The 62,044-nt window shown below is 31.6% G+C and overlaps 6 protein-coding genes and 1 non-coding gene across 12 annotated transcripts in view; 4 read left to right on the top strand and 3 right to left on the bottom strand.

Annotated features, from left to right (window-relative positions):
- Positions 1-2,728: 2,728 nt before the first annotated feature.
- LOC106780314 (subtilisin-like protease SBT1.9) lies at positions 2,729-5,116 on the bottom strand. The gene has a single exon (XM_014668590.2). The coding sequence runs from the start codon at positions 5,032-5,034 to the stop codon at positions 2,776-2,778; it is 2,259 nt and encodes a 752-aa protein (XP_014524076.1). The 5' UTR covers positions 5,035-5,116; the 3' UTR covers positions 2,729-2,775.
- Positions 5,117-15,950: 10,834 nt separating this feature from the next.
- Positions 15,951-16,988, bottom strand: LOC106780343. Its single transcript, XM_014668620.2, has one exon. The coding sequence runs from the start codon at positions 16,716-16,718 to the stop codon at positions 16,131-16,133; it is 588 nt and encodes a 195-aa protein (XP_014524106.1). The 5' UTR covers positions 16,719-16,988; the 3' UTR covers positions 15,951-16,130.
- A 7,675-nt stretch (positions 16,989-24,663) lies between these two features.
- Positions 24,664-29,618, top strand: LOC106780346 (RNA-binding protein 38). 6 transcript variants are annotated; one of them, XM_022776963.1, is made up of 7 exons: positions 24,664-24,775; positions 25,174-25,292; positions 25,401-25,533; positions 25,674-25,785; positions 25,875-25,914; positions 26,039-26,291; positions 26,464-27,268. In XM_022776963.1, the coding sequence occupies exons 1-7, from the start codon at positions 24,736-24,738 to the stop codon at positions 26,574-26,576; spliced, it is 810 nt and encodes a 269-aa protein (XP_022632684.1). In that variant the 5' UTR covers positions 24,664-24,735; the 3' UTR covers positions 26,577-27,268. The 6 variants fall into 6 exon arrangements, with proteins under 6 accessions (XP_022632684.1, XP_022632685.1, XP_022632682.1 ...); XM_022776964.1 differs by having other exon boundaries at positions 25,180-25,292; positions 26,464-27,261; XM_022776961.1 differs by lacking the exon at positions 26,464-27,268 and adding an exon at positions 29,484-29,618 and having other exon boundaries at positions 24,673-24,775; positions 25,057-25,292.
- LOC106780356 (granule-bound starch synthase 1, chloroplastic/amyloplastic-like) lies at positions 29,180-32,499 on the bottom strand (the record flags this gene model as incomplete). The annotated part of the gene is given in 13 exon segments (NM_001317313.1): positions 29,180-29,293; positions 29,504-29,632; positions 29,724-29,810; positions 29,915-30,106; positions 30,214-30,387; positions 30,475-30,724; positions 30,807-30,916; positions 31,005-31,105; positions 31,194-31,257; positions 31,652-31,741; positions 31,813-31,911; positions 31,983-32,063; positions 32,146-32,499. Coding segments are annotated over 13 exon segments (1,845 nt in total), but the record flags the coding sequence as incomplete, so codon positions are not given.
- Positions 32,500-38,722: 6,223 nt separating this feature from the next.
- On the top strand, positions 38,723-51,908 carry LOC106780350 (vacuolar protein sorting-associated protein 8 homolog). Its single transcript, XM_014668625.2, has 19 exons — positions 38,723-40,141; positions 41,354-41,665; positions 41,795-42,031; positions 42,118-42,235; positions 42,305-42,462; positions 42,618-43,251; positions 44,275-44,339; positions 44,484-44,585; positions 44,677-44,819; positions 46,790-46,845; positions 46,957-47,618; positions 47,718-47,908; positions 48,039-48,345; positions 48,692-48,979; positions 49,112-49,221; positions 49,950-50,277; positions 50,841-51,248; positions 51,329-51,569; positions 51,652-51,908. Exons 1-19 carry the CDS (start codon positions 38,777-38,779, stop codon positions 51,675-51,677), a joined length of 5,751 nt encoding a protein of 1,916 aa, XP_014524111.1. The 5' UTR covers positions 38,723-38,776; the 3' UTR covers positions 51,678-51,908.
- A 4,213-nt stretch (positions 51,909-56,121) lies between these two features.
- On the top strand, positions 56,122-56,193 carry TRNAC-GCA. The gene has a single exon. It is a non-coding gene; the product is annotated as a tRNA-Cys (tRNA).
- A 2,335-nt stretch (positions 56,194-58,528) lies between these two features.
- Positions 58,529-62,044, top strand: part of LOC106780359 (pyruvate dehydrogenase E1 component subunit alpha-3, chloroplastic) — a 3,522-nt gene continuing 6 nt past the window's right edge. The window contains exons 1-4 of the mRNA XM_014668635.2: positions 58,529-58,658; positions 58,801-59,047; positions 59,820-60,600; positions 61,532-62,044. The exon at positions 61,532-62,044 is cut by the window's right edge and continues 6 nt beyond it. Of these exons, the coding sequence (XP_014524121.1) occupies positions 58,811-59,047; positions 59,820-60,600; positions 61,532-61,809 (1,296 nt within the window). The 5' untranslated portion in view covers positions 58,529-58,658; positions 58,801-58,810 and the 3' untranslated portion in view covers positions 61,810-62,044. The remainder of the gene's footprint in view (positions 58,659-58,800; positions 59,048-59,819; positions 60,601-61,531) is intronic.

The raw sequence follows: 62,044 nt of genomic DNA, 5'->3' as shown, positions 1-62,044 counted from the left end.
ATATATATATATATATATATATAATTTTGGAAAAAATATTATTAAGTTACATAACTAATATTTATAAAATATCTAATTTATTTACTTATTTTAAAATAATTAAAAGTTAATCAACTCTGTATTTTATTAAAAAATAAACAAATTATTTTTTATTTATTGAAGATTAAAATTATCTAATTAAAACATAACACCATAATAAGTTAACAAATAGGAAGTTACCGAAAATTATTAAATAGTTTTATTTTAGAAACGAATATTATTAAATAGTTTTATTTTTTATTTATTAAGTTTAAAATTATCTAATTAAAACATAACACCATAATAGGTTACCAAATAGGAAGTTACCAATTTAATACAACATATTCTATTATATGATTTAAGGAAAAAGGAACCTTATGAGATGATCAAGTTGATATTCTCTACTTAATACTTAGACCAAAAATAGTTTTCAATGTAGAAATGCATATCAATTTTCTCAAATGATTAAATTCTAATTTTCTCAATTGAACATCAACTCAAACAAAACAAACACAACCAAAAATCAATAATTCAACATACTCACATCAACCAGACATGCAATTTTCCATATCAATCTCATATATAACTTTTAAACAAAGTAATTAGGTTCTCTTGTCTGAAAAATAACCAAACAACTCTAAAAATCCTAAAATAGCTCCAAACACACAAGAAACCCTTTCTGTTCCTATGAACAACAAAACATGATCAAGGCACACTATAGTAACCACTGACCAACAGAGACTCAAACTTATGACTCACAAGACACATGCAAGTATGACGAAACTCACATGCAACCGATAGTAGGAAAGACTAAGAAAAATGGTTGAAACTCAACTTACTAAAATGAAGATGTCTAAATTGAAGAGTTCGCCATAAGGATTAATCTTACGATATAGGTTGTTTAATCAGATGAGCATAAAGGAAGAACCCCTAAAAAGAAGTCAAATAATTATAAAAAAGTAGTTTATAAAGAAATGATGTGTTTTAAAATAATGAAACTCGTTAATAACGAAACTATTTATATTAAAACTATTTAATCTTAAAATAATTTTGTCTCACTATTTTTAAATCACGGTCACTTATATAATGTCAGTTTTTAGATTTTTACATTTTTATATTTTTACTTTAGTTAAGAATACCTTATACTTAATTAAGTCTCAACTCCACACCACAATAAAAATTCTAATAAAAACAACCACAAAAGTAAACACATCACTTAGATACTTTTAAAACAAAATAAACCTACATTAAAATACTTAAAATCATTCAATATGAAAAGAATGCAAAAATCACAGTCTATGTCAAAACATAATTAATACATAGGTTAACTATATTTTCGGTCCTTATTATAACACAATTTTGATTTTCATCTATATCTTAAACTTTGATTATATTCGATCTTTATACTTAAGAAAAATATATATACAATCTTCCTCACCTAACAATTGTAACTGTACTTGAGATTTATCATTTGTCACATTAAAAAATAGTTAATGTTGTTGGACAAAAAAACTATATTCATACATTTCTTAGATACATTTCTTAAATACATTTCTTAAATATAGGCACCTAATAGAATTAAAGTTTAAGATAGAAAAAAAAAAAGAAATAAAGTTATAATTTAGAGATTTGAACTCTTAATTATGCTTTAATCACAAATTCACGAAAACAAATTAATTAATAATCACACCAAAATCCTTAAAATTTTACCATACACAAATCTCAACAAACTATAATCCTTAAAATTTTACTGTCTTATGTCCATAAAGTAAAAAATCAAAGCTTCAGGAAAAAAAAAACAAATGACTTATTATCCAATTTTGTTGTTGTCAAACCTTCAACCTTGAACCAATCATCCAATTTCAATTACGTTTTCCTCTTCGTTAAGCCTTGGGCCTTTAACGAAGTAAAATATATTGCAAAATAAGAAAATTCAGAGCAATGGTGGAAATAGAAAAGTCAAATTAGATTGACGAAAACCACATTCCATACAATGGACAATTAGATGGGTTACTCTCTAATTTCAAACTTTAAACACAAGAAAATATGTCCATAAGTAAAGAAATCAAGAATTTTCTATGAAAAACAAATGACGTACTCTAACTTTATTGTTCTCAAACCTTCAACCCTTCTGTCGTCTTTCTAATTTTAACTATGTTTTCCTCTTTGTTTTCATTTGCAAGCCTTCAACGCAGTACACTATGTCAAAAATAAGAAAATTTAAGATAAGTAAAATGATACTTTAACACATTTAATTTTTTTTTTTTTACTTTTTACTTTTTTCTTTATAAAAAAATATGACCATTTTATTATGTAAAAGTGTATAATCCTACCATTGTTCAGAGGACAATAGTGAAAAATCAAGGGATTAGATTGAGAGAATGCATACAATGGACAGAGAGGTGAGAGAAAGTAAACAGTTGCAAACATTTACATATTAAACGAGACTAATAAGGAAAAATTTGAGATTTCTCCTTAATAAGTAGAAGATAAATATAGTGAATAAAATAAGTATTACTATAATGGTATGATAAGGAAAAAGAATATATATATATATATATATATATATATATATATATATATATATATATATATATATATATATATATATATATATATAAAGATAGGAAACTTTGGAGTATAAAAGAATGATATTAGTGAAGTGAGAAATGATGATTATTTTGTATAGAAAAATTCTTTAGTTAATATAGATTTTTGAGTTGATTCATATATGAGCATAGATACATATATATAATGTCAGAAGTCGAAATTGAGAGTGGTGACCACAATGGGACTCCTAACCACATGTTGGACGTCCGTCCAAATGAGATACCCAAAAGCAACTTTCTTCTCTTTCTTCTTTCTTGGACCTTCAATTCTCAACGTGTAGCTCAACTTCTCGTACTTCTCCTTGAACACTAACAATTCAGGGATCACACTGACTTCGTACCCTTCCACCGGTATAAAGCTGGCAGCATAGCTTGCTGGTCCCTCCCCAACATGGGTCACTGTTCTCTGAAATTCTTGTGCTGTACTTGAATTGTTGTTGTTGAAGAAAGCAATAAAAGAAGGGTAGTTGAGGTCCAAGGAAGCTTTGGAACAATCATTGGAAGAGGTTCCTGTGATGACGGTGATATTTCTTTGGGTGAAGCCAAGAGCGCAGAGCAGATTAACATAATCTTGAACTCCAGCATCGTAAACAAGGCCAGGGTTAAGGGCTTTATTAGGGTTGATGTGACCAGAACCAGATGCCAAAGGAGAGGCTCGTTTGTTATCGTTGCCAATGTCTTTGATGGGCCCTAAGGTGTTATCAAGCATGTCTGATGTTGTCATGATGGCTGACCTAATGGATGCAACACTCCATTCAGGGTGTGCTCCTCTTAACAATGCTGCCACACCAGCAACATGAGGGCATGCCATGGATGTGCCACTTAACAAATTGAAGTTACTGAAAATACTTTGCGACCCAAACATTTCCACTGGAAGATTTTGAGGCCATGCAGCTAAGATTGATGTACCAGGAGCAGTGATGTCCGGTTTCAACACAAATGGACAACTACTCGATGGTCCTCGGGAACTGTAACTATCCACACTCGGTGCTGGTTTAGTACCCAAAACTGTCATCTCAAAAGACATGCTTGCTTTCGCACTAGAGTTATTGCTCTTGATGTAAGCTTTCACAATTTCCCCATCTGTGGTGGAAATAACAATTGTTCCAAAGCTATTATCTAAGAAAAATGAACTATCGGAACTATTTGTTATGAACACTGCAGCGACAACATTTGCTTTAAAAATGTTAGACACTTGAAGATCAATGATTGTTCCATTGTCTTCACACACCACAATCTTGCTCCTCACTTTGGCCAGTTCCTTCACTCTGTCGCACAACCCCATGAAAACAATTGGAACATGGCTAGAGGAGAAGTTTCCATGATAGAGAGACATGCCAGTTACTTGGACTCCATTGCCAAGAGTAAGAGCCCCGTGAAATTCACGGTCCAAAGTTCCGGCAGCCACAGTTATGACCCATGGTATTCCGTTGTGAAGTCTTCCAAGGAAAGGCCCTTCGTTCCCTGCTGACGTCGACACAAAAATGTTTTTCTGCATTGCTGTAAACGTGGCTATAGCAACAGGGTCCTCGTACAAAGGTATATCATCAAAGCCAAATGACAGAGAAAGAACATCTACCCCATCAGATATTGCACTATCAATTGCGGCTATTATATCAGACATGTAAGCTCCATCTTCCCACAGGGCTTTGTACATGGCCACTCTCGCACTTGAAGCCATTCCCGTGGCTGATCCAGAAGCATACCCAAAGTACGATGCACCTTCGACTACGCTCCCAGCTGCAGTGCTTGATGTATGAGTTCCATGACCCTCAGTGTCACGTGTTGAGTTCGCACCTATGGTGATGTTGGGGTTCTTTGCCAACAACCCTTTGTTAAAGAACCTTGCTCCAATGAGCTTCTTGTTGCATTTGATGCTACTTTCACATTGCCCTTTCCATCGTGAAGGAACCCCACCCATTCCATCGTCTCTGAAGCTTTCACTTTCTGGCCAAATTCCAGTGTCCACCAAACCAACAATGACATCCTTGCCAAACTGTGCCGCTGGCCACGCCCCTTCATTGGGGTTGAGGCCAAGGAAGGACGGTGAGTGTGTTGTGTCACGCTTGGCTGGTAAATCTCGCAAGAAAGAAACATAACCGGGGGAGGTTTTCAGAGCTTCAAGCTCTTGAGGGGAAAGGTTTGCACTGAAACCATTGATGACATTGGTGTAGGTGTAAAGCAGCTTGGAAGAAAAAATAGATTTAAGATTATTACTGGTGGGTTTGGAAGTTTTCAACGCTGAAGAAAGAGTGGATAGATACCAAGAGTGCTGTGTAGAGAATGCTTTGGGCATGGCTGATATATCCATGTGAATGATATAATTGTCAGACTGAGACAACGTGGAAACAAGCTGGAGGGTTGTGATGTAGAAGAAGCAAAGAGAGAGACCAATATGGGTAGCCATGATTGGGTTAATGTGAATGACTACAGAGCAAAGTTTGTGTTTAAATAGAGAATGTAGCTAGCTATGGTTGTGGTATTCCTTAACTAGCCACCATAAGATATTCTTCACTCTCAAAGTTGGAAAATGAATTTTGAGCACTTTTAAGATATTTACACCTTATAAAAGAAAGATAAATAAGTATTTATAGAATGTGTCTAAAGTATGATCATCTTAAAAGTTTTCTATCTCAAAGGTATCTTTTAAGAGACCCCAGTGCCCCATGATTGAGGAGCAATGTACGCCCGTGCTGTGGATAATTTTGGACACCTCTGTCTGCAACTCATCAATTCAATAATAATTACAAATTTTCAGCCTGATATAATAATTCAAAGTTTTATTTGCAAATTAAACTCATAAAATAAAATCCTATATTAGGTATTATATTTATAATTCAATGACCAGGCTGTACAAGTTTGTCTATAATCTCCGAATTTTCCCAATCCAGCCTCATAGTTAGAAACTAGAAAGCGATTTTTTTCATTTTGATTTGTTCATACGTGGATGGTGGATTCAACTGAGGCACATGTATATTGATATTGTCGTTAACATATACTATCCCCTTTAATACGTTTATAAATTAATGAAATGGTAGCACGAATTAAACTTCATTTAACGTGCCATATATGCCATGATTGACCATCCTAATTAATTGATCCACTGTATAATTTAATTGGAAAAACATGTTAGTTTTATTTGTGATCTTTACCCTCTCTTTTACGCCATCACCACAATTGTAGGTGGAATTTTTCTGAAAATTACAAGAAGCAAATTATGTTATTGGAAATTACAGTGATGAGGTTGCTGCAACTCATTGTATCTATAATAATCTTCTAAAATACTCTGTTTTTTTCATGGATGTTACTCAGGTTATATATTATACATATAGATCGATCCAGCGTCCAAATGACGTTTATATCATGCTAGCTCACCAGTACGTTGATCAGGGTTGTGAGACACCAACACGAGCAAAGCAAAACGATGAGGTGTTTGACATTAATATTAAACAAATCATAAATCAAGATTAGGTCATAAATCAAGATTGAGTCGTAACTAGACTGATTTTAAACAAAAAACTCATTACGTACATATCCAGGTAAAGTAATTAATTATACATTTTATTACAACATTTATTATTTAAGTAATGAGACCTAATTTATTATTAGTATCAAAGTATTTTTTATCATATCTTCTATCAGTTAAGTTAAGACGAACGAACATGAACCCTAATTTCGAATCTTGAAAACATGTAATATTGCACAATAAATCTCTATAAATGACAATTTCTATAAGTGACATTGATCCTATCGGTAATATATATATATATATATATATATATATATATATATATACACTAATAAAAAAACACAAATAAATTTTAAGTGAAACTCAAATTTACAAAATTTACTGAAACTTCTCTCAAGACCTATATAAATATGGATATATAAAAACATAGGACTAATATTAATAGGTGGTGAGTACAATTTTTTTTTCCTCAATTTATTTATTTATAAAACTCGATCATAAAGGAAATGAAATCTAATATATAGCACTCAAATTATAATCTTTTTGACTTTTATAGCTTTTTAAGTCAACCCAGAGCAAGATATTTATATTTTATGATTGTAAAAAATTATGCCCGAACTTCATTTTCATACTAATTAAAATATAAATTGCTGTGATTTATTACATCATTTACAACGTTTAGGTTTCTTCCTGATTTTAATAAAGATTGTGGAAAGTAAAGACATGCATCAGAAGAAGACCAACTACTTTACTCTTAGAGTCTGTAAAATTTAAAAGGATATAAAAACTAGAAAAATGTCTAGTTTAGAGTGAAAGAAACATCAGATCCAAACTTTAAAGAAAAATTATGATTATTAATTAATGAAGTGTTTCATATTATTTTATTTTTATAATGAATAGCTAAATGTAGTAAAACAGTATGTAGTTTGTGACGGAAAAAAATTAAGATAAGGAGAAGAGTAAAAGGACAAGAGACAACAACGAGGCACAGACCCAAGTCTGTCTAGCCATTCTTGTTTTTCGTGGGAAAAAGCAAAATTGCAATAGAAATTTAAAAAAATTAATAGAGACGAATGTTAGAAGTGGAGTGTAAATCTAATTTAATTTTACAAAACCGATTTGTAAAATGAGATTTGCTCCTACTTATATATTATATATTGATTTTAGATAGAGAATTGTTAGAAAGTGAGTTTTAGGCCTAACTCAACCCCACAAAACTGGCTTTTAAGGTGAGGTCTGCACCCCACTTATATATTATAAATTGACCTTATCTCTAGTCGATGTGAGACTTCCAACACACCTCCTTCACGCCGAGGTATAGACATCTCGTACGTGATAGTAGAAATTGGGTGGTCCAATAGTGGCTCGACAACGAGTGAAATAGTCCCTACAAGTTTGTCTTTTTGGTTGACACGTTTAAGATTTATATGATGAAAAAATGAGATTAAACAGCTATTAATTGATATGTAGGTTTCGCTAACCCTGGTCCCAATAGGTGATTAGTAATTTGTCCTTACTTGCTCGTGAAGCTTTCTGGATTTTGGAAGCATATTGAAAGTGAAGTGGATGACTGAATGAATGGTCTCTGCCAAATTTTGAAGGGAAAAGAATCTCTTCTTTTTTTTTAGTGGGCACTCACACTTTCATGGGTGTGTTGTGGGAATGTGGTCATACATATCAAATAGTATTAGCGTCAAGGCAAAGTAAACCAATTGGATTCTTTTTTTTTTTCAGTTTAATAATATCTAAGGATGATAATATTGTAAATTCAATATCATTATCGTGTGTAATAAATTTATTGGTTTTTATAAGAATAATTAAGAGTGTAATAGAAATTAAACTTTATTAATTTTAGTATTTAAATTGATCATGTTTGATAAGGTATAAGATTGACGTCGTTGTCATGGCTCACTATATAGTTAGTAACCATAGATGTAGATAAACCTTCAAATGGTATCCCACGACGCACTACTTGCAAGTGCGTATTTATTTGTTCACTTTGGTTTTGGTCCATCCTCAGACATTCTTATTGCATAAAAATTGTCTTTTTTTTTCTATTTTTTTATCGTAAATAATTATTGAACAAGTTTTAGTTATTCCAGGCAAATTAGTACGAAATAAGATCATAAAACATTGCCTAATTAAGTTTATGGGGGAAAAAACTGCATGGCCGCACATACCGTATAAGATGATAGTAACCTTGCAACCAAGTTAGCTGTTTAGTCATGCATGAGATATATATTACAATTTCCTTATGCTAATAGGAAAGTTTTCAAAATAGGATATTAAGGAGACTGATTGGAACTGTGAAAGTAACAAAAGTTCTAGTACACATGACTACAATTTCAGATTCATCAAAATTTTCGGATAAAATATTATAAAAGGTTATGAATCCAGTAGATATCTTTCATGAAAATGGGAAATGGCCAAAAAGAATAAATAGATCACTTATTCCAATTATACTTCAAGAAAAAAGTAGGCCTATCTCGTTGATAGGTTTGGGCATAGTTAACTTAAAATCTTAAACTGTAATTTATCTATACTTTTTTAAATTTAAAAAACTTAAACTACTTAAACTAAAAACTAATTATACTGACTAACAATTCAGTTTAAAAATATTGTACTATTTTATTTTTTAGTACAGTTAATTGCAGTTTCAGTTTTTTTGTTTTCTTTCTCAATCATAGTTGGGTTTTTCAATTTCTCTTCACAATTTTCTATTTTCTTATTTCCTATCTTTATCTCTAGTGAAGGCGGCCCTGTTTTCTATCCCCGTCTCGGTTGAAGGTTGCCGCCACTGTTGTCGAAGAGAAGCAGATCTGCAACCCAAAGGTATGTTTTTCCCTTTCAAAAGAGATTGAAAAACCTTGGCATAGTAGCAGTGGAAGAACGAAGGAGAAGAGGGGGAGCAAAACGACACCGTTGAGGCGGGAGTCGGAGGAGGACGCACCTGAGTTCCATAAAGAGTCGATGGAGTTGTTGGCAGGGGAGAGGACGAGAGCGGGAGGTCATCGCCGAAGAGAGAGTAGTCGAGAAAAGATTGGACGCTGTGGACGGCGAGGGGGGGGGTGGAGAAGGGGGGGGGTGGGTGAGGGGGGTGTGGTCGAGAGAGAAGTTGGCGGGGGAGTTGTCGGTGACGGAGATGGTTTTGGCGGCGAGGAGGGTAGGGAGGCGGGCGCGGCGGGGGAGGAGGAGGTCGGAGAAGGGAAGGTTCTGGGGGACAACGTGATAGGGTTGTTTTGAACTGTAATGACGTGATAGGGGATCCAATGGACGGTGGAGGAAGGTGTTGGGTGAGATGAAGAGGGTGGTTTTGAACTAAACGAGTTTACTGAACTATACTTATATAACTAAACTAAAATTAACCTTTTAGTTCAATTCAATTTCTTTAAATTATTATATAGTTAACTATAATTAGTTATAATACAGTACAGATAATGTAGTTTACCCACCCCTACTCGTTGGCAAAGTGTATGTACAAAATAACATCAAAGGCACTGCTTATAGGATTGCAAGTTAATGATCACAAAGAGTTTGTTTTTAATTAGTGAGATAGTGAATTGATGAACAAAGTATTACACTAGTACAAAAGGTTCATTAAAAAAGTTGATTTATGTGGTTTATTATGCTAACATAGTGAAACAAAAATACGGTGATATATTCATAAATATAGTAAAGTTAAAATTTTGAAAATTTTATATCACAAAAGTTTCTAACCATTGTGAAAGTTTCAAAAATCACAATGGTTTCGCATAGAGTTATTGTCGAATTAAAAATAACACCAGTTTGATTACTTAATCATTATAATATAGCTTATGAGCATTAAAAATGCACAGTTTATTACACAGTTTTTCTCTCGCCTACCCACCATCGAAGCCTACTACACCATCACCTTATCTTCATTGCAAGTTTATTACACACAGTTCTTCCTCTCCATCATTTTGTTTCATATTTCTCAGTCACTTCTTTAGCCATCATTCTTCTTCGTTCTTATGCCCTCATCACCTTGTCTCATCGTTCATTTTAAACCAACAATGGCCACCTCTCTCATTGTTCCTCTTCAAACCACCAAAGCGTCGCCATTGTCTCCTCCACCCTTTTTTGTCAGCCTAGTGTCACCGTAATATTCCAGGCGCACCACTCCCTTTTCTCTATTCTCTTGGCTTTCCTCCTAGTGTTACTCTTCGTTCAAAACAAGTTGACTTTTTTTTTAAATTGATTAATTTTTTTTTATAAATTATATATAATTTACATTAATTGAACATGTTGTATTGAGTTCAGGGTGTCCGACCTCAACAAACATGACAAACTAATTTCAATCACGTATCTACATCACATAGATATGGATCAAAGTTAGATTAATTTACCAAGCATAAAAGATGATGACGAAAGAGAAAAAAAGATTTCATATAGTTCGCTCAATATAACGTTGGTAGTGTAGAAAACAGTGTAAGGAAGTGGTGTCCTTGTGTGAATTATTTGAATTGAATGAGAGAAATATTGTTAAAATTAGAGAACATTTGCGATGGATTTCTGAAGAATTATACAAGATGGACCTGTGATGGTAAATTGTTAGACATTTCAAGTGTATCTGAAACACATGAATCTATTGATTGGACAATGGACGATAGATTTGAGGATATGATCCGTGATGTTTGAGTATAGTGCTTTATTGAAGCCGTGTATGAAAATATGTCTATCGATAAAAAATACTTTGTTATATCTTGATTCAACTAACTTCACATGATTATCAACAATGTTAAGGTTGATGAATTTGAAGACATTGAATGGGTAGAGTGATAAAAGTTTCACATGATTGCTTTAGTTGTTGAAAGGAAATGTTTCCTAAAAGTAATACATTACTCGAGCAAAATAATGATGCAAAGAAAATACTTTTCCTGATTAGTATGGAATATCAAAAGATTCATTCATTCTTAGTCTGTGTTCGTTTCAAGGTGATGCTTAAGCCGACGAATTTACATATTATATTATGTTCGTTTCAAGGTATTTGGAAGAGATGGAAGATGATGATTTGCGGGATATATCATTTTTTTCATTCTTTGCTAGATGGTGAGATTTAGAGATATTTATGTTGAAAAGACACTTTTATATCCTCTAATAAATACAACAAACTTCTGTTAATATATGAAAAATGCATGCAATGAACTAATGAAGATATGAAAAAAAAAACATGTTACAACATAAATAATTATAATAATAATAATTATAATAATAATAATAATAACAATAATAATAATAATATAATAATAATAATAATAATAATAATAACAAATGCATGCAATGAACTAATGAAGATATGAAAAAAAAAAACATGTTACAACATAAATAATTATAATAATAATAATAATAACAATAATAATAATAATAATAATAATAATAATAATAATATAATAATAATAATAATAATAATAATAATAATAATGATAGACTGTTTTAACAAAATTATGATTGTAAAAAAAATAAAATATCAAACTAAAAAATTCATTTTATTAATTTATAATTTTTTACATTTTTTAAATTCATTTTAATAATTAATGTTAATTTTTTACTTTTTATAAGCTTTTTTACAATTAAGTATAACATTAACAATTATCATTTTATATTATATTAATAACTAGGGACATTTTGGTAATCTTTAATTTCTACCAATTAAACAATTTTTTTTATCTGTCGTATCAATCAAATCTTACACTAATTCTCACATACTTTACTTTCAAATTCATCTCAATTACCTTCAAATCTACTCAAACAAACAACAAAAAATTTACCCTTACATCCCCTCAAATTCATTCAATTAGTCTCTCCAAAATCATCTTCCACAAATCTTCACATGTGAACAAAGCCTTAATGATTGTATTTTATATAGAAAGAAGTTTACAAAGTTAAAAGGTTGTCCCAAGTATGGTTTGTCACGTTATAAGGTAAAAGATAATGATCAAGAGAATATCGATGATGTTTTTGGAGGACAAAGTGAGCTTAAATTATACATTTGCCAATTTGGAGATCTTAATAGGAAATCAGGAGTTAAACATATTTGTTATAGAATTATGGATGATGTAACTAAATCTAATTATCAACTTCTAAATTCTTATATTTAGAAAAAAAAAATTTAATTTGTCCATGTTTCATTAACATAGAATAATGCCTTTGAATCCTTTAGTTATTCGTCAACAAAATTTTGTAAAAAGTAAATTGAAGTTAAAATTACACATGAAAATGAATTAAAATATATGTTTAAATTGGATATATCATATTACTTCATCTCAACCTCTTTCATAACCAACTTCCACAATGATTGTCATCGGTTACATGACGTAGTATTCACACCCAAAGCTATTAGTTTACTTAGACAAATTATATGATAATACATAGTAAATGAATGATAATATATAAATATCTTGAGGAATTGCCATGTGACATATTGAGTTGTGACACTTGATCTATCACTCATTATGCTTTAACCACTAAAAGCACTAAATATAATAACATTTAATGTTAAAAAGAATGACATTGTATGCTTAAGATCAATGAGATTTTATAGGTTTTTCTAAAAAAAAATTACATATCTATTATATTTTTGAAGTGACTATGGGACTTTTATGTAATGAGAAAAACAATGCAATAGTACAACTTGCACTTGTCAATGATGACTGCATTGAAAATAGTTAAAACATATTTAAAAAGCTAAAATGTAACTTACTTAGCTATATATGAAACAATGTAAGTTCGTTTATTTCCATCTGGTATGTCTTTATTGATGTACATTTATCTATCTAGAGGGAGTTATTGATGAGTTGTATAATTTGAGGGTCTATAAATCCTTTGTGTTATCTTTCCTCCTTTACAAGCAGAACCATGCAAGTACTTAAATTTTATACATTAGCAACATCCTTAATATGTACAACTAAAAAAAAGTATGATTAATTGATCATATTTTTTGAAACTTTTGACAAATTTTTATAAAACGAAATTACAAATTAGTTATTTAGAAAAAAATATATCAACTTCCACAATATTATGACACAAATCACTATTATATAGATTACTTTCATGACAGTTATGGCACAAACCGTCATGATTGGCTTGTCATAATAAAATTCTTTGAATTTAGGACTACAATATCGGTGGTTAAGAACTAAACCATTGTGATAATTTAATTAAAAATTTTAATTATTTTTTATATAATTTACTTGTTTAATAATAACAATCACCACAATATTGTTCAAATTGTCATCATTTTCATCAAATTTTTTATAACGACCTGATCAACAAAATAAAGATTCCGTAATAGAATTTTTTATTATTATCGTCAATGACATTGAAGTCTGTCGAAAAATCTTGATTTATATCAAGGCAAAATGATTTTATGAACATCAATCAAAATTTTGATTATATTAAATAAATAAATGCATCCACCAAAATTGTGTGAGAATAATCTAATTAATATTGATTGAGAAATATATTTGTCCTATGTTGATAAAATGTTCATTTCTTTATATTCATTGTTTGAAAAAATAATCTAAACTGCCATTACCTCAAAATAACAATGAATATCGAATTAAAAAAAAATTAGAGTTTGATATTGACTAAAACAATAATATTGTTCAATAATAAAAATTTTACCGTGAATATTATCTTACATTAGGGAAAAAGTAATCCTACAAAAAATAACCTTATCAATCAACTTTAACCTAAAAGAAAACTCTACTTATAAATGAAAAACTGATGTTAAATCAAATATAGTCCACTATAATAATGTTGAGACAGCTATATATTAATTAATAATACTCAATTCCATCACTATATATACATAAAGAGACACAAATAAAAAGTCTAAAAAAACTTGTAAATATAAAAAAGAAAAAAAATCAAATCAAATCAAATTTACACTTTTTATATAAATTTTGTAACATCTATCAATAATAGTATTCGAAATGTTAGCACCTATACAAAGATAAATTAGTTTGAAGTTATCAGCCGAATTTGTTGGTTTTCGTAGGATTTTTCTTAAGATAAGTGGTTGTACCATAAACCAAATTGTATCTAAGGATATCTTCTTTTTTTATGAAATGGTCGGCAAAGTTATCAGAAAATGAGTCCTCATAATTCTCAAATGTGTTTAATTTTGAGTTACAGATCATAAAAAAACATTTTATACCATAAAAAAAAATGCATTTTATGTCTTATTTACTTGAATGGATTCGGAGGAGGGTGATTAAATAAATTTGAGAGGATTTAAAAGTAAATTTGTTTTATTGTTTATTTGAATGGATTTGGAAATAAGTGAAGTGAATTTGAAACTAAAGTTTGTGAGAATTAATGTAAGATTTGATTTATGTGACAAATTAAAAAAATTTACTTTCAAAATCTACTCTCACTTACCTCCATTCTTACTCAAATAAACAACGAAAGAATTTTGTTTTCAAATCCTTCCAAATTCACTCCATCACTCTCCTTCCAAATCCGCGAATAAGGCATTAATCTCGTATCGTGTGCTGCAATTTATAGACACAACCTATGAACCCAGTTACCGTATTGGCATGCGCTGGTATGAATTTTGTTTATTCTGCTATAATCTTTTATTGTTATATTACAATCTTCTTTGTCGTAAAAATTCGGTTTTAGTTACTTTAAAATTTGTTGTCCTCGTAATTTTGAAAAAATATAATTTTTGTTACTTTCAAACTATTTAAACAGTACTTCATTAAATTTCAAAAAGATTCAATTTAGCAACATAATTTATTGAGTGACGACTTATAACTTTAAGAACTATATATATTTTAATTTCAATAGTTTCATGCTCTTGCCTCTCCAAACAAGCTAAAATAGATATGGGCTTTAGGTGATCAAATTTCGGCTTCCTTTATGCACCTCCAAAATTTCTGTGTGCACTTCTTCATTGCATATGAATGTTCAAAGTTACCTTTTTTTAAAGCCTTTACACTGTGAAAACTGTTATCAGGTATTAGGAAGTTTTTCGGTTATCTACTTTGAAGAAGGCATTTTGAAAAAAAAAAAAATTATACTAGCAAAATGAGAATTCCAAAATTTACAAATTATAATCTAGAATAAAATTTTAATTATTCCATATTGTTATTCCAATAACACCTTGAAATATGATTTATTGTAGGTTAAAATTTATTTTGAAATGTTTTTTTTTTCTAAAAAGTGAACATTAAACGATTTTGAAAAGTGATTCACTTTTCGAAGGAACAATAAGACTTTTTTCGATTCTTATTTTGACAATTCAACCATTTCTCGACTCCTCATCAGTCCAATTGCATAAAGTGAGAGGAATCTTTAATCTTCTATTTATCTACCTAATCATATCATATCACATCACACATATATCATAACACATAAACATTCGTGAAACCTAATTATGCAAATTTAAATACAAGAAAACAAAATATATATCATAGTAAATATTAGTCAAAAGATGCTAAAATTATCTGGAGGATCAAGTAGCATTTGTCTCCTTATCTGATTAGTGTTATTCATAATTATGCCACTTTAATATTCTAATACTGAAAGTTTCAGATTGACTAATTAATTAATAATGAGACTCATTCATAATATATAAACAGATATAAATTTTATTTTCTAAATTAATTTTATAATATTAAGTTAAAATTAAAATTAATTTATTAACCAATACGATACAAATTTAATTAGTGTTCCAGTGTTGTTGTGAAAGTTAAAACAGATATGTCTTGAATAATTCATTTCTAATATTATACATAATATATATATTAGCATATTTATATTAACACAAAAGAGATGTCAAATAAAATTCTCTAACCTATGTAATCTGCTGTTATTTTAATGCAATCTAACAAAATAAATAAACAAATCTCACTTTCACATGCATATATATACACACACGTACGACACCTGAAACGAAATATTTAACACGTCCACCAATAAACAAACAAAAAGATAATAATCATGCTTGTTAAACGCTAACAAAAAAGTCAAAAAGGAAAAATAATCAAATAATTAATCTTAGCTTGTTATTGTTCTACACCCATCTTCTCCGACATAGAGCCTTTCCAACTGCTAGCCAAACTCCACTGATCGGAGTTCGCCACCGACGACGGAACACCGTTGCCGCACTTCGCCACCGTCCTCACGCTCTCTATCAACGCCTCGGTCCGCGACTCTTGCGACAGGATCTCTGACAGCTTCTCAGGGCTGATCACCAACTTCACCTTCCAGACCCCACTACTATTGTATCTGGGGACCACTTCTGGTTCCGTGTAGACGTTGATGTTATTGTTGCTTTTGTCACACGTGGACATTCGGTAAGGAGTTAAGGCCACATCGGATAATTGTCGTGTCATGGTCTTTCGGGAAGAAGAAGGATTGAGAGGGAGGAGGTAGTAGACTTGGCCGCCGTGGAGCTCTTCCGCTTTGGGTAGCGGTTCGGCGAAGATGTCGCGGCGGCTCCGGAAGATGCCGTGGCCGGGAAACTCGTTGGTTATGCAGTCCACAGTAATGGGAGAGAAGAGTTCCATGATGCCTCCGTTTGAGGTTACCACCTTCACCATCATGTCTTCGGACATGTTATGGTGAAAGCCTTTGAACACGCAGTTTCCCATAACACGGGTCCAGTTGGATCGGATAAAGAGAAAAAGAAGGAAGAACAGGGGTTTTGGATTGTGTTTGTTGCGGTTAAGGTGGTGTTTTGTTGTGGCTAACGTTAATTAAAAGGGTTTGGTTTTGGAGTGAGGATGTTTCTTGAGGGTTTCTTGTTCATGGTGGGAAAGATGGGTGAATGAAGAAACCGACACAAAAGGACATGAAATCCTTTTCTTCTATGGGTGTGCATTGCTTGGTGGCTATTATTATTAGGAGGCTGGTCCTACTTTGCTTGTTTTATTAGGAAGGAACTAATAACTTAGATATACTATATGATCCTTTTGTTCTACACCTTGTGATCTTCGATTATCATCAAAATTGCATCACAAGGTCAACGATTAGGGATTATGTGTATTCATTAACTTCATAATGTGTCTAAATGCAAAAATAATAGAGTGGGTAACCTATTGATTTTGTTTGAAATCAAATAAAATAATTGAAAAATGATAGCAAAATTAAATATGCAATACTGAAAATCAATATATTATAAGTGGAGGATTTATAAGATTGATGAATACCTAACTTTCAGGTGTATTAATGTTTTTCAAAAGAGAAACTTGATTTCTATGCATATTTTTAAAACTCAACCAATTTCTTAGCTAAAATTTCAAAATATAGGTCTTGATGATTTACAGAACCCCATAATAATCTTCACCGGCAACAGTAACATCTTCGTCCATACATTAATGATTATATATATATATATATATATCAGTAAAAATTGATGATCTACTACGATCCAGCTTACAAGATCAATTTATAGATAGTATTGTAAAAACAATAATTCAAATACTATTAAAATATTGCATTTTATTCTTAATTTTAATTGACAATTGTAACAGAATTTAAATTCTAAAACATACAATACTTATAAATTGGAAACATCCACACCATATATATGAAAACTAAAATAAGATTCCAAAGATGAACTTTCTTAGTCTTTAATTATAGGAATAAGAAAGTGATGATTCCAAAGTTCCTCTCTCTTTCAAATCTCTTTCAGTATGTTGAATAGTTTCAATAGTTTAAAAATCGAAATCAACGATAAATTAAATATATATCTACTTTCTTAAATTTCTAAAAATCTATTAAGAATAAAAAAATTTAAAAAATTTGTGACAAAACTCCAAATTTCAAGATCTCAAATGTAATAATTAAACTAACTATACTTAATGAACAAACCGGAGGTGGTAACATGCTTTTATTTATGTAAAGCAATTAATATTCTTTATTTGCTTAGATAGAAATGAGCTATTTTTGTTGCGTCTTTCAGATCCTTTCATCTATATTTAATGAAAAATGATACTTGTACATATAATTTTTTTATATTTATTTCACATGATTTTTTATTATTTTTTATTTTCTTAAAAAATATTAAACTTTAATTTTTTAATGATTATCTTACTTTGATAAATGAAGTCTAATAACATTTTGTCGTGTCCATTGTAATTGTAATTCTGTAATAACACCTTATGTGCATTTTTATTGGTTGAGCACACCTTTTTTACCATTCATTTCAAACTCCATTTACAGATAAAGTTGTTTCTCTTATATTTTTGTATGTGCTCAGTTCTTTTCTGTCTTTTGTTCATTCTCCTCTTTTTTTACATTATTATAATAACCAACAATAAAACTACCAAAACTTATATAAAAATATATCTACAAACAAAAAGATTCACTTACACTTACTCTTTTAATATTTCTATTTATTTTTTCATTTATTAGGCTATTTTTCACATACACATAATAAACAATATTAGTAGGTAAATTTGCATGTAATAATGCGTTCATTCTTCACTGATCAGAAAATGGTGATTATGGTCAATGGGTGCATTCCTCTTGTGGTTGATATTTGCTTTATAGAAAAGGGACCCACTTTTGACCAGCTGCCATGAAAAGAAGAGTGGGTGGTGCTCTAAAAGTTGATGAATATGTAAAAATTGTAATCAATTAGGGATTCATTTTCATTCATGGAGTTGTTATTTCTTCATTTCACCTTTGCTTTACAAAAGGGGGGCCCATTTTTCACCGACGGACCAAAAAATATAAGTGATTGGTGTAATGGATTTAATATTAAAATGGGATTTTAACATTTCTTAAGTAAAATGATTAATTTTATCTATCTGTAAAAATAAATTAAGAGTTTTTATTATATGGATCATTGAGAGGCTAATTAACTCGTGGGATTAATATATCCAATTAAGTTAACTAATTATATAGAAAATAAAACATTACTATTTGTGATAACTTTATCTACTTGAAATAAAAAATGAAGAAAATTGTGTCATTTAAAAAAAATTTATAATGTACAGGAAAAAGTGTCGTGTGGTTATTTTGGCAGGAGTTGGAAGAAGCTTGGTAAAGGATATGGTGGTTAGGATAAGGGATTACGATTGATAAAGAAAGGTTAACAACATTGATTTTGGGGAGTCAAAATCACACTCTTTGGCGACCAAACTCGACTTCCCACTGTCTCACCAAATAGGCATTACACTATACACTACAAATCTACTATATAAATTTTAGGTTTAATGTTTTTGGAAGATTTTTTTTCCGGTTAAAATCTTAAATAGGTCTTTATTTTATTGGTTATTTTAATTAGACTTTTAATTTTGCAAAATTGAAATAAATATAAGTTTATCATTAAATTTGTTAGAAAGTGGGTTTGTAAGCCTAACTCAACCCCACAAAACCAGCTTGTAAGGTGAGGTTTGCACCTCACTTATACCCAACACCCCCCCTTCATGCCGGAGTATAGACATCTCGTGCGTGATAGTAGAAATTGGGTGGTCCAATAACGGCCCGACAACAGGTGGAATAGAAACAGAAATGCCCACTTAGAACTCGCTAGGATAGGCTTTAACCATGGCTCTGATACCATGTTAGAAAGTGGGTTTGTAAGCCTAACTCAACCCCACAAAACCGGCTTGTAAGGTGAGGTTTGCACCTCACTTATACCCAACAAAATTGGATAAACATTGTTTAAATAATGTGTATATGATATGTTAATTGTTTTTTTATAATAATGTGACATAGTTTATGTGATAATAATATAATGTGATGTGGAATTTTAAAATCTCGTATCACATTATGTTATTACTACATAGAATATGTCACATATTACAAAGAAAATAATCATTATATATGTCACATGTACATTACTTAAACACACACACACACACACACACACACACACATATATATATATATATATATATATATATATATATATATTTTTATTTTTTTTTTCAATTTTTTAAATTAAAGACTCAATTGAAAAAACTAATAAAAAATAAACCTATTTAAAATTCTGGTCTAAAAAAATCTCTCAAAACATTAAACCTAGATCTTATTTTTCCACTCAAGTTTTTTGGCTTAAAATTTCCATGGCCAATCGATTATACTAAGCTTGAAGTTAACATACAACATTAATTTTACAGGATCATTTCCTTATGTTTCCCCTACAACTTTCGGTGATACTTGATTACGATTTGAAACTTGGGTCATAATGATGAAGTACGCTAGATTAAAAAAACACTTAGAATCATATGAATAACCTTTATTCTTTACCTCTATATAGGTCGATCATTTCATTTATGTTCACAACTTTGGACCAACTTTTCAATAAATGACGAAAATGTTACAGATACCACAACTCCAGCACACTTTATGCAAAAAGGTCTAATTTATAGGGCTTTTGGTCATGTCGTTAAAATTATCACAAACTAATTAATTAATTAATTATTTATTAACAAGTTTTTTGTTTTTTTTTGGTGGTCCAATATTCAAAGTGTGAGATTATATACAACACATGATTCCTGATTAATCTAAAGTTTCCTATAAAGGACACTCAATAACGGCTTTAAAATGATGGAGAATTGAAGGAACTTTAATTTTCCTTTATCATTGAATTCGCAACATAATTACCTCAGCATATGGGCTAACTTTTTGTAACGGTTTCAATTGTTGTGAATGCTAAAAATGGCTGTTTGCTAGTTTGTGTTGTTTTTAACTTGAGTCTCAAGAATTTGTTTTCAAGAACAAGCATCAAAATAAATAATAAACCTTTGTAAAAGAATGTTTGTGGATTATCTTTTCATATTTATATTGATAATGAAGTTTAAATTTATATTTAGGTATGAGCGTAATCTTTATTTACTAGATCATTATAAATTTATGTTTAATGTTTAATTTCATTTCTTTTACTTTTTTTCTTTTAAAGAAAATCAAAATTTGTTAGTTTAATATTTATTTTGATCTTTAATTTTGTCAATTTTGTTCAAAAAGTCATCAACTTTTGGCATTCAAAGGTGGTCTCAATTTTTGTAAATTTTATTCAATTTATTATTTTGTATGACGACGTCTACATAGTTAACAACGTAATGAATTATAAATTCTTCATATATGACAACTTAAACGAATAAATATGATGTAAAAACCTGGTAATTGAAAGTGGTCAATCATCATCTTTAACTTCTGACCATCCAAAACCCTAGTAATCATCATAACAACCATCCTATCATCGGACCACCGTGAAAGTTGATAATCATCAGAACCACCAACATGATCCCCTTCAACCTCACAAATCAACGAGCAATACCCACCACAAGCCTGTTCATCTTCATCGAACAACCACAAGCAACTTACATTTGAAAACTCAAACCCAAATCGCAACATTTGTCTTCTCTACACCATCAAACCTACAAAATTAAAAAAAAAATCAAAACCCAAAAATCACAAACCCTAACTCGTAGAAAGCCGCAAATCGCTCCTCCACAATGTGAAGCCTACAAAATAAAAAAAAAAAAAACAGAACTCAAAAATTACAAACCCTAACTCACAAAAAGCCATAAATCACAAGATTTGTCTTCTCTTCCACACCATCAAACCTACCAAATAAAAAAATCATGAACCCTAACTTGTAGAAAGCCCCAAATGGTGAGATTTGTCTTCTGATATGTGTCATCAAACCTGAAAAAAAAAACAGAACCCAAAAATTACAAACCTAACTCACAAAAAGCCCCAAATCGTAAGATTTGTCTTCTGCTCCACTGCATCAAACTTTCAAAAAAAAAATAGAACCCAAATCGTAGTGAGCCACCACATCAAATAAAATCATGAACCAAGCATATGCCGCAACCACTTGCACCTCCATCTTTGAACAACAATCTCCATCACAACAAAATCCTAATTTTATAACAAAAAATGAAATTGCACATGACGATCTCATTAAACAATTGTCACATATGTCGAAAAAGTTACACTCATTCAATAATGGTTCATGTGAATATTGTCATTAACAATTTAGACGACCAAATTGAAAAAAAATAATAAAAAAATTGAGACTACTTTAAATGTTCGAAATAGTCAAAGATCACTTTAAACAAAAATAACCAAATATTAAATTTTTTTCTCATATACTAGCTATGACAAAGTATTTGCTTTGTAAAATATTAGATATTGCTTCCTGTGGTTTGTATATTTTAGCACTGTTTTTCTTTTATCCAAAAACAATTTGATTTTTAGAATTTTAAAGTAATTCATTTTTCTAAAATATATCCTTAATTAATATGTGACTTCTAGTTATACAGGCATCAAGGATTAATTTCTTCAATAAAAAAAATTTTAGTCAAATGCAATACTATTTATTACTTTTACTGAATATATTTTTCTTATGTCCTTTTAAACCCTTTAAACATTTAAAAATATGAAAGAGATGGCGTTGAATATTGTTATAGGATAAGCTATTAGATAGATTTCTAAATAACCAATGAAATGTAATAGATTAACCTAATAAAGATTCACATTTATAAACACATAAGCTTGCATGATAAGTTTATTAAATTTTATAATAATTATCTTCAAAAAATGATAACAGTCATAATTTCTATTTAATTGACAACGTAAAATTGTTTTACACTATTAAATATATAAGGTTTAATATTTATTAAAAATACAATTACAAATTTTCATATTTCGAGGAACTTTGCAAAATCCACTTATAAAAAATTATGAGAAGTTATTTCTCACAATTTTTTTAATATTTATTTTTCACAATATAGTTACTCCTCAAATGTGTTCTCCAGAATAAATTTTCTGAAACAAGGTTTTTGAAACAAAATGTATTTAGAAATGAACATTTTTAAATGATTTTTTTTTCACAAACATATTCCCTCTTTCTCTTTCCTTTTTCATCAGCAGCTATGGTGACAGAGGTGATGGGATATAGTGAGGACTAATATTTTAATCTGTTCTATTAATATGAACTGTGGTTAGTAATATTGGAGGTACAGGAAGCAAAATTCTAGGTTCTACTACTAATATTGGGCGTAGAATCTTCTGTCCAGAGCCCAAAACAAAAAAAAATCCAAATAGATAGTTTGGTCTATCTAAAATCTATTTTTAATATGAAACGGATATCTCAGCGATAGCAAATTAAATGAATTCGATTTGGTTCTACTACTATTAAAATAATTTGTTATTTAAAAAAAAATATATTATGATTTAAAACATATAGCAATATGTTATATTTTACATATCAAATTATTATACGTAAAAATTAAAATAGTTTAAATTTTAAAAACATATGTTTTATATTAATTTTCTTTTTTTGGATTTGAAATTACTTTTAAGGTGGACTGAAATAGTTAGAAGCTCTGATATATGATTAAAATAAATAAAAAAACCGCAACTCGTTTATAGTATTTTTTTTTTTACACGTAAAGGGTTTCGAAATTTGTTATTTTTATTTTATTAATTTTTTTAAAAATATATAATATTTTACTTGTTAGTTTTTATTACCGAATTTTCTTTTCACAGAGCAACAAATTGTAATTACAAAAGATAAATTCCCAATTTATGCGAAGAAGTGTGATTAATTAAGCTAAATGAGACCGCAATACACATTAGAAATGGCGAAGAAATAAATTAAAGAAAAGAAAAGAAAAATAAATAATTATACGTTTTTTGTTCGTTTAATAAATGTTAAACATAATTGAATTTTAAAATTTGTGTGGGTCTTACCCTCTAAATCTTTTGAGTATAATGAACTCCAAAAACAAAATGTAAATGATTGTGACTATCTTTGCTTTTTATACACATTATTGCTTGTTGAATTAATTATGTAAAGTTTGAAACTCCAAATTCTGTACAACAAGATGGATTTTATTCCTAGTTCAAATTATAAATAAACAAATATATATATATATGGTTTACTAATTTACGATAAGAGATTTTTCAGTACATTTTAATAAAGTGTACTAAATTTTAGGTTAAAAAGAATTTCTATTAAAAAAATCAATTTTAAATCTAAGAGTATTTTAATAATTTTAAAATTTAATTTAAAAAAATAGTTATTATATAATTTTTTTTAAAAGATAGTTTTTTAAAATAAAAAATAAAATAAAAGATAATTGTTTTTTAAAATAAAAAATAAATAAAAGATAATATCTAGAATCAGAAATAAGTACAATTTATTTTTATTTTAAATTGAATTTTAAAATTATTAACATAAGATTTAAAGTTGATTTTTTTTAATAGAGATTTTTTTTAATTAAAATTGGATACAAGAACTCTTTATATAAATTAACAAACCATATATATATATATATATATATATATATATGTATATAATATTATGTACGTATTGCAAGGTTTTTCTTTTTTGAAAAAAAAACGGGGTGCTGCTTTCTTTTAATGTTAATAATTTAAGAAAAAAAGATAGATGGCAAATAATGATGAGTGGATAGATCTAGAATTTAATTTTAGTTTCGAATTTTTGTTTTTTTTTTTATATATAGAATTGAGTAGAAAGAAAATATAAAATAGAGAAACAATATTAAAATCAGTTATTTATTATAAAAAAATATGATTTGATGTGGAAATTATCGTATCATGAGGATAAGACACACACATAAGGGAAGGTTGAATACAACGAAGCAGAGGTTCTGTGCTCCCAAAATGATACATTTTTCATGAATGAAACAGCACATGAAAAACGATGATACAGTAAAAAGAGGTTGGTTTTCTTCTTTATTTCAATATTATGTTCAATCTTCTATATAACTTGTGTTGCAATGATTATATTTTATTATCAGATTTTTGTTTCCTTTCCTTTAGAAGGTAACAATAAGTTATGAATACCCAGAAGTTCTGTTATTGGATGTAAAATGGTGGTTGTGACCTTATTACAAATACAATCTATGCATGAAAAGTGTATGAATGCTTTCAACTTTTCATTGATAATTCATTTGACGTCATCTTCATTCGAACATTTGTCATCCTATTTGGAAATTTGAGGTTGTATATCATTTAGAAATACACATAGTATCTCCATAAAGCAATTCCAGATGGCTGGTGGTAACATCAATTCAAGTGAACACATTGATACAACTTTTACCAAAATCTTTGTTGGAGGTTTAGCTTGGGAGACTCAAAGGGACACAGTGAGAAGGTATTTTGAGCAGTTTGGAGAGATTTTAGAGGCTGTTGTTATCACAGATAAGAACACTGGAAGATCCAAGGGTTATGGTTTTGTAAGCCCCATTTTTCCTTTTTCATTCGCATGTCTCTTTTTTTCTCCATTTCAATTTCTACCTGGTTTTTTAAACAATGAGTTGTTTTGTTTTGCATTTTCTTCATAGATCACATTCAAGGATCCTGAGGTAGCAATGAAAGCAGTTCAAAACCCATATCCAATAATTGATGGACGGAAGACAAATTGCAACATTGCATCTATTGGTGCAAACAAGAATCGCAGACAGGCTCCACAACCTGGTCTCAATCTGTCCATTTTCCTTTAACTTTTCCTTTAAATCTTTTACTATTTAGTTATGAATTAAGTGTTAAACATCACAAGTTGTTTATGCTCAAAATAAGAAGAAGAATTCAGAAATAACTTCGCATGGTGGGTGCAGGTCGGTTTATAGAAGCACCTGGTTTATTGGCTTCACCTGTTTATCATGACCCTTTCTCTACATTTTTCAATCAAAACAATGGGCAATACACATTTCCTAATTCAACTTTTGGGTAGAACTTTTGGTCATTTTGCTATTTTGAAGCTCTATTTTATCGCTTTTATTTTACATTCTTTTGATTTTGCTTCTTTGCCTTTTTAGCAGATATATTCAACCTTCACATGACATTATGTACCCGATGGTAGGTGTTAGTGCAATATATGTTTCACACATATAACTCATACCAATAATTTTTTCTGAATGATTGATTATGCACATGTATCTTCTATAACTTTGGCATACTTTTGTCTGCACAATTTTTGTAGAACTGTTATGGAGTACTTGGAGGAGGGCAACAGTTCTCAACTTACTATCCCTACATTGGGCCATCTGAACCTATAGGATTGGTCCATAACACTTACCCTTTTTCTTCTCAGTATGCACACAATATCGAAGCTCAAGGTTTTGGATTCCACCATTATCCCCAAATGATGCATTCTCCAGTTATTCCTAGGCACTATGGCTCACCTGGTATCCTTAGGTTTCCTTCGTCAATGGAAAGACCAACTATTAGTGCAGGTAAAATATATATATATATATATATATATATATATATATATATATATATATATATATATATATATATATATATATATATATATATATATATATATATATTATGTTATTGATATTGTTTCTTCAGTTATCAAATTTAAGCAAGATTGCATTAAAAGGAAGAATCATGTAACAGTTACCAGAACTGCAACAACAAAAAGAGAGATACTAAGAACATGTGCAGATGCTTCACAAACCAGTGAAACAACTTCTGAACAAGATTCTTCAGCTGAATCTTCACATAAATAATCAAATGATGTCTTGAAAGCATAATTACAGAAGAGGCAAAGATACAAGTATGTACTAAGAGAAGTAATCCAATAACTCAAAAAAGAAAGGGTTCATTCAAAGAATGAATTAATGATGTACATTATATTAAGTTTGTCCACTAATTGACCTAATTAATCCTTCCATCATGTTCTCAATATTGAAGACTTGTACTCTTCCTAATAGACAGACTATTTTTCTAAGTAGCTTACAACAATGACACCTTGTTTGTATGAAATGGCAAAGGGCTCATAAGATGTTATTTTATCAACAATGAAAGATATATAAGATACAGAAAACATTTCATGCTCCAACCTTTTTACCTATTTAGTGCTACATAAATCGATTTTTTAAGGAATGGCTATGAACCATAATTACCAACAATTTGAAAGTATAAACTTTCTCTTAAAAGAATTATGCGACAACTGCTGAAGACATAATACCAGCTATTTTTCAGCATCTTTTTGTTATTTTATATTTTCTTTTTGGCTTAATACCTCTATTGGTCCTCTTATTTGTCAATTAATCTCATTTTGGTCCTCAAGTTTGCAACAATATCAATTTAGTCATAATTTTTGTAAAAATGCACAAATTGTACCCCATCCGTTAAGTATTAGCAAACGGTGTTAAGTGAAGTCCATGTATTGCGTTAATAAATGTATTTTTTTTTTAACGTGGCCTATTTGTATTAAAAGAATAATCAGTGATGGCATCAGAATTTGGATTTATCCTTAGGATTCTTGAAACTCTTTCTCCTCTCGAATCACTTTGCAATTCCATTCCTCCATCCCACTCTATTTCATATCCACCATGAATGACCCTTCCTTTTCAATCACCTTTTTCACTTCTTCCATGTATGGCGCATAGTACGGGGGCATCAAAAGAATCCACCTTTTGATAGACCTCCCGTAATCATCAAACAATGCCCAAGTCGATGATTTCGGCGCCGTGCCACGCGTCCCATAGGGTTCTACTTTCCCTCCCTGATAAGCATACACCCCATCTCCGTAGCCATCATCACTGCCTCCGGTGTAGCTGTAGGGAGCAGAGTTGTATAGGGAGGGAGCGGGATTGGGGTTGGGAGGGGCATAATTGGGATGCGTTTGGTGCTGATCGTATGGTGGGAAATAGGGTTGTTGTTGCGGTTGTTGGTATGAAGGGTTTGATTCGAAGGGCGAGTTGAAATTAGGGTTGGAGGAAGAGAGAGCAAAAGAAGGAGGAGCAGTGGGTGGAATAGGATCAGGGATTTTGAGGGTAAGAAGGATGATAGTTGGTGTAATCGGAAGGTGCGTAATTGGGGTGAAAGGAGGTGCACAAGCGTAGAGGTTGTTGGGGTTGGGATCGGAAGGGTTGGGATTGGGGATGAGAAAATTGATAATACGGAGGAACAGACGTGAAATCTCCTTGCTGCATCGTTAACTGCAGCTGGTTAAATTGGGATTAGGATTAGGGTTCTTAAGAAGTGTGAGGTAGAAGATCGTGATGATTGATTGAATTAATCGATTCTAAAGACTCTCTGAGAAGGGTTTGGAAAAGGAGAATAGAATATGTGAAGTGGTTCAAATGAATGCTGTAGAAGTAACTTGGGTGCTGCAATGACCTTCAGTGGGTTGAGGAAAAGAGAAAGAAAGGAATACTGTAAATAAAAAGTTTTGGACTTTAGCATACCTAGGATAAATCCAATTTCTGATGCAACATCACCAATGCTTCTTTTAATCAAAATAGGTCACGTTTAAAAAAACACATCACCACATTATTAATGCAATACGTGGATTTCATTTAACACCGTTTGCTAATACTTAACAGTTTACATTTTTACAAAAATTATGACTAAATTGAGACTGTTGCAAACTTGAGGACCAAAATAAGATTAGTTGACAAATAAAAAGACCAATAGAGGTATTAAACCTTCCTTTTTTGAAAATTTTGCACATGTAAAAGGGGTGGAGTTGGATGGTGAACCAATGTGCCCTTTGGTGATACTATTTGAAGGAAATAATTACTTCTTTTAGAATTACATTAATTATTGTTAACTACTTGGACACTCCGAGTAAATTGAACTATTTAGTATTTCTTTGTATAATGTTTTCATTTTTTATTGTTCATTTTGTTAAACTTGAGCTTAACATAAAATAATTTGTTAAAAAACTAACAAATTAGTTTATAGTTTAAATTGTTAGTTTATTTTAAATTAAACGTGTCTTTAACTACCAACATTTATTGTAAAATATTATAATGGCCATGACATTTTTATGCTGTAAAATTACATTTTACAAAAACAAGCGCACCTGTTGAAGCCAAAATACAGTAGTTAAGCAGTAGAAGTTAGCCAGTATCATATCTAGCCAGCTAAGAAACGCTTTAATTTATGCATGTTAATCTTGAAGACATACTCTTTCAAATAAGTTGAAAACACTGATCGGAACAGTGTAATCACGGAGTCCATGTACATTAATTTCTATGATATATTTTGAAGAAAACAAAAAATGGAAGTAAGATAGAACTACACTAAGAAGCAAATGGCTTAGGGAACTTCATGAGACTCACGAAAAGAGGCTTCCTGCACATATATGCTTTTATTATGGAGTTGCCACATTTTCCTTTGCCTGTGGAGCAATTTCTTCTCCATCAGCAGTTCCAGGTTCACTGCCAGGAACTCCCAAGCTTAGCAGCACTTCCTCCCACTTCTTAGCAGGTCCCTATTTCCAAAACAAATTTACCAAGATTAAAGAGAGAAATATAGTATCATAAGTTTATAATTTTTACTTCTTGTTATGATTTTCTGTGGTTGAGTTGTGAAAATTATTTGAGAATAAAGACTCTGCAATGGCAGTGTAAAACTGGTCTACAGTTAGTTATTAAACTTAATCTATAAAATGTAACACTCAGGTAGTTCTGCCCTCACTCACCTTCCATGAAAGATCTTGAGCCATGCAATTCTTGATCATTTCTGTGAAAGCTGGAGTTCCATAGACTGCAAGGGCCCTTTTGACAGTCTTTGCTATAGCATCCACATCAGCAGCATCCACAGCTTCACACTAGATATTGAAAAATAGAATAATGGTTAGTGCTTAGAACTTCATGTACTAATGGCACACTTGGAGATTATGGACTGATAGAAGATATTACCTCAACATTGAAGGAACCCATCTGAAATCCAGTGAAGCCTTCTTTGACAGTGTCAACTAATCCACCAGTTGAGGCAACAATAGGTACCTAGCACAGTGAAGAATAAAAGTTGAAGAAAAATGTAAAGGCTGGGAAATGTTACTGCTGGAAAGAACACTAGATATGAAGGATTGTCAAAGCAGGGATTATACTGTTCCATAGCGCATAGCTTGTAACTGAATGAGACCACAAGGCTCAAATCTGCTAGGAACCAATATAAAATCAGCACCAGCAATTATCATGTGGGCCAGGGGAACATTGAATTTTGCCACTCCTCTGGCCTTGTCAGGGTATGCTATTTCTAGTTCCTGAAGCTGTTTTTCCATTTGTTTTTTTCCTGTTCCCTAAGACATCAACAAAAAACATCCTTGAATGAGATTTCTTGTTTCTTTTCTTATGTTTGAAGGGTTAAGAAACTGTTTACTTTCTTTCTTTTTCGTTTTATACTTACTAGGGCTACCAGCTGAACATTCTCCTTGATAAATTGAGGAATGGCTTCTGCAAGAATATCGGAACCTTTTTGCTCCTCAAGCCTACCAATGAAACCAATGAGAGGAACATTTCTGACTGGCAACCCAAGTTCTGCTTGGACGGCTTCTTTCGAAAGAGCCTTTGCTTCCGAAACCTAAGAAGGGGAATTCGTTATTTATTCGTTTCTATTATGAGCCATGACACATTTAGAGATACTTTAACTCTTAAAAGAAGTTCCTACTGTTGAAGCATCGTATTTGACGGCTATATACTTGTCAGTGGATGGATTCCACTCCTGAACATCCATGCCATTCACAATTCCAATGAAACGATCTTCAATTTTGCGAAGGATGTTGTCCAGTTCCACACCTTTGTCTGGACCTGACAATAGTTCAATAGCATAGTTTGGACTAACAGTTATCACAAACCATGATTCTATAATTCCAGCTTTCATCCAATTGATTTTCCTTCCAACCACTGGTTTAATATGCCTGCAATATTAGAACAACATGAAGTGGTTAAAATTTTTAGCTGTATCCAATGGTTACAATTCGCAACTTATGAGCAACATACCCATCAATAAAGTCAAAGGAGCTTTTAAATTGGTCAGGGAGGTTTAGAAGTGCATAGTCTGCGAATGCAAATCTTCCTTGGTAAGCAATGTTGTGGATACATAGAGCAACCTGGTAATAGCAACAATCAAAAAGAAAATCTGAATAGCTTGAAAGTTGATCATGCATAAAATAACAAGCCAGTGTGATTTAGACCTACTCGAGCATTCTTATAGATGCCTACTGACTGGTACATCGATTTCAAGTAGCAGGGGATAAGGGCACTGTGCCAATCGTTGGCAATGAAAATTACATCTTCACCTGCAAAAGAAAAATTTAAACATCATGCACAACATATTCTCTGTTGTTGTGAGCTTTGAAGAACTTCATCTATGAACTTAGTCCATACCATATGGTCCAGAGAAATATTTACTGGAATTGAGATTGAGAACTCTCGGTGCTTCCAAAGCTGCCTGGAGATCAATTCAAAGAGAAAAAATAAGGAAAGTAAAAAATAGATGTAGATCAGTTACTATAAACATGTTGCAACTCATGCAACTCTGCAAGTAGCTTCTTGCACTCGGAACTACGTATTACTACTTATAAACATGTTGCAAAGAGAATATTTCCAGTGGCAAACTACATGCATTTCTTATATTCTATTAAAATGTGACACACCGCAATAAAAATGACATGATGCCTAACAATCTGTGAAGCTAGTAGAACAGTGAAACCTCCTCCCAAGTTAAAACGTGTATCTGAGGAAAAAAATACTAGTTTTATTATAATCTTTTCTGGTTGGAAGTAGAAGTTTTCTACTGAAAAGATTACAGAAACAGAAAATATCGAAAGGATACGATATAGAACCTGGCAAAATAGACTAAAACGTAGTTGGTTGTCATCATAATCATCTCCTGTAGTTGGTCCATAAAGTTTGGTTCCGGTTTTTCCCCAGACCTGGAAGTTCACTCACTAATAAGTATCTGATAGGAAAACAGTATGACAGAAAAATTAAGAAATATTCCAACCTTTGCAAGAAACAAAGGGTGATCCACAAAGACACGATCAACTCCCCTCTTATAGCAATGGAAGTAGCGAACCGTTTCAGTTCTGTCCCCTACTTTCAGCTGCAATAAGCAGATCCCAATTGGGTGAAAACCTCTTCTATCAGCACAAAATTGAAAAGTCAAGAACATACCTCAACCACAACACTTGTATCCCAGGCATCTTTGTATTGGTCATAACGTGGCGCGATAGTCATAACTCGATGTCCATAACCCTAGAGAAGGACTAATTAGAGGGAATCTTGCTCTCAAGAACTTCAAATATGTCAATCAATAAAAAAACAACAGTAAGCTTACTGCTAATGCTGGTGGAAGACCTCCAAGAACATCTCCTAACCCACCAGTTTTGCTCCATGGACCCACCTCCGTTCCAACAAAAATCAAATTCATGCCACATATGATTACACCTTTAGGCTTGACATTCTTGCCTTGAAGTCCCTTCCTCTTAGCTTGTACTGAGTTGGTTTTGATTGGGTTCCTGTTAAGTAGCTCATCCACCGGGTTCAAAATTCTCAGTCCATTATGAGTATTGGTGTGCTTTAGAGATTTAAATCCCATTGCCACTGCTTTAGACTCATATGATGCAGTTGGTCCATGTTGGGCATGAGAACTTCCAGAGATCAAGTTACTCGAAGCAGTCAAAGTTGCCATTTTTGGTACCTACTCTGAACAAAAAAAGTTTCTTACTTCCTCAACTGAAATCATCTTGAGGCAACACATTTGTATTCAGTGTTATGAGTTCAAAGCTCTGAGCTTTTTCATATATTCAAGATGGCGGCATCATTGCAATGAAAAGGGAAACCGTGTTTTTTTTTTTAAGATAAAAAATCTTGAATTATTAAGAACAATAGACACTTGAAAAAAGGGCACATCAAACCAGGACCACTGAAAAGAGGGAAGAAAGTGAGAAAAGGAACCAACTAACCAGGCAATGAAGAAACCTGACTGAAGAAGTTTGCTGGAGTTTGAATGACCAAGATGCAAGGTTAATCAGAAGGACAAAGCATTAGATGAAACATTATCAGTGAATTATTGAATTGCTTCAAAACATTGTACTGGGAATGCAACATTTGTAGTGTAGTAGATTCCACGTGGCAACCATAGATTGATTCTGTGTACCTGCATGGCTTGGACACCTCAAATGATATTAGAGGCTTACAGAGTTTTTGAGATTTCAGAAATTTTGTGGGGGCCATGATGCTTTGTATAATTCGAATATGCCTCGTATGGACAATGAAGTCTTAAATAAATAAGCATCCTTTTCATGGGATTTGATAATTAATAACATTTTAAAGAACCCTTTTTTTTCTTTTTGTTAATGATTTCACGGGTTAAGTCACAAACTCATCATGTTCGTTGTCATTTTCCAGTTTGTGGTTTGAGTTTTTGTGTCCGTCAGTGCATCATGTGCAGGAAAAAAATGTGTGCAACAATGAATAGTAAATTTAGATTAACTCCATTTATATTTAATTTGTTTTTGGGAAAATCTAATGTAAAGTGATTCAATTTTTTTCTTCGACGGTGGAGAGCAAAGCTAAGCTTGAACACCAGTTGTGAAATAGAGAAATTGTGGTCGCAAAAATAATAGAAACAAAAATTGCTAAGAGCCAATATTCAAGTGGGGAATATATATATATATATATATATATATATATATATGACAAAATGTTTTCTTCCGTGAGACTATATATTTGAAGTATTTAATTTCATTACTTTTGTTTATAACCTATCTTTATTAAAAAAATTAATAAATATTTTTTGTGGAGACTTTTTCTTTAAATATATTTTATTTTCATTCATGAATTTCAAAGAAGAAACCTTCTTTAAAGAAACAAAGTTTAATTTTTATTTTTTTATTACATAAGCTTAATTTTACATAGACCAATGTTATGTTGACATAGTATATGTCCTTCATGGTAATTGATGAAATGATAATAAAATAATAAAAATTTAAAAATGTATTGATATGCAATATTATTTACTTTTACCTTTAACTTTATTTCGAAAATAAAAAATTATATGCATCATTATTATTATATTTAATATATATATATATATATATATATATATATATAATTTATATTTTTGACATTAGTTACACACATGCATGGTTAGAATACTGTACTCATCATCAAGATTTTTCTCTGTGAAGTTGAAGTTTTGTAACAAAAGATTTGATTCATGAAATGATTCGGGTAGCTTTAAGTAGTTAGTAGATGTTTCTATTGTTTACCGTATTAGTTTTAAAAGTTTTATTGTGTTATATTTTCTTTTTATAAGTCAGTGTATCACGTTCTGTGTTAACTCAGTCCATGTCATATATCACTCAGAGCCCATTCTCATGCGGACTCAACTTTCCATTTTCAATACATCCAATCACCTAATCTTCCATTTAATTTTAAGTAAAAAAATAATCAAAAATTTATGATATTTCTTTTATTAATTAATTTGTTAATTAAATAATTTCTTCCAAGCTATTTTCTAAAATTTCTATGGCCTTCTTTTCTAATTCGTGTTGTCGTCTTTTCCTTTGTCTTATCTTCTAAAGTTTTTTCAAATATTACATTTGTTTTTGTTGGACTAAGATGTATCCGCAATTACATGTATCCACTTATCCATGATATGTTTCAGGTTGAGATGTCCTTTATTAGGTAACTCCTTTATGTCTCATTTTGTTATAACTTGGTGTCCTAAACAAAAAAGCAAGTAGAAACACTCCTGAAATTGATATATCTTTTACTTTTATAGGCCACAATGTGCTTTTTGAATGTGATTGAAGTGTTTGAGGTGGATGGAATGCTTATAAAAACTCACATGTTCAAGTTAGAGGTATGTTACAAATGGAAACATAGTAATGAAAATGATTATACCTATATACCTCGTGAACAATGACTATTTATAGTACCTTTACGGGGCTTGTCTACTGGGTCTAGGGTATATAGGTTTATACCTTCTTAGGGTTTCATAACTTTGTTTAATTACGTCCATATGATCGATTGATGTTGTACCTGCATATATGGTTGTTGTGTTGAGATTATTTATGAGACGTTCTTTGTCCATCTTAGGCTCTAGGTACTACGAATGGACCTAAAGTTACATTCAAGGAGATCTCCCATAACATGATTAATGGCATCTTCGTGACTAATAACTAACCCATTACAAGAAAGGGACAAAGTGGTGTAGTCAAGCTTTAACATGTTTTTACCATTTTGGAGTTAATCATTTTCAACTCCAAATTGTTTTACAACATATTTTCACTGCTAAGAGACTCTGTTTTCACATATTTAATTTTAATCCTATATGCAATCCTTTTACTGTTTCATTCACAATTTAACTAGTTAGAACATTGTGTTTTTTTACCAAATCCTTATGGATATAACACTTGTTATACTACAAACTACTCAGTATACATGCTAGAATGTTTGATTGCTTTGCAACAACTCCAATAACCATCTCATTCACTAAAACATTCAAGCTCTCTCTAGCTCTTTTTTTCCACTTAGACGCTCTAACTAACTGGCTCTTAATACTACTTTGTAGATAATTAACCTCTCTTTATTGTGAAATTTTTTTTATTCATCTCTTATTGTGATTTCATTCATGTATTCAACAAAACAATTTATAGACTTATATCTTCATGACTATTATATTCAAAATAGACAAAAATGTCTATAAACAACTAACTCATTAACTTCCTAGACTCCAACAATTAGTACATTAATTACCAACAACGATTAACTACCTACAATGGCTAATTATCCACAACTGCTAATACATTTAAGTTTATAACAAAAATAATACACTCTTACTCTATATTTGGAGGAAACAACATATGAGTGATTACAAAGGTGTTTAAGTGTGTTGTACCAACCAGTAGAATAAGATCTTCTTAGTCTCTGACACTCCCATGAGGATGGTTTCATCTTTTGTGCTTCATCATTTGTATTACCATTATAGACACAGAACCACACCATAATCAACAACACCAATAGTAACATTCTCACTAATGTGTGCTCTTTATCCATGACGACAAAATTCATTATAGGTCTTCTCCTTCACTATGTGGCAGCTTATGTACATGTCTGTTACTCATTCATTGTTATGTATGTGTCACACCATAAACTACCACCACTCAACATGTTGTTTCTTTTCTCTCTCACTCATCATTCTCTCCATGTTTCTTTTCTCTCTCACTCATCATTCTCTCCACTACACATTTCATTCACTACACATTTCATTCACCATTGTCTTCACATGTTTCACTCTCTTTATTTCTCAAAAGCCTTTAAGAATCATTATTCATTCAAATAGAATAACTTATTTATCCAAAGATTACACCTTACCTTACTTTTCATTTCATTCTTTTGAAAAGAAGTAGGAAAATCTAGTGACAAAATTATAGGAATGGGAAAATTTTAAAAGAATTATGAGAATAGACAAGTCATGTTGGGGGAAGACAAGAATTCGAGCACCCCCTCACATGACTTTCGTGAGTTAATTGGTCAGAACACGTTCAACTTAAAAGTTGTCGAAGAGGAGCACAATTACGAAATATAATTGATTACATTTTATGATAGTCGTTGGAAGATTGTCGACTTTTAATTTTAATTGAAAGTCATACAAGGATAAACTAACTTCTAATTTCCATAATATTGAATGTAATCAATTATAGCTTGTATACAATTCTAAAGAATATTTTTCCTAAATGTACAAATATAAATGATTACTAAGTCTTAATTGTTTTTTATTATTAATTTACTCTTGTACATTTTTCTCTTAAAAGATTATCATTAATAACATAATCATTTAATAGATTACAATTTTCATAAATTATAAAATGTATTCACTATAATAAGGACCAAAATACTGTAATAATTAATTATATTGTAATTATAATTTGTTAGAGTTACACTAAAAAAAAATTCATAATAATAGATTGCAAGTATACTCTAATTAATTACTTTCGATATTATGAAAATTAGAAGCTACAACTTTTAAAAGGTTGCCAGCTCCAAAGACTCCAATAAAATATAATCTATTACATTTTATGTAAATCGCGTTTCTCCTTAACAACTTTTAAGTTAAACATGTTCTCACCAATTCAATTCACAAAAATCGTGAGAAAACTGTATGAATTTTTCATTTAATGTCGTCCTCCCCACTTGTCTCGTAGTTATTTTTTTTTTTTATTTTTCTGTTCCATTAATTTTGCCACCAAATTTATTTACTTTTATAAAAAAAACCAAATTAAAACAACGGATAGAAAAAGTAAACATGAGAAAGGAAATTGAGAAACCTGATTGTAGAGTGTTTTGTGTTTGTGCTGCCTAAGTTTCGAAAAGAGTCTTTAAATAATAAGAGGAGGCATCGTTTTATTTATTTATTATTCTTGTTATTACTAAATTAATTTAATAAATTATTCATTGATGAAATTTTCTGGAAGTTCCTAGGTGTTCAAAGGCAAGGTAATCCGTTGTCTTAGAATTATTAAGATAACAATATTTAGATAATATTTTTTTATAATATTTGTATATTATATATTAAAATAATTGATTTATGATAGTATTTATAATTATTTTTATTAATAGTTAACTAATTTTAAATAAATCATAAAATAATAAGTAAATAATATTTAAATATTGTAAAAAAATGTTATTTTAAGTGTCATCATGCTTATGTAAGAGAACGTATCTCTTCATGCCACTTCTTGTTTTGATCCTTTCCATCACCGGCTTCAATTATTTCTTTTGGTTAACAATTTATTTTAATTTCAGAACTCAAAGATCTTTTAAATTGGCAAGAGAAGGCTCTTAAAAAAGGTGATGCATAGTGAAAAAAACTAATTAATTTTAAATTAAATCAAATTTTTAAATTAGAAGAAAATAAAACATTAAATGTGAGACATTATATGGACTTTTTTTTTTCTTTCTGAAAACAGCTAAGATTAGATTTGAAGTTATCATTGTACCTTAAATTTACAAATGACACGGTTTTTCTTAGTTTAGAATTTAGTTTTAGATGTGAAATTAAAAACGTAAGTGTCATTAATGAAAAAAATTTCACCTTATACATGACATATGAAAAGGGAACATATGAGTCTAGACATTCTTATATGACATTACAATAACTTTGACACAATATTTTTTTTTTATAAAAACAAAAAATTAAAATATCACGAATTAACGATATATATAAATACGATGTTAATATTATTTTAACAAACCATTTTTTTTTGAAAAAATAAAAGACTGAAATAAATAAAAATTAAAAATTAAATTAATTTTTTCAAAGTATTAAAGAAAAAAATATTTAACCAATTAAATAAGCATAATGTATACAATAAACAAATTAAAAGTGTCAGAGAGGAGGATACAATGCACTGCAGAGAAGGTGGGTGCAGAGAGATAATTCTTATTATTATTGTGCCAATGTTATAAAAGATTAAGATACAGCTCCAAAACAATGATATTTTGCTATGATATGTGGAATGATATCCTTATGAGGCTGTTTTATTATTTTGTGATTTATTATTTTTGTGATGTTATTATTTTATTAAAAATATAATAAATTAATAAAATATAAAAAAATTGTTCTAATGTTACAAAAAATTTAAGATACAAGTCCAAAGCAATTATGTTTTGTTATAATACATAGAAAATGCTATCATTATATTTATTATTTCTTAATATGTCTTATTAAAAATATAATAAATTGATAAATTAATAAAATATATAAAAATTGTATGATAGGATAATAAAAAGTTAAGGATAAATCATGTAACTATTGTTTTTAAATAAATACTATTTGAAAAAAAAACTTTTAAAGCTAAAACTATATTACGTTTTTTGTTTTCTTCGTTAAATTAAATATTTGAGTTAAAATAATAAAAGAACAAAAGACTTGTTCGTATCGTCGTTGGGCACACACCATGGAGCCCGGCGTCCGTTCACTCCTTAACTCTGCCTCCTCCTCCGCTTCTTCCTCCGACGCCGACGACGATGCTCCCCACCGCACCATCGATGAAATTCTTAACGAATGTGACACTTCTTCTTCCTCAAGCTCTCCCACTTCCTCTCCCTCTCACTCTCTCTCTCCACTCACCAATTCCCATCCTCAAAACCCCACTCTTCAACCAAAACCACTCCAACCCGCACTCGATTCAATTTCTCGGCTCAAACCAGCCGAATTCTCCGACCGCGCACGCGTTTCGCGTCCGTTCTCTTCTCTACTACAGGGCGTGCGGTCCAACGCGAAGCCGGGCGCCGCGCTAGCGGCTGCTGCTGCGGCTTCTCGATCCGTTCCTACGCCGCACGCGGCGGCGATCATTTCCAGGAGGAAATCTGCGGCTGCGATCAGCACTGAGTTGAGTTCGACCGCTGCCGCTAGCGACGATTATTCCGATGTTTCTTCTAAAGGCGAATTGGGCGAGCTTAGTGAGAAATACGATCCTGTGCCGCAGAAAATCGAGACTCAGTCTAGTGAAAGTGCTTCTGTTAACGGCGAGCGTGTTGAGAGTGATGCAGATATTGCCATTGATTTAAAGGCTGGTAGTGCTGCTGACAATCAGGTGCATAGTGATACTGATAATGACAGTGGGACTGGCAATGATGATGGAAATGGCAATTATAACGATTCTTCTATAGTGAGTGAGGAGAATAGGAATTTAGATGAGGTTGACGGTTACCATGGGAAGGATATGAATTCTTCAACGTTTGATGAAGATAATAATGATCGTGACTTGGATGGGAATGATGGTTCTGAAAAGAGAATCTCAGCTATGGATTCAGCTGTGGAAACAGAAGAAACGGTGGATAATGGTGAAAACTCTGTTGGTCATGTTAAAAATGAGCTGAGTGGTGGTGGTAGTGACGAGGGTAGTTCATTGGGTGATGTTTCAGAGCTAGTGGAAGAGAGGCTTGAGGAATTGGAAAGCATAAGGGCTGCTAAGAGAGCAGAGAAGAAACGAGAATTTTCAATGAAACCACTTGAATTGGCTGAAAAATTGGAGAAAAAGCGAGCTTCAACCGGTTTGCATTTGGAAGAGGGTGCTGCCGCCCAGCCAATGAGACTCGAGGGCGTTCGGAGAGGGTCCACGACGTTGGGATACTTTGATGTTGATGCTGATAATGCAGTCACCAGGGCGATTTCGTCCCAAACATTCAGGCGTGAGCAAGGTTCTGCCCGAGCCGTGGCAGTTCATGCTAATTATATTGCAGTAGGAATGTCAAAAGGGCTCATTGTTGTCTTTCCCAGTAAATATTCCATTCATCATGCTGATAGCTCTGATGGAAAGGTTGCTTCCGATTCAATCAAACTCTTTTGATCTAGCTCAAGTTCAATGCTTAATGAATTATGGAAATTTAATTTACATCCTTGCCTACAAACCTATACTAGGCTGATATTAAGCAATAAAAATAATGCAATTCTTAAAATTTGGGTTTAGTGCTTAATTTAACTTCACAAAATCAGTGAGACTAATTACACCTTCACACCTTTTACCAGTGTTGTTAAATAGCCACTATAAAATTCATGGATTTGCAGTCTTGATTCTGTCCGCTTCTGTGGTCGTTGTTGGTGTCAGTTGCGTCATGCAACCTACATTCCCTTGTCATTTTTAGCGAGTCTTAAGCCAATTGAACTTTTGCGTTAATATTGTGCCAATTTTTGTGCTACTTGCATATAACTTATATTTAACAAACATATATGTCATATTTCAACGCTATGTGCCTTTTGCTATTTACCTGCAACCCTATCTATTATATGGTGTAGTGAATTATTGCTTTCCGCCATTTTTTGCCATCTATGATTGATAACACTGCCTGGTACAATGAAAGAGGTGGCAATAGGCAAACCAAAGAGGATGCAATTGAGGTGCCTTTCCAACACAACCCTCGTGCCGATGGTTGCGGGCTGGGAGTGTGGACAGTGCAAGTTACCCAACGATGGATCTATGATAGATCTTGATTGATCTTCAAATTTAGACTTAGGCTTAATTCAGCTCCAAACAAACTTACAAGGTGAGGAGCCTTATAAGCATTAGTTAGGTCATGTCGCTAAGGCAATGTAGGACAAAACATATCCCCTCATTCCTAGTAATATGATTATGAAGGTGCTGGAGGCTACAATGAAGGCAGACCAATGAGGCTGCAGTTAAGGCCTGTCAGGAGTACCACAACTAATATGACTTTTAAATAGTAATATTATGTTTAATGCTATCTTTTAACTTGATAAGTTTTTCTTTTAGATTTCACATTAAAAGCATATTCTATCAGATTGGCTTGAAATATCTGAGGAATGAGAAAAAAATACGAAAATGCAAACAACTTTTTTGTTTTTGATTTTTATAAAAATAAGGGATTAAACTACCTCACAAGAAAAAACCTGCCTCCCCAACACACAATGCACAAAACAGTAATGCTGACACTTATAATTTCAAGCATTTATTTGACTGAGTTTTGGTATCAGGTCTAACATCATTTATCAATATATGCTGTTTTCTTGTTAGATGTTGATGCTTGCTATACAAGGTGATCGGTCCCGTGCTCCAGTGACATCTATGTCTTTCAATCAACAAGGAGACCTTCTTTTAGCTGGTTATGGTGATGGTCATCTTATCCTGTGGGATGTACAGAAAGGGGTTGTAGCAAAAGTTATTAGTGGTGAGCATACAGCACCAGTAGTACATACCTTATTTCTAGGTCAAGATCCCCAGAATACTCGTCAATTTAAAGCAGTTACTGGTGATTGTAAGGGTCTGGTTCTCTTGCACATTATCTCGGTTGTTCCTTTGTTTAGTAGATTCTCCATCAAAACTCAGGTATATACCATTTTTCATTAATGTGCAGTGGGCTGAGTCCAGCGTTATGTTATAAAGGGGACCTGTGAGTTAATTTAATATCCAAGCATCTCACATTTGTCCTTTGTTGAACTTGGGTTAATCTTGTAGTGTCTTCTTGATGGACAAAGTACAGGCTTGGTGCTTTCAGCTTCACCACTCCTTTTCGATGACTTCAGTGGAAGTGCTTCGCCTTTTTCTCAGGGAAACACCTCAACCCCAGCCAGCAGTATAAGCAGCATGATGGGTGTTGTTGGCGGAGATGCAGGTTGGAAACTCTTCAACGAATCCTCTTCTTTGTTGGAAGAAGGTGTGGTTGTATTTGTAACTCATCAAACTGCATTGGTGGTATGGAAATCTGATGTTTGTGCTGGTTCCATGTGCCTTTGTGCCATAATTTTTCATTCAGCTTTGTTGAGACTTCTTTGTTATAGGTACGGCTGAGCCCTACACTGCAAGTCTATGCTCAACTCTCTAGGCCAGATGGGGTTCGGGAGGGGTCTATGCCGTATACTGCATGGAAATACATGACACAAACACATAGTTCTACTGGTACTGATTCATTTTATCACAAATGATAACTGATGTTGACTTATTTCTAAATATTTCTTGCTCTTGTAGAAAATATGTCTGCAGAAGCTAGTGAAAGAGTTTCATTGCTTGCAATTGCTTGGGAACGTAAGGTTCTGGTTGCAAAGTTAGTGAAATCAGAACTAAAAGTATATGGAAATTGGTCTCTCGAAGGTGCGGCTATAGGTCTAGCGTGGTTGGATGATCAGGTATTATATAATCTTTTGTCCCTGGATTAGCTAGATGTATGGCCACTTTTTTTTTTTGTGTGTGGGTGTGTACGACTTGTTTCCTTTTACACTTCTTGTTGTATCTCTTTGCTTGTTTGCTATAAGGGTAGTTGAAAAGATATTTTCTTGCTCAGATGCTGGAAGTTCAAACTTCAAGTGGACAACTGTATTTATTTTCCAAGGATGGAACTGTGATTCACCAAACAAGTATTGCCATAGATGGTATTGGAGGAGATGATCTAGTCTCTTATCATACTCACTTCATCAATGTATTCGGAAATCCTGAGAAAGCTTATCATAACTCTGTTGCTGTAAGAGGAGCTTCTATTTATATACTTGGTCCAACACATCTTCTCATTTCTCGTCTTCTACCTTGGAAAGAGCGTATTTCTGTTTTGCGGAAAGCAGGTGACTGGATGGGTGCCTTGAACATGGCAATGACTCTTTATGATGGCCATGCTCATGGGGTTATTGATCTTCCTAGAACCTTGGATGCCGTACATGAGGCCATAATGCCCTTCTTGGTGGAGTTGCTTACATCATATGTTGATGAAGTGTTCTCCTACATTTCAGTGGCATTCTGCAACCAAATAGGTAAAGTGGACCCATCCAATAATTCAAATAGTAGAAGCAATTCAGTACAGTGTGAGATAAAGGAGCAATACAACCGTGTTGGTGGGGTTGCTGTTGAATTTTGTTGTCATATCAAACGGATGGACATTCTTTTTGATGAAATTTTCTCCAAGTTCGTGGGAGTTCAACAACGAGGTAACATGTCTTAGCATTTTGTAGTAGTATATTATTAAGAGAGCGTCTCTTTTCATTTCACTTCTTGTTTTGATCCTTTTCAGCACCATCTTCAATTATTTCTTTTGGTTAACAATTTATTTTAATTTCATAGCTCAATGATTTTTTAAATTGACAAGGGATTGCTCTTAAGAAAAAGACAAAAACTAATTCATTGTAAATTTGTAATTTAATGTTGATAGAAGTTCATTCTTTACAAACCAAAACAAAAGAGAACCCATGAAACGTCTTCTAATATTTGGATGTTCTAAATTTCCTCTCTCCATGATTGAAATAAATGCTCTGTATTTTAAAACAAGTAAACACAGAAAGTATTTATTTTTTTGTATAATATTCTTCCTCTGGCAATTAGTGCATCTTTGTGAGTTAATTAATGATATCTCAATACCACTTGACATAAAATATTTTGTTGAAAACCATATCCTCAAAGTAAAACCATTGTAAAGGTATTATATTTATCAATACCTCTAGGACTTAGTGCATCCTTGCTCTATCTGGTTAACGTTCTTATTTGGGGCTTCTATTTATCTTTTTTCTACTTGGCCAAACCATATTAGATGCAATTCTGCATATATTCTCAATGGTTCAACCTGTGTTACTCTTACTTTCTCTTTGATACATTTAATCGTTATCATAGCTAATACATTCTCTTCTTTGCAACATTGATCTTATGGCACTTTACTTCCCAAATGCCAAACATTCAGCAGTAAACAGAGACCTTAAAAGAATCATGAAAAGAAAATTAATTAAATATTCATTTAAAATTATTACATTGTCATCAACAGTTTAATTCTCTTACTTTTCTTTGATTAATGGTTGCATGGTTGAATGGATATTGTACTAATTCTATTTTTCACAATTGATTTATTGAGATTACTTGATCCAGGAAAAATTAATAGTTTGTGTAAACGCTCTTACATCATTAATTTAGTCTTTTTCAAATTCAAATGGATAACAGTACAAATACTTCATAATTCTTTCCAGAAACATTTTTGGAGCTTCTGGAGCCATATATTTTGAAAGACATGCTTGGATCTCTACCTCCTGAGGTATTGGATTATGTCAAGCTTTTTTTAACATAGTGTGATGCTACATTATCAATATTATCTTTTTGACTTTCAAATTTATATTCTTGATTGTTACTTCTAATAATATTTTTTTCATTTTTATGTTTTTTCCCACTTTTGTCTAAGATCATGCAAGAATTGGTTGAGTATTATAGTACCAAAGGGTGGTTACAGCGGGTTGAGCAATGTGTACTTCATATGGATATATCATCGTTGGATTTTAATCAGGTTCTTGTTTGATCTTCTGATACATTTTTTCTTGCCTTTAATTTTTATTGTTGGCACAACTGTCAAATGGTTAATTTGATACTTTATTTAGGTCGTCAGGTTATGCCGGGAGCATGGACTTTATAGTGCCCTGGTTTATGTCTTCAATAAAGGATTAGACGATTTTAGGGCACCTCTGGAGGAGCTGTTTGCTGTCTTACAAAATAGCCAAAAGGAAAGTGCTACTGCACTTGGGTATGTTTTCTTTCTCCTTATTATTCCAGTATCCTATTTTTCTTCCTCCATATCCATGTATTATTTGTGAATTCCAACTCATGGCGAAAGCCAATATGGATTTGTAAAATTTGTGGATTTTGTTTGTCTTCTCAAGTTTAAAAATATGCCAAGTCTCTGAAGAATGCCTATATGAGCAGTGTAGTTATAGTAAGAGAACAAAAGGAGACGGTGGCAGTACTAGTAACCTAATAAATAATGGGAATCTCTCTAAAGCATTCCTAGTTCTAACATACTTCCATTATTTTAACTTCCCGTGGAAAAGGTAAAGAGAAAAGAAAGGTAAAAAATACCATTATTCACCAGTACCTAATAATTACATAGACTAGCTATGTACAATCTTTATGTCCGTTGACCTTATTTAGCTCCAGTTCTGATCTTGCATGAAGCCTTTATAAACAATTTTTAGACATCAATTTTAATAAAAATTGAGTTGACTACAATTTGTCCGTGCAGTCTGTATAATGTGTACAAGAAAACGGGTGGCAGTTTATACACTACGAAGAATCTAGAGAAACTGAGAATTGAAAGAGAAGAAAGTTTTTAAGTTAATGATTTTAGGAATCTCTCAACAGATGGCTCAGCTATTCTTAGTAGAGATTAGAAGCAGCTTTTGTAACTGTCTGTAGTTGAAATGACACAATAGATAACTAACTACAGCTGGCAAAGAATAATCTATGGCTTACCGTAGAAGCTGAAACACTTGAGCTAATGTACAATATGCGGTTTTGAGTTCTGTCAGCAGCTTAGAATTCTGAGTTTGAAGAATCACGAACTAGATCCATTGCAAGACAGTTTATATTTGTTGGCAAAGATGCAGAAATGACTTTGGCTGTAGCCGTGTCAGCCATATGTTGAAGAATCACGAATATAATTATAGCTTGGAACAGCCTTAGGGAACCTGTGGAGGTTCTTTACCTCAATGCCAAGTAAATAATCCCAGTCATAGAGCAAATACAGTGTTAATTTTGGTGATCTGGTTTTGCACCAAAATGGGAGAGGAACTAACTATGATGCACTCCTAAACCCTACGAGTAATGGATACAATGTGTATCTGATACGACAATAAGGTTATTTCATGAATAACAAGATATGATTCTATCCAATTTTTTTTTTTTTTTTTAAACTTAATGAAGATATAACTGTAATTGTGCACATCCCAATTGAAATCACTTTCTTAGACTTTGTTGAAATAAAAAAATTATAAATCATTGTCATCATAAATTATTTCCTATTATTTTCATTTTGGAATAACACTATTAATCTCATTACATTTTAAAAATAATTCATAAAGAGAACAAGGGTTTTATCTACATGTTCAAAACCCAGGGAGTGAGCCATGTAGACATCTTCTGAGAAACCACCATTAAGAAATGTATTGTTAACATCAACTTCCTTTATGTGCTATTATGGCAAGGGGGAGGACAACCATAATTTTTATGAAAGCTGTGTTACAAGTCAGGCCCTATACTTGTTGATTCCATTTTAGTTTTCCTTGATTTGTAACACACAATTGCAACCAACAACTGTTATGTCAAGTGTCGAGGGAATCAATGCGAACCATATTCAAGCTGCATGGCTTGCTTCTGAAGAGGAGAGGAAAAGGCTTGTTTAGAGATATGACCAATTTATATTATATAAATTTATATTATATAAAGGGTGCAAACCCAACCTTGAAAGTTGGTTTTGGAAGGTTGAATTAAATTTAAAACTAACTTTCTAAGAATAACAGAAGTAACAGCTAGGATAACTAACTTTAGCTGGCATAACTAACTATGGCTGACAAAGACTAACCTACTGCTTACAATAGAAGCTGAAACACTGAAGCTAATATACAATTCACCTACGCCAGAGAAAATTCAGTTTTTTCTGAACACATTAAAAGTGACTAAATATGTATTTTTTTCCCCTTATGTCTCTCCTTTTAACAGGTATAGAATGCTGGTTTATCTCAAGTACTGCTTTACAGGTCTTCCCTTTCCACCAGGTAATATTCTTCCTTGTACTTTATAATCTTTTTATTTTTCCTTTTTTTCTAGTTTGAAAATATTCCAATAATACTACAAGATAATGATTCAATTGTTGCATATGATTGTAGGCCGTGGAACTATTCCTCCCACACGCTTACCTTCTCTTAGAAGAGAACTTGTGGAGTTTTTGTTAAAGGACTCCTGTACTTCGAAGTCTCACACCATTTCAGACTTTGAGTCCAGAGGACCCCACCCGAATCTTTATCTTCTTTTAAAGTTAGACACTGAAGCTACCTTAGATGTCCTCAGATGTGCTTTTATTGAAGATGAAATTCCAAATGCCTGCTCATCTTCACCAGATTCAGCCAATAAACCTATAGAGGAAGCAAAAAAAGAAGATAAAGCTAATGAAACTCAAAATGCTTTGGTTCAGAACACAGTTGATGCACTCATTCAAATAATTGATATGAATATTGTTCAGACAGATACAACCTTTAGTAGCGGTGAAGATGGGTTGATAAAAGAGTGGTCTTCGAAGGACATAGGTTATCTATTTGAGTTCATTGCATATTATATTGCTACCCAAAGAGCTAAAATTTCAAAGGGTGTACTGTGCCAAATATTGGAATATTTGACATCTGATAGTCACTCCTCTACCGAGATTTCTGTTTATTGCTCAACTCCCAAAAACAGAGAGAAGCAAGTGCTAGCACTGTTGGAAGTACTTCCTAAGTCAGACTGGGATCCTTCATTTGTGCTAGATCTATGTGAAAGAGCCAAATATCATCAGGTAGGCATCTTGTTCATTTTGGCAATACTGTCTTCAGAAACACAATGATACAAAGTATGGACTTTTTATCTGATTGAGTAATTTTCCCACTTTTTTTAGGTTTGTGGATTGATCCATAGTTTCAGACATGAATATGTGGCTGCACTGGATAGTTATATGAAGGATGTAGACGAGCCTATTCATACCTTTTCCTTTATTAATAAAACATTATCACAGTTGACTGACAATGAGCATGTAGTATTTCGGTCAGCGGTCATATTGCGAATTCCTGAATTGGTTGAACTAAGCAGGTAATCCTCCTTAATAGATTTACCCTAATTAGTTGGATTCTTTTGAAAGGTTATGAGCAATTATGATTTCTATATTCAAGTTATGTAACCAATCATCTTAATTTACAAGTACTCATCTGATTTCTTGTAGGGAGGGTGCATTCCATGTGGTTATCAGTCATTTTAGCGAAGAAAGTTCCCATATCATAACTGAACTTCATTCTCATCCAAGAAGTCTTTTTCTTTATTTAAAGACGCTCATTGAGTTTCACTTATTTGGCACCCTAGATTTGACTAATTTGAGCAAGGATGACACTATGAATCCTCTTAATGGAAGGCAAGTTAAGGATCACTCTGAAGGAGTTAGAGATTACTTAGAGAATATATCCAATTTCCCCAAGTTCATGCGGGAAAAACCTATTCACGTGCCTGACGATCTTATTGAGCTTTACCTTGAGGTGAGCTTTTATACCAATGCCTTTGCATGTCTGGACTAACTTGATTTTTTAATTTTGTTCTTTTTGCCATCTAGAACTAATTGTCTAGGCAGAGTGTTTTTTATGTGTTCTTTGTTCTTTTTGGGATGCACCAAATTGTGTGGTTAGTGGTTACTTCTTTCTATCTCTTAAAACTTCATGTCTCATGGGGTTGGACATAATGTCATCTTTTCTTTTCCTTTGATTTATTTAATTAGCGTTTGTCATTTTACATCGGTTTTATATTGTTTTTCTGTATTGGGGGAATTCATTGTTGGAATTGCAGCAGGAACTAAGTTTTAATTCTTCTCATTATCTAATTTTGCAGTTATTATGCCAGTACGAAGGTAGTTCAGTTCTCAAGTTTCTGGAAATGTTTGATAGCTATCGAGTTGAACATTGTTTACGTCTCTGTCAAGAATATGGCATTATAGATGCAACTGCGTTCTTATTAGAAAGGGTTGGTGATGTTGGTAAAGCTCTTTCAATTACACTTTCTGATCTTAATGATAAATTCGTTAAGCTTGATGCTACTGTGGAAGCTGTAGTTTTAAACCGTAGCAGAGTTGGTTCTTCACATGTGGAAGTATTCGACACTGTTTTAAGAACAAAGGAGGTTTGTTTATCTATTCCTGAAATTATAGCATTTTAATGAATCTCCAAAGATGGAAGTATGCTTTGGTTTGTGTGCTTGTATGTTTTTATCTATTTGGTGATCTAATACTTTTAGTGGTTACTAATCTAATAGGGAAGTGACATCCAAGATCTATTGCGTGCCTGTATTGGTCTGTGTCAGCGGAACACCCCTCGTCTGAATCCTGAGGAGTCAGAAGCGCATTGGTTTAAATTACTTGATTCGTGAGTTTAATATCAATTTAATTTCCTTCCTTTCACTTGTTCTTAATTGAGGTTCCCCCCACCCACAAAAAAATTAAAAAAAAAAAATCATGATATTACTTTTGTATAAATATGGTTGAGCAAATAAAGAACATTTCTTTTTTTAAAATCAACCTCCTTTCTTGCATATTGTTAGATATTCCACATCGTTTGGAGTTAGGCTTAAAATTTAGTTTATAATTAGAGAGTAACCACAATTTATAAGTTAATTTTGTAAAATTGAGTTGGATTTTCAATTAAAGTCTGAAATGTCGACGTCTAGTTTTTCAATTTTCTTGCTTGAGAAGTCCAGTTCTCAGTGGAGGGAGGTGGTTGGAGATGACTAAAATAAAGTATATAAGTAGAGAGGAACTCTTATTTTACAAGTTTTTTTTGTAGGGTTGAGTTAAAATCAAACTCAATCTCTAAGAGGATTCTATACCAAAACGAGCATACCTCATGGTTTAACCCATATAAAGAAGAGTACAGCAGTGATTTTTTATTTTCATTGTTGTGACTATATAGCTTTGTTTTTTAATGTAAAATGGGTGAAACAAGAAGACTTTTTGCCCACAAACTGACAGATTTCTATGGTTGTGTGTAATTATCAAATCAACTAAATGTCTGAAGAACAAGCTTTCCAAAAATTTTGTTCCTGACATTTGGAAAACTTCTATATTAATTACCATTTTCCTTTGATCGAAATTCAGGTTTTGTGACCCATTGATCGATTCAAATGTTAAAGGAGCATATGAAAGTAAAAATCATTTTGGAATGTTAGCTGGATCAGCAGATTCACAACAGGACAAGGACGCCTATAAAAGCAGCTGGAAAATTTCAAAGTCCCGGAATGGTCATATCTTGAGAAAATTGCTATCACAGTTCATTAAAGAGATTGTAGAGGGAATGATTGGTTTTGTTCACCTTCCAACAATCATGTCTAAGCTTCTGTCTGATAATGGTAGTCAAGAATTTGGTGATTTTAAACTTACAATATTGGGAATGCTGGGAACATATGGCTTTGAAAGAAGAATTCTGGTAAGGTTACTTCTTTTTCTGTTTATATTTTTAGTTTCACTAGTCAAGATTTATGAAGTGTAGTATTCTTCATAGTTTCCAATCAAATTTGATCTATTGAAGTTTTAAATAGCCTTGTCAAAAAGTGCTGTAAGAAACATGACAAAATTCATTCAAGCTAAGTTCTTACTCTATAATCTTTTTGTATTTGTTATCAATTCTTTGGGAGAAAAATGTGGTCCTAAACTTGCTCCCGTACATTAGTTTTATCATGCAAGGGTCTGAAGCATGCCACCAAGTGACAAATAGTTGCTTGGTGCATTTTGTTTATCTCATTCACTATGCTAAATTGTTTACTTTGATGTATTGTTTCTCTGGATGTGTTAACTAGTGACATTTCTGAGAACGAAATGAACTTTCTTAAGTAGACATTTAAATATAACTTTGGTATATAATACACAATTGTTTGACAAATTACCGTTTCTTCTTTCTAGACAGCGAAAGATAATTTAAATTTTCTCTTCATCCATAAGAGGTTTTGTGTATTGTCCTGTATGTTCTCATGTTGCTACTTCTGCACTTAGGATGCTGCCAAATCGTTGATAGAAGATGACTCGTTCTATACAATGAGTTTACTCAAGAAAGGGGCCTCTCATGGTTATGCCCCCCGGAGTCTTGTATGCTGTATTTGTAATTGCCTTCTTACAAAGAACTCTGGTAGCTCTGGAATTCGGATTTTCAACTGTGGCCATGCAATTCATCTCCAATGTGAAGTTTCGGAAATTGAGGCATCAAGCAGAGGATCTTCGTCGGGATGCCCTCTATGCATGCCTACCAAGAAATCACAGCAGTCCCGAAACAAATCAATCATTGCAACTAATGGCTTGGTCAACAAATTCTCATCAAGGCGCCAGTATCCCCCTGGAAGTACCATCCATCCTCATGACAGTGATTTGACAGAGAATATGTATGGGCAGCAACAGATATCACGGGTAAATGTAATCAAATATTTGTATAATCACATCAATATTGTACAACTTCCAACACATTTATATTGAATCTTTTTCTGCAGTTTGAGATCTTGAGCAACCTGCAGAAAAATCAGAGATTTATGCAAATAGAAAACTTGCCTCAGTTGAAGCTTGCCCCGCCTGCTGTGTACCATGAAAAGGTAAGTAAAGTTGCAAACTTTCTGACAGGCGAAAGTAGCAATAATTCTTCTGCTATTGAGAAACAAAGTAGAAACAAGCAAAACCGGGAGCTAAGAGTTAAGGGTTCATCAATCCGATTTCCTTTAAAATCAAGTATATTTGGTGAGTAATGTTATTTAAGAAAGAAAATTATGGTTTCTCTTTGGTAATGCCTAATTCTGACACTAGGGAAACTTGTCTGCAGGCAAGGAGAAGACAAATAAGCGGTGACTAACTTTTTTGGAAACAGGGAACAGTGTAAGCAAAGAGAGATCAAGCACTAACAACTGTACAGACTAACAATAGATATCTTCATCTAGCTCAACCCATTGTTATTCTTTTATATTTTATTCTCCCCGTACATTTTACTAGCTGTTCTATCGGTTTGTTATCATACACAAAGTTCTGTATCTACGTGTACAATAGAAAAGCCATTTTAGTGAGATTGAGATATTCTAATCCTACCATGAGCAAACATCCTCCTCTTTTCTCTTCCCTTTTCATATTTTTTTGTCCGCTGGGTTGCTTTGTTTTCTTGCTCTCTCTTCTCAAACAAGCATCTTTCATTTTCTTTGCCGCACCATGTAGTTTTTATATTGTTGGGATGAGAGGTGCATCGGCAATGATTGTTATTTTAGCTGAGTTTCACTTTAACTAAACTAAATGTCCTAAAATGCTCAATTGCCTAATATTTTCTTAGAAGCACCTATAAAAAATTATTTGTTTATAGGGACAGATAAATGTTGAATAAATGTTTCTTTTGAATAACTACAAATATAAATTATTAATAGTATTAGTTGAGAAACTTAAATTAAAAATTAAAAAACTTAGTGTTATTAATTCAATAACATCTTAAATTTTTAATAAAACTAATTCTCTAGCGAAATATTAATATATTTTTAAACTTACTAATTTAAAATTTGTATAAATGTATTGATGAAATAAATAATTTAGTTTTTCAATTTTAATTTATTAATAGTGAAAATACTGTTCTAGTAAAAGTTAAGCGCTTAAATCAGTTGTATAAAAACTTTTGTTAGACTGACATAAAACATATTCAATTTGATGTCAGTGAAAGTTTTAGACAAGGTTATTTTGAGGTCATTATGATGTAATGATATAACTAGGAAACCACAAATGATGGGTTATTTTTGGAGTGCATTGAAATCACTTTTCTTCTAGAAGAAAGCAAATAATTTCTGTGTGAAAAAAAAAAGACAGAAGAGTACAATAGAGGTTTATATTATATAAAAATAGAAGATAAATTTCATTCTATAAATTTAATTTTGAAAGGTTACATAAGAGATATAAAGGTTACATAAGATATAAAATATAAAGGTTGCATAAAAAATAGAATTAGTTTTTTAAAATTGTAGACTAATTTAATCTCTCATTTTTTAAATTATTAATTTTATTTTTTAATTAAATTTTATTAAGTTTATTTAATGTTTTAAACATGTTTTTCATTAATAATAAGTGAAAAAGTTTTGCATTATTTATTATTACTATTAATATTTTAAATTGAAATTATTCTTGAAATAAGGATTGAAAGTTGATAACGAGAGACAATATTGGAAGCAAAATGGAGTGAATAATAGTTACAAGAAAGTACGAAGACATTGAATGAAGATGTGGACCTTATTTATATGGCCACGTGGCAAAGCATTTATGGAAATAGTCCAAAGTCTTTTTCATCATCTTCACAATACTTATCCATACATATATTTTTTTTCTTTCTTTTTTTTCTATAGAAATGGATTTTTAGGATTGATTTTCTTTACCCTGAAATAATGGTTACTGATATTAAAATAAGATGACATGCAATGTTTTAATTTGTTATTATTATCTATTTATAGTTTAAAGCAAATATCCGTAAATAGATGTTATTTCTTAACAATTTTTGTTACGAATTTGAATTTTAAGTGTTTTGGTGAAAATGTATTTTAAATATCTTAAACCAAAATTTAAATATGATTGTAAGTTTTTTCGTATTTAGAAATGTTTCATAATTTTAAACTTCGATTATGATTTTTCTTTGAGATTTTATAAATTTAAAGGAATATATTATTTCGATAAAAATTCTGTAAGTAAAATTTAATCACTTTTATTATTTTTGTAATTTGAGATCAATAAGAAAACTTTTAGAATTTTGAAGAAAGGACTAGATTTGACTTAAATAATAGAAGAGTTACAAAAAATAAGAAATATTAATTAGAGTGTATTAGTCATAAAGTATAGTAAAGTAAAAATACTTAAAAGGAAAGTAAAGTGTATGACGAATTGAAAACATTAATCCAAATTAAAAATAAAGAATATATATATATATATATATATATATATATATATATATATATATTATGTTATGGTTTCATTAATTATTATTATTGTAGTATTAAAAAATTAACTATATTTGTAAAGTATATTTTTCATTGAACATAAGTTTGAATGTTTTATTTTATTGTATAATTATTTAGTATTATATGAGCCTTTCGAAAAACGATACTTATTTTAACATTTTATATTATTTGAGTGATTTGGTATATGGATTATAACTAATAATTATACACAAACCTTGTTCATTAAAAGATATTTAACCAATAGAATATCAACTCATGCATTTCAGATGACTCGTATTATGTATGTCCTACCAGAGACTAACATTTAATCCAATCTAAGATATGAATTTAAAAGTGAACTCATGAATCATAAAATCAGGACAAGTTCATCGCAGCCTAAATCACACATCTACATGTGTCATAGTGTGTGAGAACTATCCCTCCATTTCTTACCACTTGATATATTAGTATACGTTATGTAAACCATCAATAAAGCTAAGAGATCTTTGTTGAAATAAGAGTAAGTTCATCATAATCCAACCTGCATATTTACACATGTCACAATATATGATAACTTCTACCTTAATTTTTTACTGATTTATATCTCAATATATGTGACTTAAACCATTAGCGAAAGGTTTAATTGCTTTTTTTGTCTCCAGTTTGGTTGAAGTGTGTGAAATTTGTTCTCCTTTTAGAAAAATGTCAATTTCGTCCCCATATAGAAAAAATTTGTGTCAATCAAGTCATTTCCACAAATTTTTTCTATATGGGGACGAAATTGACATTTTTCTAAAAGGGGAACGAATTTGACACACTTCAACCAAACTGGAGACAAAAGAAGCAATTAAACCTTAACGAAACTAGGAGACCTATGTTATAACATATGTGAGATTACTTAATTAATAACTAAAATAATGTTCAAATATCATCCCGATGAGTGATCTCCAATTCTTAAAAATTTCATCATTCTTTATGAGCATTGTAGTACAATATAACTCTTTCAAAAATACTAGATTTTAAGAATAATTTTAAAAATATTTTAATAACACAATTCCTAAACAATTTCAATGATTAATCCAAACCATTTTCCAAAACACTATTCTTTACTTATTTCAAATAAATTTCGGTCTGTTAACTTAAAGTGTGCATATTTAAAATCATATCAATTTTATAAAACTATGATAAGAAAAGATAAAGAAATTTATTTTAGTTATTTAAATCATATTCAAAACTCAATTTACAAAAATTCTATAATTGACATATATAATCTCGTATTGAGATCAACGTATCAGTACAAGTATTAAATTCAAAACATATGAAACAATAATTTATTATACAAAACACAACATTCAAGTTCAAACCTTCAAATTTCTTCTTAACCAACCACAATCCCTACCTATAAAATACAAAATCTAATTTCCAAGTCACATTCACATATAGATTATCTATCTAATGATTTTATATAAAAAAAAGTTCAAATAATTTTCCTTATCTGAAATATTGAACTTCAAAGTAATTTTCAAAATTGAGTAATAAAATTGTTCCAAAATTTAGAAACATAGAACAAGATGTTCAAACATAATAAAATTTTAGTACGTAATTAAACAAGTTAAGAAAATTACTTCTTTCAAGTGATTCTAGTGATTAATGACAAAATATATGGAAACAGAGAAAAAAAAATCTTTCACAAATATACATTAGATGTGTTGGATTAAGAAGAGAAGAAATTAAACGCATATAAAAATGAATCATTCAAATTTATTATCTTAAAATTTTGAGTTGAAAATACTTAATTAATAAAAAAACATTAAAATATTATTAAAAAATAGATATAGATGAATTTTAATCAATGTATAGATTTAATTTATTAAAGTAATGTTTTTGACAAATTAATTAAGAGATTTAATATAATGGTCACATCGATACATTCTAAAAATTAAGAGAAACTTTATTAGTTTTTTACTATTAAAGGGAGTAGATTGAAAAAACAATAAATGGATAAAAAAGGTAATTAAGCATATAATATTACAATTACATGAATACTAAGAAATATCTTCAAAAAATAGTAAATAAACTTTACATATACATATATAATAAGTATAAATTATATACGGTAATTGTATGGTATTTACTATAATCGAAGAGAGAAAAAAGCATGGAAATGCTTGAAATTGTGAATCTATTTCCTAGTTATAAATCTAAGAAATGACATATTTCTATCAAATTTGAATGGGTAGATAGCTCAATGGTAAGCATTTGACTGCAGATCAAGAGGTCACCCGGTTGCGACCTTAATTGCATTTTACATTTACTCCAAAAACATTGAAGTCACAAATGGGTCCATAGCTCAGTGGTAGAGCATTTGACTGCAGATCAAGAGGTCACCGGTTCGAACCCGGTTGGGCCCTTTTCAGTTTTAATGATGTTTTACCCCCAAAAGTGAATTTTATGTGCACAGATTATTTAAGCAAGCCACACTTTCGATCATAAATTCGGCCATTATTTGACCCCATAAAATACAAATTCGTCAAAATATTACGTCTTTATTTTTTATATTCCGTACGTCTTCTTTCATTTTACCCCACTTTTAATGATCAACTTTTCCAGTTACAAGTTGCTCATAATTTTGCCCCATTATATATTACAATTTTTATGAAGAAAATACAGTTAGTAAACTGATACAGGGATTATAATGTGTTGTTTTGAATTTAAGTACTTTTGGAGCTGTATGTACCTAATTTCGGGTCTAATAATCAAATAGGTATTTTGTTTTAATTTTAAATATATTTTTGCATCAATTTTAGAGTGTAACGAATCTATTTGACCATTAGAACAAGTCTCAAGTGTATCAAATTCCATAAAAACAGTGTACTATCAACTGATATGGCGTTAAGAGGTAGTTTTCTACAAATCATCATTTTAGGGGGTTTTGGACCTTTCCAGAGTTGTTGGTAAGGGTTTCAAAGTTGTTTTCTTTGCCTAAATGTGGGTATTAATATGCCTTAAAGAAAATTGTGTTATTATACGACTTGACTTGTTTGATTGATTATGGTTCTTTGAATTATAATTAGTGACCTTATATGATGTTAGTCAATGTAAAATGAATGGTTTTGTATATGATTTACATGTGAATGGAAATTATGCATATGAATATTGTGATGAAGTGAATGGTTGTTGGACGTAATTTCATGATTCGGAGAGAGATTACATGGTTGTGTCTGTTGTTGTTGTATGAATGTATGAAGCTTTGGACTAGTGGTCTATTCCGACACTCTAATGATCATCCATTCTCAAGTAGATATGTGTGAGTCATGTGGTGAGAATAGCGGGAGGTTATTGTCTATAGGCTTTGATCATGACCCTAGGTAACTGAAATGGACTAACCTTGTATAGTAACTTGGTTTCAGCTACCTATATTACCATTATAAGTGCGCAAACTACCAATAGTTCGATATTCATACTATATCCGAATGAGTCAAGTCTACTGATAGTAAAATGTGTAGTATGTGTGATTCCTTGTATTGAAATTATATTTCATGATTGATTTAATAATAGTTTTAGGATGTTTCTGTTTACTCTAGCTTATCCTTGCTTTTGTGTTGTTTGTCTGCGTGTGTTTTCTCTTTTTACGATGATCACCTTGAATAATGTGAGCTTAGAGAAGACATTGCTTCAGTTGTCTCAGTGTGAAGTTAGAAGTGAAGCAACAATATAGATAGTCTCTTTTGCTCTCTAGGTGAATAATTTTCTTTATCAAAAATCTATAGTTCTTATTTTATCTATATATAATGTTTATTTTAATAGTTTTATACTATTAAATGAGATTTTACATTCACAAAAGTCAAACATATAAATTTTGATATGAAAATAAATGTTTTATTACAATAAAAAAATAGACTATATTACTTTATTTTTCTATGACAAATAATTAATATTTCTAATGAAATACCATATACTTGTTAATTCCAAAAAAAAAAAAATTGTATAAATATTTCCAAAAATTATTAAAATAAGTCAAACCTATTTAACTATTCTTAGACATCATAATTATTAGAATCCACGATTCTATCGTTCCCACGTGAAATCTCACTTGGACCAAACTCTTTTGTAAGTTAAGTTTTTAATAGATATTATTATTTTAATTTTTCTTTTTTAGAAAAATATTAATTTATGGATCTTCTCAACTTTTAACATTATTTTTTCTTGTTTAATTTATCCATACTCATTCTTTTTTTTTTCATAATAGTAATATATTTATTGGGATAATAAATTTATCTCACTAAAAGAGTGATTATATATATATATATATATATATATATATATATATTATTGTTTTCAATTTAGATAAAAAGCTTTAAAGGATATTTAGTGTGGGGGTAAGAGATAAATAACCTATAAATTTCTTGAATACTTCTTAACACGTTTTATTTATGGTGAAATTTTAGTTTACATTACAACAACTTTTATTTTGTAGGATTAGTTTTTTGAACTGTGTAAATGAGAATAAATAATTAGATAAAAATCAATGACAAATATAAGAACAATTGAAGATGTTTGGATGAAAAGGTCTAGAGAAAAAAGTGACAAAAATATAAAAAATAACTACAATTTTTAAAGTTTTGTTCTTTTGTTCTCCGACCCATGTGCCATTTTAGTTTTTTCCTTACATCCTTCCCATCTTCACAACCAAACATCTTGTTGAAGATGACCATAAAACTCATTGAAAAAAGGAAGCTTAAATTTGTGAATGTAGGAAAAGTTGGTTGGATTTTGTGGTATTCATTAATGTTTGTTTGCAATTAGAGTAGACAACAACATACATAGGCACAAAGCAAGTGTCACTCAACCCAACCTCAAAGACGGTTATCTCCAAGTATCACTCCCTCGTTACCTCCGCCCCTGTTACTTACTTCCTTGTTTCTCTTACTTCTCTTCTCTTCTATAATAAAGCCCACTTTTTTGCTTCTTTTTCGCCTCAATTCGTCACACTGATTCCATTTGGCGTTTTGTTGCAGGGAGACCAAAATGTCTTTCACTGCAACCAAGTTCGCACCCTCTCCTCTTCCTCTCAATTCCACCACCCCCAGATCCAATGACAAGCCTCTCTCTTTCTCCTTCGATCACTTCAAAACCAACCCTTCTTCCTCTTTCCTTGGATCCAATCGCAAGCTTCTTCGCTTCACTGCTCTTGCCAAACCTCGTGCTCAGACTCGTGCTTCTACCCCTGTTGCTGATGTTCTTCTCCAGCAAACCTCCAATCTGGTGACCCTTTCTCCTTCTTTCTTCATTCAAAAATCCCTGCTTTCGTGGATGGGTATTGGTTCTCTGACATGGGTTTGGTGAAAATAAAAAAAGTTCCGTTTTTTACTCAATTTAGCTCATTCGAATTGGACCCAGTTTAATTTTTGAGCTGGCTGATTCAAATGTTAATTTTTTTCATACAAGTTATTATTTGGGTTGCTGTTTATTCTTTTTACAGTACTTTGTTACTTAACAGTTCGTTTGGGTTGGAAATCTCAATTTTTTCATTCAATTGAGTTCACTGGAATTGGATCCGGTTTGCTTACGAGCTGCTTGATTCAAATGCCAATATTTCTTGTTATGAATTTATTATATGGGTTGCTGTTTTCAGATGTTTGGTTCGACACACTGTGGTTATATATTTATATTTTACAGCACAAAACTTAGATGCAGTTCTACAAGTGTACTTGGTATTGTTCTTCAATGAGAATTGGAGTTCCACCCGAATTAATAAAGTAGTCCGAATTTTTTTTATCTCAATGGAAACTTTTGTTACGTGAAAATATGATTGAAAAGAAACTTAAAAAATCATCTATGGAGTCGCGATGCGGTTAAGTTTTGTCCTATCTTATGTGGGTTTTAGTTGTGTGTTATTTGTCCAACTGGCTTCAGAAGTTCAGATTAATGAAAATTGTTGGTGTTGTGCTACTGCTAAAATATGTAAGTTTGGAAATTTTTTGTTTGGGAGTAACTGTTTTGAGATTATTGCTTTTGTCTGGATTTGTGAGTGCAGCTTATTACTAAAGAGGAAGGGTTGGAGCTGTATGAAGACATGATACTAGGGAGGTTCTTCGAGGACAAGTGTGCTGAGATGTATTATAGGGGCAAAATGTTTGGTTTTGTTCACTTATACAATGGCCAAGAGGCTGTGTCGACTGGGTTCATCAAGCTTCTGAAGAAGGAGGATTATGTAGTGAGCACCTACAGAGATCATGTTCATGCATTGAGTAAGGGGGTCCCCTCTCGAGCCGTAATGAGTGAACTATTTGGAAAGGCAACAGGATGCTGCCGAGGCCAGGGCGGTTCAATGCATATGTTCTCAAAAGAGCACAACATGCTTGGCGGTTTTGCATTCATTGGTGAAGGAATTCCAGTGGCCACTGGGGCTGCATTTTCCAGCAAATATAGAAAGGAGGTGTTGAATGAGGCAGATGCTGATCAGGTGACATTGGCTTTTTTCGGAGATGGGACTTGTAACAATGGCCAATTCTATGAATGCCTGAACATGGCAGCTCTGTGGAAATTGCCAATTGTGTTTGTGGTGGAGAATAACTTATGGGCTATTGGGATGTCTCATCTCAGAGCAACTTCAGATCCTCAGATATGGAAGAAAGGACCAGCGTTTGGAATGCCAGGGATTCATGTTGATGGGATGGATGTTTTGAAGGTCAGAGAGGTGGCAAAGGAGGCAATTGAAAGGGCTAGAAGGGGAGAGGGACCAACCCTAGTGGAATGTGAAACCTATAGATTTAGAGGACATTCATTGGCTGACCCCGATGAGCTTCGTGACCCTGGTGAGCATTTACTTGGATAATTTCTTCTCTTCATAGTTCTTAATTTTGAAGTGTGTATGTCGATGTTCCTTTGCACTTCTTGTGGTATTTATCTTCAGTGCACTTTGTATAATCATTATAAATTTACTTTGCCATATAGTTTGCTTAACTTGGTCTTAGATTAGTGATATTAATTGATGGTGGAGGTCATGCATTCTAAATCTTGTTAACAGGGTGAAGAGGTATTATACTTAGTGAAGAGAAATATGGCCTAAACAACCAATTTGTCAAACTTTAGTTATTTTTTCTCACATTTGGAATAACATTTTCAAATTTGTTTAGGCTTGGCTCATACAATACATTTTTATTTCTTAGGTACATATTATAATTGAAAGAAAAATTAACAGATTTAAAGCCATTGGTAGTAGAATAGAGAAGAAGTGTTATTAACCTGGCTGAGAGTATACACAATTATTAAAATGGTCTTGATTTAAAGAAAAATACTTGTGTGAATATTGAACCAATTCTTGTAAGGGTATGCATATTCTGATTGACGAACTCCATCAGACTATGAACGACACCTCATCTGTCAGATGACTACAATCTGATCGTCTGACACATGAAGTTGTCGTGTGATAGTTTATCAGTGATAGTTTGGCTTCAGTTGTTTTTGCTGTCTATTTTCTACCTTAATGTCATTCAAATTACACTGAAATATGATGGTTTTAGGCTCTTAGTTATTCTAGCATGGTAAATGGGTATCCTTTTAAGATGTTCTCATAAATAACTATGTTTTCTACTTACATATGTCTAGTAACCACTGCAAGTAGTTAGGTGAATACATTTTTATTTCTTGATGAGTTTGAGTAAGCTTTGATAAAGTCTTTTGTTTGTGTATCTGGTGCTCATAAGTCATAATAGTTACTAATAATAAATTCTTCTGTTCTGGCAGCTGAGAAGGAACACTATGCTGGTAGGGACCCCATCACTGCACTGAAACAATACCTTTTTGAGAACAATTTAGCCAGTGAGCAAGAATTGAAGGCCATTGAGAAGAAAATCGATGAGATTCTTGATGATGCAGTTGAGTTTGCAGACAACAGCCCTCTTCCACCCCGAAGTCAGCTTCTGGAGAATGTGTTTGCTGATCCAAAAGGCTTTGGAATTGGACCAGATGGAAGGTATAGATGTGAGGATCCAAAATTCACTGAAGGCACTGCTCAAGTCTAATCTTTTCTTTCTTTCTTTCAACTTTCAGTTTTGTATCAGTGTTCTTTTCACATGCTTAATTAGTGATGAAATGCTACACAATGTCTAATATAAACAGGATTTGTTCTTTAGGTTGGAAACTTGGCTTTATGTGTCTTACATTTTTCATTGTTTGTTGAACTAATGTCAAGAATGATGACAATCTTCATTATAGATTATAGCCTCTACCAAAGGTGTATAATAAAACTTTTTGTTG

This window comes from Vigna radiata, unplaced genomic scaffold (genome assembly GCF_000741045.1).
Source record: "Vigna radiata var. radiata cultivar VC1973A unplaced genomic scaffold, Vradiata_ver6 scaffold_179, whole genome shotgun sequence".
NCBI classification, from domain to species: Eukaryota; Viridiplantae; Streptophyta; class Magnoliopsida; order Fabales; family Fabaceae; genus Vigna; species Vigna radiata.
This window is presented reverse-complemented; position numbering and strand designations above follow the sequence as displayed.

Coding starts and splice junctions, on each gene's coding strand:
- LOC106780314 (XM_014668590.2), bottom strand. CDS start 5,034: ATGGCTACCCATATTGGTCTCTCTCTTTGCTTCTTCTACATCACAACC.
- LOC106780343 (XM_014668620.2), bottom strand. CDS start 16,718: ATGGGAAACTGCGTGTTCAAAGGCTTTCACCATAACATGTCCGAAGAC.
- LOC106780346 (XM_014668623.2), top strand. CDS start 24,736: ATGAAACAGCACATGAAAAACGATGATACAGTAAAAAGAG. Junction 25,534..25,673: donor CAGACAGGCTCCACAACCTG/GTCTCAATCTGT, acceptor TGGTGGGTGCAG/GTCGGTTTATAGAAGCACCT. Junction 25,915..26,038: donor ATGACATTATGTACCCGATG/GTAGGTGTTAGT, acceptor CAATTTTTGTAG/AACTGTTATGGAGTACTTGG.
- LOC106780350 (XM_014668625.2), top strand. CDS start 38,777: ATGGAGCCCGGCGTCCGTTCACTCCTTAACTCTGCCTCCTCCTCCGCT. Junction 40,142..41,353: donor CTGATAGCTCTGATGGAAAG/GTTGCTTCCGAT, acceptor TTTTCTTGTTAG/ATGTTGATGCTTGCTATACA. Junction 50,278..50,840: donor GCTTTGAAAGAAGAATTCTG/GTAAGGTTACTT, acceptor TTCTGCACTTAG/GATGCTGCCAAATCGTTGAT.